We start from the raw sequence: 64,898 nt of genomic DNA, 5'->3' as shown, positions 1-64,898 counted from the left end.
AATTCAACCATGTCAAGATCAACACAGCTTCAAGTTCTGACGCCTATGTAGCTCGATTTGGTTTCCATTATAGGCATCTAAATGTAGGAGTGCTCGTGATCAGGAGGGAGGGTGCTGTTGCGTAATTGGCAGTCTGCCCGCTCTGGAACGAGAGAGATGGAAATAATTAATGGATCAAGCTCAAGATTTGTATTAGACGTTTCAAACTCATCAGTTCGTACCAAAGTTTGAAACATTACTGACGGATCGTGTGGTGAGTAGCTGCACTAGTACCATAGTTTTCTCGTAATTCGAGTCTGCTTCTGGCACCTGCAGGATGCACATTCACCCAAAATGAATGTTGTACTCCGAATCTAAACGCTGCATGTAGATTGTTTGCATAACTTATACAAAAATGGAACATATGTACATGCTACCATAGCAAGTGTACAATTCTATACAGCAGGAACCAGTACTATTACACACAACAGCAAAAATCAAAACGTTCTGAGCAAGAAGTGAGGCGAATATTCAGTAGTAAAAAAGCAGCTTCAAACATAGGAAGACATGGATAATGATGTGACTTGCTATAATGGTAGCCATTGCAATGAGAATCGTGCAATATAGGCAAGAAGCGAAAATAGTCTCACATAGAGCAATAGCTGTGGATTTCACAACGGTTGCTTGGGAATTAACTTGACGATTCTGTCCCGCTTGACAATATGCGCGTCCTTCCCGAAATAACGGGCGCCCTCGAAGGACCACTGCAGCGGACCGGTAATCCAATTCTGCAGTCCTTCGACGTAGATAGCCACATCCTTGTCAATTTCTTCTCCCCACGAGGGGAGAATAGCACGGTTTTCTTCGAAGCGTTGAAGGGAGATATTGCACAGCTGGCCGCAGTGGTCAACAGCACCTTGCAGGTCGAGACCTTGATGGACCATGAGAACAGCAACCAAATTATGTGGGTTATGGTGAGATTGCTCCTTGTTATAGGAGAAAATATCCTGTCAGCAGCGATATCAACAGTGCCCCGACTTTTGACGACAGAATGAGGTATTACATTTGACCAAGAAACGAAGTCATTGGTAGCCTCCTCCAGGGCCATGATGACCGGGTGCGAGACTACTTCGTCTGGAAGATCAATCCGACTGACAAATTCGATAAAGGCAAAGCAAGCCTTGCAGCCGCTCAAGTCGCGCCTCAATTCGATGTAAGATTCAACATCATAGATGTATCCCTTGGCGAGGTTGTCTACCTCCTTTGCCGCAGAGATGAACCACAAGTCCATGGTATGAATAAAGCGCCTTGTGCAGCCAGGGCCGCCAGTCTCCTTAAAGCGACTGAAGTATCTAAAAACCGTAGGTTAGAATGTGTGCGTGGCAGAGAAAAATAGACACACGATTTGCACAAAATTCCACTAAATCTTTCCGTCTGGAAGTTGACGGGATCGCGGAACGCAGACATGCAGCAGTCACGTACTCCCCACGCATCATTAACATCGGACTTCTCGGCCTCGAGCCAATCGTCCATTTTGAACGACCAGGCCAGAAAGTCCGCACAGACTCTGAGATGGAAAGCATCCGCATCAGGGTAACATGATGAAGCGAAGTAACCTGGACGCAAGATCGTAGTATATTTGGTAGCCTCGGGCTCTACTAGATGAGCTTGACTACAGAGCCATTGTCCACAGGCGCGAGATACCGGGTCACAGTGAGGGTTCAGTCGGATGGGGTAGCGGCAATTGGTGAAGAAGTCAGGTATGATGAACTCTGCGGGCTCTGTGCCAGAACAAGTGTCAGTGCAGGTTGCAGTAGGAGACAGGGAGGTTGTCGGACTCATATCGTGAACGTTGAGATGAGCGAATTGAGAAATCAGAAACTCAAGTTGTGAGACAAGGGCTCTGAGATATGTTAGTCTTTATATTTATGCCGATCTTGCTAGCGGGTGTATCGTGTTGGCTCAAGCCATCGCATGCTTTTGAAAAGTAGGGTACACCGGTCAGATTGAAAGAAAGAAAGCGGGGGTGTCTCACATACCCGGGTACCAGCAAGGTTTGCATCGCGCTTCTATAAACAAGGTGAAACATCGCAGCGCTAGGCTTTAGAGTCTCCTATGTCACGGAAAATCTGAGTCAAATGCGACGCGCTATTCCATAGACAGGATGTACAAAGAACAAGACTTTTCTTACTACGCAGGGTGTTATGTTTCAACGTTTTCGTATCAGTATATCTCGTCTGTGAACATGACGGATCGCTCACCTCGAGCCTTTTGCTTTGCATTCCATTTCTGAAAGTCGGTCGTATGACTAGTAGAGGTAGTCAAACACAAAGATGATGAACCTCGTATCTGACCGTTGGCGGCGGCGATTCACTTGTATGTAAATCAGGATTGACGAACCCACCTAAGATCTGTTAGTTGACATCACGATTCATGATACCATATATAGAGTATCAGAACTTCATCGGATCTGCTGGGCAAGCCAAAGAAGGCACAACGGCTAACCACATGTCAACTTGCAGGTTTCAGGGCGGAATACAGATTATAGATAAACCTGTCGAGGAAGAGTATGATTGGTCCGCTCGGCTCTGCAGCAGTGCGAGTTGGAGACCACCGCTCAATCAAAATGCTAGTCATCTAGCGCGTCAATCACAGTATCTGTTGTGGTGACACATTAATGGCCACGAAACACGGAACTGCCGTGAATATCGCCCGAATCCGTCTCATGCGATAACCCACCATCGATAGTAGTTCCTATAAAGCTTGTTTGTCACCATGAATGATCTGCTCAAATAATTCAGGTTGTGCTTCGTTGCTCAAGTGATAGATGCGTTATAGTCACATCAGCGTCCAGAAATAGGTCACATGACTCATCAGAAAAAATCCTTGTGAAGCCTGCTGTAGTCGCAAGTCGGGAGATATGGCAAGAACAGAGCATTCTGAAATGAGGATATTGGCATAATTTCCAAATCTTGGTGAATCTTGGTGAGTGTGTGGCACGTACCGCACGTAGCCTATATTTTCTATGTCATTGTGAGTACACCGATTGAGGTGAAACATAACGAGCAATGTTTGATGGCCGTCAGGGAGCAACTGAACCCTCTTCCTAGCCCAGTAGGGTTCGGTCCTTCCGACTTCCACTATGCTCCGTGGAACAATTCCCAAAAGCTTTCATCATTAAGTCGAAAGGCAGACGTGAGGAGCAGAAAGGAAGGTAAAAAAACTTTAGGAAAACAACAATTTACGTCTCGGAATGTATTCAAGTAGATTTGCGAATAATCATGGACTTACAACAAGAGAATACGGGCCCGGGGATGGAGTGAAACTACTAATGTGTCATGCAGACACTGCTCAGAGTCCGTCGGTGCTCCTCTAATGAGGGTACAAGATAGCGCCTATAAAAATTGGGGGTCCAAGGAGCCCTTTATAGAAGACGAAGGAAGTGAAGTGAAACTAGTGTGTCGTCAGAAATAGAGACATCATTCCAGAATGGCGGTAAATGGTGGTGTAGGATTAATCCAAGATTAATCACGTAATCATATGACATAAGTTCAACATCCCTTGTGGAGCAACCTACTGTGACTTGCCGTACTCATCGCATCGTCGGTGTAAGCGGTGTAAGTTGCGCGTCAAGCTTTCAAGCCTCAGGCGTCAAGCTCAAGGCCTAATATCTGGCATATTGCATTCAAACAGTCTATCACATCCGCGCACGCACAAAATTTGGACCTCCGGCCTTCGCACCGCTCGCATTTCTTTCCCCTTTCCATTTCATTCTGGCCTCTTCTCCCTTTCTGATTTTGTTTTCAAAACGTTCCATGGTTGAATGTTGCTGCCGCTGTCGTGGGTCTGCATCGGGATCTAATCATCCAATGACCGTCTGCCTTCCGGGAGACGGTTCGTATCATACTGACTAATTGAACGTGCTTCATAGCTGTCACTACCCTTTGACATAGCCATCCTTTCATCGGCCCTTTATTCGCGCGAGGCTATGGAGTAGTATGAACATGGATTATCGCGAGTCAAACTTACCCCGTCTTATAATTAGGGACCATAAGTATGCACGTCGCACGAGCTGCCACTCTTCCGCACCACCGGCAACTTTTGCAATGGATGAATACACTGTTCATGGGTTTATTGAGTATCCTATTCATCCTTTTTTATTTCTTGCCCTCAGGATGATTATGCATCTTGTACATCTTTCCGCGTCCAGCACAGCCTTACCTCTTGCATCATGCGACCGTCAGCTCCTACCTGACTTCCCGTATACATGTGCATGTAGCTCGTTCTCTGTCGCTGTACACTGGTTGTGTGCCCGATCTTCACAAACGACACCGCACGAATGTGACACTGTCGATTTTGCAATGCGTTGCCTTAGAGTCAGTTTGGTTGTGATACCTTCGAGAGCACTCATATCTCTGTCCGGCTTTTCAGGCTGTGCGTCGTGCGTACAATGCGCAAATCTGTCATTAGACCTTGCTCCTTGAGGGCAGAACTAGCGACTACATGGGAGGTTTTTAGCAGAGTTGTACGGCGCTTGTTTTCTGACGGCGCAGAGCTTTGGCCGCAGTACCAAACGTGTTTCTGCGAGTTCATTGCCCCCAGCATCTGATGTCTCGGGCTATAATGTGTGTACACGACCGCGGTCTATTCACGTCAAATGCCCAAAGAAATAACATAGATACTAGAGCAGCACACAAAACATAGCCGAGAACGAGTAAACCTGTTTTAAAGAGCAAGAGTAGCTTTGAAAGATGCAGAAACTGAAAGACATAGAAACATGGTGTAAAACTGGCTATGAGTAGGATATAGGTAACAAATGCAGCAGGGAATTAATCTGGAACAGTAAATAGGTAACGAGGATATCGATGCACGAGAGCGGGTGCGCAACCAGGCGCAGTGTCCAAACAAGCAGCGCTCATCAAAGCGCGTTCAGGTTTCTTTCATTTCTTCATCGATGGTGCTTCCAAAATAACACTTATGAGCAGGGCTGGAGGAGATACCAGACGACATATTGGATGAGAAGTGCATCACAGAGCCAGGACTGAGTAATCCGGAGGTGTTAGGACCGGATACATAATAATTCATGAGGGGTTGACAAGGGGCAGGTATGATGAGCGCAGGAGGCGCGAGAGTACGCGTGTATTTTGCAGGTTGAGATGGTGATGGGGGTGGAAGTGCAGGAAGAGGGGCAGTAGGGGGCGGAGCGATTGGGACGGTTCGCTTGACTGCACGACGCAGGCTGCACACTATGAGTTCCAGAACGCATCCAATTACAGGCATTAGAGCCACTCACCGCAGTGAAGTGCCTGTGTTCAGACTGCCACTCCTTAATCTTCCAAAAAGACTGTTAGTGTCTGAAGCGTTCTCTGCGATGCTGCCTGCACGACTCCTAGTGGGAGACATGACGCCGGTGCGCTGAAGCGCGCTACCCGCATTTCGGGTCGGGGATTTGATAAGAGCCATTGGGTTCACGCTGATATTTATGCTACTGCGACGCCTGCGCATGCGAGGACGGTCAGCATTCGCAGTGGGTATTGCAGCAACATTATTTGAGTTGTCGCCGGGTGTTGGCGTCACGCTCAGATCGCGATCGACAGGGTGCATAGTGCTGGATGGCATCGGCATCGGCGAGGAGGGTGGTGCAGGAGTTGTTGTTCTTGGATGGTAGGGCGCGAGAAGGCCAGAAGAAAAGAAAGCAGAATAAGTGACCATCGTTAAAATCGAGAAGGCCTGTCTGAAGCTGCTACTGTAATTGAAGATGTTGGTCAAAGAACAAGTTGAACTTGAGTTTGAACCAAACCAAATTTGAACTTCTCCATAAGGATATATATGTCCGCAAGGGACGCGTTTAATTTTCATTTCGCTAGAACACTGCCACATCGTCAGTACTATCACTCCTGGGGTTCTGCAACATTTTCAATAAATCTTTTGTAACTCCTCAACCGCATCATATTATCTTCTACTGATTTGCACCATTATATATTCGTAGCTACTCTATATGAATATGATTTTTTCTGATTTTGAGGATTTTTTGGTGGAGTGTCGGATGAAGGCCGAGAAAATTCAGGGTCTGACTGGTATTCTGCAAAACATGGTCACGTCGTGTCACACGTCGGCACAGCAGCGGCACCGTCAACTTTCACTCTCCGAAGACTCTGAAGCTCGTCGTTGTGCATCGCTTTGAAAATGAATATTATTGAGGATCATGGTCTATATACTAATAATTGTAATTATAATGGTACTGTTGATAGAGTCCTGACTCATACAGCTGACGGCCTGCATCACCAGAGCCCCCAATGTCATACATCTGTATTGACATCCGATTCTGCTGAGTCCGAAGATACCGAAGCCGGAGAGGAACGGAGGAGGAGTAGAGGGTACGAGCGCAAGAAGTGTGCTGGGGACGGAAGGAACAGGGAGTACCTGTTGACGTCGGGACCAAAATGGTCCAAAGTAAATTTTTACCTTCAAAATAATCGAGAGCGCTTACTGTATAAATACTAGCGCCCAACCGTTGTGAGCGTCTCAGTTCTTTCTAGAGACTGAGATGTGAGTCTACACCTTTACCGTTATTGTTACACTTAACTGACTTAGCGTAGTTGCTCTTACCTGTTAGGTACACGCTTCGTCAATATGAGTTCTTTCTAGAGACTGAGACTTGCTCTTACCTGTTAGATCCTTTCTATCCCGCTCTACCTCTAATCTCTAGAGGTTATGAGCCCTGCCATGACCGCCGATACTACGCTCCCTGCCAGCACGTCCACCTTGTTCAATGTCCCAAAGCTTGCCGAAGATGGCACGAACTAGATTACCTATAAGGAAAGAAAATTGATGGCAATCAGTGCCCGAGGTTTGATGCGATATCTAGACAGTCGTGCAGCTGAACCATTACCATTCGTCATAGACGAGAAAACGGGACTTCCGCAGAAGTCCGATGGTTCGACACCTACCGAGAAGGAGATCGATGAGCGCAATAGACTCATGGACGAATACGACCAAAAGAACTCACTGGTCAAGCAGCAAATTTTCAGTACTATTACTCATCAGTCTACTCCTGTGCGTACAGAAGTCCGTAGCTGCCTCAGAGGTCTGGACAGAGATATGCCAGATCCACGAGGGTAAGACTGAGCTCGTCCAAATAGACCTGCGACGCCGTTTGCAGGACACCAGGTGCGAGGAGGGGGGAGATGTCAAAGTGCACTTCTCAGAAATGCTGCGCTTAAGAGAGTTATTAGTGGGCATGGGTGCAGCGATACAAGACACTGAATTCCACGCGATCATCCTCGGCTCACTCCCAGAATCGTACTGCCCTCTTCTATCGTCCATTAATGCAGCCGCCAAAATCACCAAGGTCCCTTTGTCGTCCTACGAGCTCATCAATATCATTAGTGAAGAATACGAGCATCGTCAACTCACCGAACGACGCCCAAGTAAAAAGGGCAGCTCAGGGACCGCACTGGCTGCGAAGGAGGGGAAGGGCAAGAGACATTCCGAAACCTTGTCCTCTGCGAGCAAGTCGAACCCTGTTACGACTTGGATGGTATCTGTTGGCGATGCTCAAACAGAGCTTGTGTCGTCAACGGTCTGTGGACGTCCTTGGGCTAGCCCAAGGTTAGGGGTCGTACTTGGCGTGTCTTCGGCAAGTACGATTTGACGCCTATGTCCAAATCGGGTAGCTTATGTCACGCGGGTGCGAGACGATAAGCTATATCGGCCTAGACTTACGACACCCGAAGGTTAATCGTAAGGATCGTCGTTAATTAGAAGGACAGAAGTCCGACTAGTTAACAGGGGCTTTGTTCGTCGACGAAGTCGATGAGCAAAGGTCGAGACTATAGGCTTATCCGCGAAGAGCAGATAAGAAGATAGAATATAGACTGCTGGCGAGGCAGAAGGATCACTCTGGTGAGAGTAGGAGGTCAAGAACCAAGTAGATTCAAGTTAGGGAATATGGTACATGGTAGCGAGTTTATATAGAGGACAGGAGACGTATTAGTGGATGATAACTCGTACTACCGGGAGAGGCAATCGGTAAAGGGTAAGACCATAATAGGAAGGCACGTTCGGTCTAGGGTAGAACGTGCTAGATAAGAAAGTGAGTCAAAGATCGAAATAAGAAGTGAAACGCGCAGGGGCACGATCGTGCAACTGCGGATCTAAGTATAAGTCGCATGTGCGACTGCGCACCGAGTCAGAGATCATAAAAGGGAACAGGGCAAAGGGGATGCGTCGTGCATCATATCATAGGTTACCGTCCGGACGGTAAGGGCAAGGGGACTGTCCGCAGGATCAGTCAGGTGGTGAAACGGAGCATGGGTATGCTTCGTCAGCGAAAGGATCCGGCCAAATGTACTGGCTTTGCTGAAGCGACAGGTAGAGGGCGAAAGGGAATGCGAGGATGACGAGGATGACAAGGGTAAGGTCGGGGTAAGGGTATGATGCGAGGGCTGATACGAGGAGGATTAGGAGAAAAATAGTAGGGGCCCAAGCGTCTAGATGTTCTTGTAACATTACCCCGGTTTCTAGGACTGAAATCAACGAGTTCAGTTATCCATGTTGTCATACCAGGAGGGGTCGCAGTCGAGGTCACGGAGTATGTCCATGGCTTCCAAAGCATTCTCTTCTCTATCTTGTTCGAGTCGTGCAGCATCGTGATCATATGCTGCCTCTAACTGACGCATGTCAGTGTAGAACGTTTCCGAGGATATTCCTCGACGAAGGATCTTCTTGCCGTGAAGGCGAGGGCAGAAGGGAGTGAGATGTCCGGGGGCGAACAGTCCACAAATGCGGCAGAAGTATCGCTCGCATTGTTTCTGTTTGTGGCCGTACTGGTGGCAGACCCTGCACTTAAAGTTGCACTGGTAGGGTTGTGGGGTCGTCCTAGTGTGCGTGTCGTTAAGTATCTGTTGCCTGGTGGGATCTTGGCCCGGTACATGTCGAGTGGTGGGTAATCCGAGTGCAAGAATGCGCTCGGTATTCAGTCGGCGACTTCGTCGAGGGGTACGTGTGGGTGGAGGAACAGGGATAGGGGTATCGTCCCTGATGATAGGTGACCCGATAGATAATATCGGTATGTCATCGGTAGAGGTGAACCCTGGAGGGGGAGTGGTAAGACGAGCTTCCAAGCTCGGTTTGTCTTCTTCGTTCGTCTTTCTCCAAGGTGGTGTGCGAGTTTCCTTACTCGACTTTTCTTCTTCGTGCTTCTTCTTCCCTTTATAGGGAGCAGGTAACGGGTCGTTGGCTACGACCTCGTCGTTGATGATGGCAGCTCGGAGTTCTTCGAGCTCGTCGCTAGTCATCATCCTGTACTGCTCTTCTTCGTGTTCTGCGAACAGTTTGTCGATTTCTTCGGATGTGAGGTTGGTGGGGATAAGGTTGGATCGTTCAGGAGGGAGGAGTTGGAGCACTGCACTCGGCAGTACGCTCGACAACGGTTGCCTGTACAGGCGGTTGGTTGTATGCGATTTCTTCTTCTATCTTGACGACTACGTCGCCGAAATTCCTGGATGCGAGAAGGTTCAAGAGGGCCCTCTTGGCCTTCGTGACGGAGTATCGAGTGATCGGACTATGGGGAAGGATGCCATATGGTCCGGTTGTGAAAGCGACAGTGTCAACTGCCCGAAACGCGTTGACAAGCTCCAAGAGAACCGTGTCTTTGGTACGGTCAATATAGCTGTCGAGTCTAAGCGCGTACTGCGCGTCGAGAATAATGGCCTCCCAGAATGCCTTCTGAGAGTCCGGGGTCTGCGTGAAAGGAACGGTGAACTCGTGGATGAGTTCGACGATGGAGGGTGTGGAACCGAGAGAGATGGAGGAGGCATTGGACGAAGTGGTAGACATGGAGATGATGGTAGCTGGTTAACAACTGAGGAGCTTTGTTGTCAGCTTGAGTCTCTTCTTATAGTCCTTGAGCATCTCCGCTGCGGACTTCAAGTCCTTCTCTGGGATCCACGTTCGTTCGGAGGGTGGATAGCCAACCCAGGAGACCAGGTATCGGTGTTTCGTTCCGGTACCCCTGTGTTGGAGGATCGCTTCTATTTCGTAATGTTCTTCCCCGTCGATCAGGTCCGGTGGCGGTTCAGTATAGTTTGGGCCATGCACGTCCGTCTCTTGATAGGAGGATAATTCTGATGCATGGAACGTGGGATGAACACGCCAGGTGGCAGGGAGTTCGAGGGTGAACGTGATAGGGGATAGGACCTGTTTAACGGTAAAGGGTCCGTATCGTTTCGGTGCGAGTTTCTTTGAAGGGAAGTGGGTGATCAAATGCGCAGCAGACAGCCACACCTTGTCCCCAACCTTCCAAGGTTGGTACTTTCGCCCGAACGTGCGTTCTGCCATGCGTTGCTGCGCAAGGCTGTGGCATGCAAGGGCTTCTTCACGGATCTTCGCGAGTTTCTTGACTCGGATCTTCTGCTGCTGGCAGAGCTGAGTCGGGGAAGGCGTAAGGTATGCCTTTGGGTTCATAACCCATCATGAGGTAGAACGGGGATGCGTTCCGAGCGGAGTGTCGTCTGGAATTGTGGACGAATTCGGCCATGGGAAGGTGTTTGGCCCAATCGTTAGGAGTCGTCCTACAATAGATCCGAAGGTATGTCTCCAGCTCCTGGTTCATTCGTTCTGTCTGCCCATCCGTCTGAGGGATGATAGGCAGTGGAGAGGGCTACCTGGTAGTCCAGGAGCCGTCCGAGTTCTTTTGCTAGCTTCGAGGCGAATTGTGGGCCTCGATCGGAGATGATCTTGTCGTATAGTCCGAATCGCATAAACACCTTTTTGTAAAATAATTCAGCAACGCCTTCTGCAGTGATGGTTTTCTTGCAAGGCGAGAAAATTACCCCCTTCGTAAGCCCATGGTCGACCACGACCATAATGGAATCATAGCCGGCGCTCTCCGGAAGATCAGTGATAAGATCGACTGAAACTTGGGAGAACGGTCGAGTACAGGTGGAGGGAATGGGCATAAGGGGAGGTGTGGTGGGATGAGTGTCGGATTTCATCTGCTGGCACATAGTGCAGCCATCAACGTATTGTCGGATGAAGGTGCCCATGCCGGGCCACCAATAGCTTTTCTTGACGTTCCATTCTGTATTGGAACGTCCGGGGTGCCCGGCAGTCGGGTGATCGTGGTGGAGCTCCAGAATGCGCTTCCGGAGGTCAGGGGGAACGTAGGCTCGGTCCTTGAAATAAAGGATGCCTTCGTCCATGCGCCAGTCTGACAAGGCAGACTTCATAGGGGGGGCGCAGAGGCCATTTAAGGCGTCAGCTGCTGTCTTTATAGTGAGATCAGCAGGGTTATCGTTCGCTGCTTTGAACTTTGACGCTAGGGCAGTGTCAATAAGTTTAACAAAGAGTGAATCTGGGAGGAGGACAACGTCCTCGTTATCTCGATCCGAATTGTCATGATCCGGTCGTCGGGAGAGAGCATCGGGTGCAGCAAGCTTGCTGCCCGGGACATGGTGGAATTGAAGATCGTACTCGCAGAGAGTGAGCTGCCAGCGGGCTTGCCGGCGTGTCAGCGTCTGCGAGGATCGGAAATACAGGAGGTTCTTGTGGTCAGTGAAGACGATCACCGGATGGGGATTGCCTTCAAGGAAGTGTCTCCATGCCTTCAGGGCACGGATAACCGCAAGAAGCTCTCGGTCGTAGATCTGATAATTCCGTTCCGCAGCGTTAAGGGACTGCGAAAGATATCCACATGGGTGGTAGGACCCATTGTCGTCGGTTTGTAGGAGGACTGCTCCTGTCGCAAATAGCGATGCGTCTGTGGCCAGTGCAAACTGGCGAGAGGGGTCGGGGTTCCGGAGTACAGGTTCGGTGGTAAAACATTGCTTTAGCTTCAGGAATGAAGCTTCGCAATCTGTGGACCAAGAAAACACGGTGTCTTTCTTTGTGAGGTCGAGGAGGGGGCGAGCGAGGTCGGAATAATGGGAGATGAAATGACGGTAGAAATTGCAGAATCCTAGGAAGGATCTGACTTCTTTCACCGTCGATGGAGTCTGCCATTCGCTGATCCCCTTGAGTTTTGCCGGGTCCATGGCAACCTGTCCGGGTCGGATGATCATCCCAAGGTACTCTACCTCTTGGGAGTCGAAAGTGCACTTTTCGGGTTTGAGGAAGAGTTGCTCCTGACGGAGCTTCTCTAAAACCCTACGGGTGCGCATCTGGTGTTCTGCAAGGTCAGAAGAGAATATTAGGATGTCGTCCATATAGACGATGAGCCATCCTTCATCTATCTCCTTGCTGAACGTCTGGTTCATGTAGGCCTGGAACGTCGCTGGCGAGTTACAGAGCCCAAAGAACATCACTTTTGGCTCGAAGAGCCCAAAAGTTGTCGAGAAGGCTGCCTTCCATCTGTCGTCGGGGTGGATCAAAATATTGTTGTATCCTGAACGGACATCCACTTTGGTGAAGTATTTCGCGTCTTTGAGTTTGGCGATGAGAGGCGGAATGAGCGGGAAGTGGATATGCGTTCTTGATAGTCCATTCGTTGATGTATCGGTAGTCCTGACAGGGGCGAAGGGAGCCGTCCTTCTTTCCTACAAAGAAGAAGCCAGAGGCTTGAGGCGACTTCGATGGTTGGATAAAATCTTTCTGGATATGTTCAGTCCAGAAACGCTTTAACCGCTTCATGTCTCTTTTGGAGAGAGAGGGTAAGCTCGGGAAGATTTTGGAATAAAACCTTCCTTCGTTTCGATCCGGTGGTCTACACCTGGTCTCGATGGGGGGAGCTTGTTAAGCCCATCCTTCGCGAATATATCTGCGAAGTCGTGAAGGTATTCGGGGACGAGCTCTTCGAATGGTTTCTTCTTCGTTTCTTGAGCTTTGTCCTTGGCGAATTCCTGCGCCTTGTTACTGGTTTTCGTGTACTCCTCCTTTGCCGTAGCAAGGATCCAAATGTTGCGAAGGGGAGTCTTCTTTGTCTTCGTGGTCTCCGTCTTGGAGGTTCCATCCCTAGTTAGGGGAGTGTCGAAGGTAAGGTTCTCGATCAATCTGACCGAAGAACCATCGGCCGAGTATTCTATAAGAATCTCGTCATCAGTCAAGGGGTAAGTCGCGACTTCCTTGACTTCGGGTAGGGGTTCGATCTTCCCTACCCAGACGTCTTCCATGACGTCAGTTTCTTGAGGCATTTCGAAATGCTTTTCTTCGGCGGGTACCTCCTTGGCAGGTTTTGCCTTCTTCGTCTTCTTTTTCTTCTTCTTGCGTCGAATTTCTTCGAGTACGTGTTCCGTACCCAGGGGGAGTGACTTGAGAGGTTTGAAAGGTGCCTCTTCCTCGTCCTCGATCATTGGTCGGAGACCTTCGAATCGGTAGGGGGTTACCCCGTTCCTTCTTTCGAATCTTGTTGAGTAGATTCTCAACGTATCTGGATCTGGGTGTGGGGAGCATTGTGATTTCGTTGCGTCCCCAATCGATATCCGGTTTCATGGCGGATAGCCAGGGTTTCCCTAGCAAGATAGTCGTCTCGTTCGGAAAGTCTAGTGACGTTAAACTTTCCCCACATAGTTCGTCCGTCGAGTCGGACGAAGAGTATGCAGTATCGGGTGACCTTCCCAGCAGTGGATTGGCTTCCATCTACTGTAGTGATGCGGAAGGGTTTCTTCAGGAGGTGGGTTTTAATATTGTGCTTCTTTACGAAGGTGTCACAAATAAATGTTCCCCCAGCCCCTGAGTCGATGATGGCTGTTGTTGCAACGGTTTTCGTACTCGTGGAAGAGAAAAGTGTCACCGGGACACGGAATTCATTTTCTTTTCCTACAGTATGAGTACACAGGATATCTAAGGAGGGGACGCACGTTGCTTTTGCGGTCCTCCGCTCTAAAAATCCTCTTCTCCTTGGAGCCTGTTGGTCTCCATGTCGTCTTCGGAGGTTTCGTCATCACGCTGGTCTCTACCAGTCGTTACCGGAGTCTTTCCTTTGGTATCTTTCTTCTCTCCACGTCGTATCTTCGGGTGGAATCTGGGATCGTTGGCTCTGTGGCCATGCTCTTTGCATGAGAAGCAAAGGCCCTTCTTGTAGCATTCGTCTTTCTCTGCCTGAGAGAGGGTGCGGTCTACGTCCATAGCGTTAGGGTCTCTGGACGATGAGACATTAGGCTTGGGGTAGTACTTGGAACCGCGAGGGGCGTATCGGGTGTGTTGGTTGCGGGAGTTGGCAGAGACGGCCTTGCTCCTGCGGTAGTTAGCGTCGAGCTGTACCGCAGAAGTGTACCACTTTTTCGATAGTGTCAGGAAGTGTCTCCTTCCTGTAGATTGCTTCGCGAAGGCTTGGGTTCAGGCCTTTCTCAAAGAAGTGTGAGAGTGTCACGCCTTCCTTGATATTGGCGATGGTAGCCAACGTTTTGAACTTCGAGATGTAGTCCGTAACGTTGTTTCCCATTCTGAGTTCGGCGATTTCGGTGAGGGCATTCACCTGCTTATCAACGGGTTGAAATGCAAGGTTGAATCCTTTCTCGAATTCTGCGAACGTTCCGAATTTCGGAGGGTTGGTGCTGAAAGCTTCGCGATAGAAGTTATCAGCCCATGCTTTAGCGCTGTTCTTTGTCATTAATGACAGGGCGACGGACACCATGATCTGCTCGCTGCAATAGACGGTGGGGTTGATGAGGAAGTACGTCTTTAAGCTGTAGAGCCATCGTTGTGCGTCGTCGGTGTTCCCATCGTAGTCCGTTGGTGACCCTGCTTTGAGTTCAGGGGCACGAACTACGACGGCGGTGGAGGATGATGGGTTAGACATTCTTGTCTTCGGATTGGCGCTAGTGTTTCGGGGAGGTACTTCGTCTGGAAAGTCCTCTTCAGAAGTCGGAGTGTTTCCTAGATCTTCTTCGTCGTTCAGTCCCTCGTCTGAGTGGTACTGCTCTGTCGGTGAGGTGGGAGAGCTAAACTGTCCGTCTACCTCTTCTTCGTCAGGATCTTCCTGATTCGGGTCGCGCTCCCAAGAGAACTTGCGTGTCCAGGGAGTGGTCGTCTTGTATCTGTTTCTGTCCTCGATAGGTGTCGAGGGCTAGAAGGTAACTTGAATCTTTTGTTACGACTTGGATGGTATCTGTTGGCGACGCTCAAACAGAGCTTGTGTCGTCAACGGTCTGTGGACGTCCTTGGGCTAGCCCAAGGTTAGGGGTCGTACTTGGCGTGTCTTCGGCAAGTACGATTTGACGCCTATGTCCAAATCGGGTAGCTTATGTCACGCGGGTGCGAGACGATAAGCTATATCGGCCTAGGCTTACGACACCCGAAGGTTAATCGTAAGGATCGTCGTTAATTAGAAGGACAGAAGTCCGACTAGTTAACAGGGGCTTTGTTCGTCGACGAAGTCGATGAGCAAAGGTCGAGACTATAGGCTTATCCGCGAAGAGCAGATAAGAAGATAGAATATAGACTGCTGGCGAGGCAGAAGGATCACTCTGGTGAGAGTAGGAGGTCAAGAACCAAGTAGATTCAAGTTAGGGAATATGGTACATGGTAGCGAGTTTATATAGAGGACAGGAAACGTATTAGTGGATGATAACTCATACTACCGGGAGAGGCAATCGGTAAAGGGTAAGACCATAACAGGAAGGCACGTTCAGTCTGGGTAGAACGTGCTAGATAAGAAAGTGAGTCAAAGATCGAAGTAAGAAGTGAAACGCGCAGGGGCACGATCGTGCAACTGCGGATCTAAGTATAAGTCGCATGTGCGACTGCGCACCGAGTCAGAGATCATAAAAGGGAACAGGGCAAAGGGGATGCGTCGTGCATCATATCATAGGTTACCGTCCGGACGGTAAGGGCAAGGGGACTGTCCGCAGGATCAGTCAGGTGGTGAAACGGAGCATGGGTATGCTTCGTCAGCGAAAGGATCCGGCCAAATGTACTGGCTTTGCTGAAGCGACAGGTAGAGGGCGAAAGGGAATGCGAGGATGACGAGGATGACAAGGGTAAGGTCGGGGTAAGGGTATGATGCGAGGGCTGATACAAGGAGGATCAGGAGAAAAATAGTAGGGGCCCAAGCGTCTAGATGTTCTTGTAACAAACCCCAATATCACTTGCTACAATTGTGAGAGAAAGGGCCACTACAAATCCGATTGTTGGCGACCTGGAGGTGGAAAAGAGGGCCAAGGCCCGAATCAGCAGAAAAAGAAAGGTGAAAAGGGGAGGAGGGAGACGGCAAACTCAGCTTCAAATGCAGGATCCAAGTCCCAAGACCAGTATGCATTTGTCTCGTTCGACTTGGCAAGCATTGCCAAGGACCTGAAGGTACCTGCCGAGCACCGGGGTGTGATCATCAATTCTGGCGCCACCTCTCATTTCTGCCCAGACCGGGCAAAATTCACCAATTTCACCGCCATACCACCCCAAGAGATCCGCACTGCTGATGGCTCTAGTTTGAGTGCCGTAGGACGAGGAGATGTGGACTTAGAGCTACCCCTTGGTGAGCATTGTACAAAAGTCACACTCAAAAATGCACTGTACGCACCGAAAATGGCCTTCACGCTCATTTCCACCAACCGAATTGCAGAGGCCGGGATGGCCGTGCTGTTCGAGGGCCGAATGTGCAAAGTCCTCTCAAAGGGCCCCGAGCGTCGTACCATTGCCAAAATTCCTCAGGTCGAGGGCCTGTACAGCGTGGCCACACAACATCGGCGTCAGCATCATGCGAATCTAGCCCATGGAAAACTCACCGTGTCGGAGCTCCACAAGGTGTTGGGCCATACCTCCCAGACGGCAGTAGCAGAGGCTGTATGGAAGGGATTGGTGACAGGTGTCGAGCTAGACTCCACCTCGAAGCCGGAATTCTGCGACATCTGCGTTAAGGCCAAGTCAGCGAGGAAGCCATTCCCAGACAAGGTGACGAGGTGAGCACTCACCTACAGCGAACTTGTCCACACAGACTTGTGGGGCCCAGTGCAGACGGCCAGCATCAACGGGTCGCTGTATTACATCAGCTTCACCGATGACTACAGCAGACAGACCCGCATGCGGTTCCTGAAACTGAAAAGTGAGGCACTTACCGCCTTCAAGGAGTTTGAGGCATGGTTGGAACGCCAGAGGCCGGGCACCAAGCTGCAGAAAGTCCGTTCGGACCGAGGAGGAGAGTACCTGAGCGCAGAGTTCGATGAATACCTGCGTCAGCATGGGATCGAGCGACAACTGACGGTTCACCACTCACCTCAGCAGAACGGCGTGGCTGAGCGCCTGAACCGCACGATCATTGAACATGCGCGTGCGATGCTCCTGGCAAAAGACTTGCCAAAATTTCTGTGGGCTGAGGCCGTCAACTATGCCACCTGGCTGAAAAATCGCTTACCATCGAGGGCGACCCCTGGAACTACGCCCTATGAGCTTGTGCATCAGCGCAAGCCCAGCCTGGCCCATGCACACGAGTTTGGGGCTACCGTCTATGTCCACCTGTTGGAAGTGGGGAAGCTGGATGCGAAGGCGGAGGAGGCGGTTTTCGTAGGGGTGGACGCTGAAAGCAAGGGTTACAGAGTGTACTGGCCCTCTAAAAGGCGAGTTTCCATAGAGAGAAACCTCACCTTTGCGCCCTTAGGAGTGGTGGTTGCTGAAGATGTCCTGGACGAGGGGGAGTCCTGCACCTGCGACCACGACTGTGACTGCTACTGCTACTGCTACACCCGGGCAGCCACCTGCGACCATGACTGCTACTGCTACTGCTACTGCTACACCCAGGCAGCACAACTCACCATCCGCCCAGTCCATCTACCCACCACCTTCGACCACGAGATCCACCCGTGCCAGGGAACTGCCTGGCTACTACGCCAAGCTCCAAAAGGGCCAGATATCGAAGGAGACCGCCTCATTGGCAATGAAGAAGCTGTTAGAAGAAGCGTCAGAAGTAGACCTACTCAACGAAAAGGCTCACCTGGAGCTAGCCTTGGCGACCGTGGAGCCAGAGCCCACATTACAGCAGGCGCTGAATGGGCCGGACAGAGCAGAGTGGCAAGAGGCAGTTGACTACAAGATCAGCCAGTTAGAGAAGCTAGGCACGTGGGAAGTAACTGACTTACCTAGAGGTGCCAACGTCATACCGTGCCACTTCATGCTGGCAACCAAACGCGGACTGGACGGAGAGAAGCTCAAGCTTCGAGCGCGCCTCGTGGCAAATGGACAATGGCAACAGTACGGCGTTGACTATTTCGACACCTTCGCACCCACCGCCAATATGATCACGATTCGAGCGGCTCTGACAATGGCGGCTCAGAACGACTGGGAAATCCATCAAGTCGATATAAAAAGTGTGTACCTTTATGCTACCGTCCAGGAGGAAATCTACATGCGCGCACCGCCAGGATACCTGAAGGAGGGCCAGAACGGAAAAGTTTTGAGGTTGAGGAGGAGCCTGCCAGGGTTGAAACAGGCAGGGTTCGAGTGGGCGGAAGAGTTGGCAGGAGTCTTCAAGGATCTAGGGTTTACCAGGTCGAAAGTGGACCAGGCCGTTTACTACAAACGTGCTCCGAACGAGCATATTGTCATCACTGTCTCCGTCGACGACATGGCCGTCACCACTAACCATATCTCCCACATACGCCACTTCAAGGAGGACCTTAAGCGATTCTTCGAGATCTCGGACCTGGGGGAGCTGAATTGGTTACTGGGGCTGAAGGTAACGAGAGACCGAGCAGGACGTACCTTAACCCTATCCCAGAAGGCCTACGTCGACACTGTCATCGAACGGTTCTACCTGAATGATGCCAAAAGTGCCCAAACACCAATGGAGACCGGACTTACCTTGTCAGTTGAGCAGGGACCGGGAACCACTACGGAGCTGGAGGCTATGCGAGACGTACCATATCAGCAGGCCATTGGGTCACTGATGTACGCAGCAACCAGCACCCGCCCGGACATAGCGTTTGCAGTTGCAACGCTGTCCCAGTTTATGCGGAACCCGGGGAGAGCACACTGGGAGGCGTGTAAGCGGACACTGCGCTACCTAAAAGGCACAAGTGAGTATGAACTCACCCTAGGCTCAACAGACGGAGGGCTCGAGGCATACGTCGATGCCGATTGGGCGTCCCAGCCCCACAGGCACTCCATGAGCGGGTATATTGTCCTCCTGAATGGTGGTCCCATCGCCTGGAGCGCCCGCAAGCAACCACTGATAGCCCTATCCACCGCAGAGGCTGAGTATATCGCCCTGACAAGTGTGGTATGTGAGCTACTTTACCTTCAGTTGCTGATCAGCGAACTCTACGACCCTGCCCCCCAACCGATTCCCATCTTCTGCGACAATCAGGCAGCCATAGCCCTCGCAACGAATGGGAAGTTTCAGTCCCGCACTAAGCACATCGACCTCCGTTACCACTTCGTCTGATCCCACGTCAAGGACGGCATCTTCAAGCTCCACTATTGCCCCAGCGAGGACAACATAGCCGACGCCTTCACCAAGGCACTCCCTCGTCCACGCCTTCAGAAGCTACGCACGCGAATGAGCCTGGCTTGCGCTTGAGGGGGAGTATTGACATCCGATTCTGCTGAGTCCGAAGATACCGAAGCCGGAGAGGAACGGGAGGAGGAGTAGAGGGTACGAGCGCAAGAAGTGTGCTGGGGACGGAAGGAACAGGGAGTACCTGTTGACGTCGGGACCGAAATGGTCCAAAGTAAATTTTTACCTTCAAAATAATCGAGAGCGCTTACCGTATAAATACTAGCGCCCAACCGTTGCGAGCGTCTCAGTTCTTTCTAGAGACTGAGATGTGAGTCTACACCTTTACCGTTATTGTTACACTTAACTGACTTAGCGTAGTTGCTCTTACCTGTTAGGTACACGCTTCGTCAATATGAGTTCTTTCTAGAGACTGAGACTTGCTCTTACCTGTTAGATCCTTTCTATCCCGCTCTACCTCTAATCTCTAGAATCTGCACTCCACCAACTCGAAAATCCTGAGACATACTAGCGAGAGGTCTATCAACCGGTGCGAAGGGAGGGTGAAGAACAGGTGGAGACCGAGGTACAGAATGGTGCATTGAATAATATGGAGGTGCATAGCCGGGTGGGGGCAGATCCATGGCTGACATTGAGGAATGAGTGACAGGCACTGGCAGCCGCGGTTGATACCTGGATGGTTGTTGAATCGAATTTGGGGGAATCATATCTTGCGGGAATTCAGGCGCCACACTATTGTCATTTTTGAGACGGCGCCTGCGAGAACGGGGGGGATTAAATAAACCATCATAGCGTTGATTTTTCTTGAGTTCCAGGTGGTCGTTGAAGTGCTGCAAATTTCGCTGTAACAATTCACCAGCGGTTTGGAGGCATTACGAGGATACGAGAACAATGTGAATGCGACTGACTGGAAAGTGCCGTGTATCAAGCCGAGTGTGCCGTAGAGGAGATTGACTTTCTTACACTCTCCTATCTGTTGTCATGCTTTCATACATGTCCACAATCCTCCGTCTATAGCATCTTAAAACAAGAGAATGACCTCTATCGAAATTGTGTTCTGACACCCTGACAAGGTGTTTGATATACCCTGGGTGTAATTTTTTGACTATCTCTCTAGGATCTATGGGATCTGGATCATTTATGATTATACAAGGTTGCAAATTACCACTATTCCGTCTCTCGCAGCTGCAACACTCAAGAAATTTCTATTCTACTTGGACAGTACATCATCTCTAAGTAGCCTACATGCATCTAAAGTTTTTCGAGGTGATTCAAGCAGCGCATTGAGGTGTTTTGAACAATTTGCATATTACATCCAGTTGCAGATTCCCAGGAATGATAGTACTTCAGTGGCCACCTAGCCAGGCCTTCCCAGCGAAAATGGAGTACCGAAGTGAGATCTGCTGGCATCTGCACAATATCAATATTCATCTACAACTTAATTCAATTGTCCGACATCCCAATCTTGCACTAGTGGCAGGCCAAGTAGTAGCGAGAGGTTGTCCCATTCTCTTCAACATATTTGCCAGCTCGCCATGCAAGGCCGACTAGCTCAGTTGGTTAGAGCGTCGTGCTAATACGGTTCGTTGCTAAGAGCGTGTGTGTGACCGGTATTCACGCCCTTACCGAGGAACTTGATACGCGAAGGTCTTGGGTTCGATCCCCACGTTGGCCAATCTTTTTGTACACTTCCCACAACGGCTCTGTCTATCCATCTTTGTTCTTGACACAATGGCAAGTGACTCAGTCACGAGGCTTTGCAGTTAGAACGGTGACTGTATCATTTGATGTTCGTACAGAGGACTCATTTCACAGCTATTTTTGAGGTGCAGGGGAAACGAATTCTGTGACACCATTCTTATTTGTTTGAAGTTTGACGATATTACAAACAAAGTCACTTCAAAATCTTCAAATCAACAAGGCTGCCCGGAATAACTTGCGCGTCACACTTGGCGGTCTGATCAGTTTCGACCATTACTCTGATAACATATTTTCCAAGCGGATATACATTCAGTAGTCCGAAGACTGCATCACACGTCTCAGTGGCAACCTCTTTGAACACTATTTCAACTCCTAGTACTTCCTGGAAGGTACGCACTCACTCGATAATTTCGGTCAATATGCTTATTTGTCCCTGTAGATCCGCAAGGGCAATACATTTCTTGTTCATGGCAGCATGCGGAATTCGAGTGATTGAGACTGATCCTGGCGCGGACCCGTCATGAGTCGTTCACTACAATTATTTCACCTAATATCTTGAACTTACAGTGGTTGTTTGACACGATTATTTGGTAAAGTGAGCGCAAGCAAGTACTTATTGTAGTGAAACTATGGTAGTACCCTACTTACAGTCCAAGTAGGTATTTAGTAGCAATTTTCCATTAACATCGAACCAATATCCTGACTCCCAGAAAAGTTTACTCAATTGCAACTTGTCATCATTGCCTCGGCTGTATTACATCATCTGCCGCATCTGGGGAGGAACAACTTTACTACGTTCTGTGATCCATCAACTCGCGATCGCTCGTGCGTCAACCGAGCCAATATGTTCTTCATCGTGAGTACATCTCTCCCAGATATCCGTCACCATGAAATCTATCATGACCAAACTTCAATGCTCAGAAAGAATTGACGCACACAATTCTCCTCCATCCGTCATACTTTGGGCCTCGGATGCTCCAGTTCCTCGAGTCAAAACTCTACTCAGACGTCGAGGGAACATGTTCAGGCGCTTTCGGATACATTATCGCTGTCGTCTCTATCCTGGATATCGGAAAAGGCATGGTACTGAGCGGAAGTGGCCAGGCCGAATTCATCACCCGCTATCGTGCAATAGTCTTCAAGCCATTCAAAGGAGAAGTGGTCGATGGGGTCGTGAATAACGTTAACAAGGTGCTCCAAACCCCGTTACCTCTCCTTGACTCGCACTGAATAGCGCGTAGATGGGCTTCTTTGCTGACGTCGGGCCGTTGACAGTTTTCGTGTCTCACCAAGTGAGTTTGAATACCCCTCCATTCTGCTTCACTCAGCATCTCGTACCATTTCTAGCTGATACATCCGGACATGAAATTTGACCCAACCTCAAATCCACCATCCTTTGCATCAGAGGATCAGGTATCGTCCATTTATGTGTCGTCCCCCTAATATCCCTACCTTGTCTCGAACAGATCATCGAGAAGAACACTCGTGTACGATTAAAAATTGTTGGAACGCGCGTGGACGCTACCGAAATCGTGAGTCTTTTAATCTTAGTGCGACTATAACTGTTAACGCAACGTCAGTTTGCCATCGGAACGATCAAGGAAGATCATCTTGGTGTTATAGACTAGTCAAAAGATCGAATTTGGACGATCACCCTTTGTATACCTGCTATCACTGTATCCGCTGTGCTATTTACTGCAAAGTACTAATGTCATCCTCTTAGTCCAATTCATGCGCTTGATTAAATACCATCGGACGAAGGCATCTCACGACATGATACCCAAAGAAAAATAAGAACCAGAATACATAGGAAAGCAACTGGCTATGACCTACAAGGATAAGTATTCCAAGTATGAGCTATTATATATATGTAGTCAAAGCAGTCTTGTCTATGCATATGTAGACCTCTGCCCCGTTCATTCCTCATCCTCGAAATGCAGGACCTGCGCATCCTCGTCTACAGGTACATCCCTATATCCACGCCTCGCACGGTAGCCCATCGATACAGATTCTAGGTTTGACGCTACATATTCGAACGCGATGCCGGCAAGCCCGAGAAGGAACCATGGTACAGATGCCAGCGTAGCCATCGCACCAGACCCTGACCCATGCGAATAGTCGCCTCCGGGTAAACGAATCGTCCTGTGTGTCAACGATAAACATACAACACGCGCACATAAAGTAGATGTCACTTGCCCTCTCGCCATTCCGCTCTTGTTGTACCACCACCATGCAACAAGCGCTGTGATTGCAAAGGGAAACAAAATGACCATCATCCAGAACATCGCGCTGTGGCCATTAATGCCGGGACACAGGTGTGCCGTGCCTCGGTCTATGCGGTCGCCGCCCTCGCAAGTGGAATAGTGCACCTTGCGGTACGCCGTGCGTTCATACCAGTAGTCTTCTCCGTTGCGACATGAATCATCGGGCGGTCGTGGAATCGTGCCTGGAACAAGAACGCATTCACCTTGCCCGTTGCGGACATAGTTGAATTCGCTGTTTTTGGTCCCAGATTTAAATTAGCTCCAAGCAGGTGGTATCATACCCGTGACTCACCACTCAAAGTCCTCCGAGGTGCATGTGCAATTCCGTACAATGTTGTCTAGTGCCTTGGGCGTGTCTCCAACGACACAGTTCACATCACGTTTACGTCGGTGGTAGAGCGTCTGCACATGACATGGGTGACAACGGAAAAACTTAAGTTAGGACGACTCACCTGTCGACCGAACAAGCAAAGCGAGTCTCTTTCCTCGCTGGGACTCCATAGCTCAAAGTCATCATTTCCAGGATTTTCTACATCCACGAGGCCTGGAATGGTGTGTTTAACATCAACCATAGAGCATAAGAGCGCTCTACTCACATTTTCTATGCGTGAGAGATGAGAAATCTAAGTGCACGACCACCGAGCCAGCCGTCGCAGGGTACCGACCCAGGAGCATAAACTTCCGACTTGTATCCTCTGGCACCGTCATAATATCCCTCACTCTGATCTTCTCAGATGTGAACTTGAATTCTCGCCAAGTAAGACCTTCGTCTATGGTAAACAGGACGTGGTCTGTCGGCTCCTCATCGTTCACAATCACGATGATAGACCCTGAGTCGCCGAACTCCCAGAGATGGGCGTCCTTGTGAACTTCTTGCCATGTGAACCCGCCATCCCGGGACAGGAAGGTGTCGCTCTCCGTGTACGTGGCGAGTGACTCACCCACGTTCCCGACTGCCATCACCACGCCGACGACGGATGGGCTGCTATATGTTGCCCGAGCGTCAAAGCGTTCTGTATACCCGTGAACGTGGAGTGCACAGGCCTGCACACGACAAAATAAGTCAATTGACAGTGATGCTCACAAAAGCACAACATACCACTGATGTACAAGGGTACCTCTGACCTAGCGAATCCACTAAAGGAGGTAGAAGCGGCTTCCACGTGCCACCTGACGCAACGAGCAACGATCAACAAGAAGCAAAAGATACCCATGAAACAAGGCATACCGTCATTATGCGTGATCCTCGTCTGCAGAGCCTTACGTCCTGTGAGCGCAGCCTCTGCAGGATTGGCCACTACGTTAATCAGCGCAATGCCATCTAACCCCACGAACTTCTCAAAGTCTACATAGCCGGCATTATTCCTGTTCACGTTCTCGATGGACAGCCCAAAGTAAGTTCCATTGGAGTTGGATTTGAGGATGTTGCCCCATGGCGTCGGAACCTCGTTCATGGTCATGTGTAGGAAAATCGAGTCAGTGCTTGACTCGAGGACAGTGTATGCCTAGAAAACATCATGAACAATCCTATCGTTTGTAGAGTTAGGGCGAGCTGCGTACGTGGGAATCTGGATGCATGCCAGGAGGGAAATTTCCAGACGCAAACGTCCGTCCATCAAGTGAAACCTGCAGGTTAAGCGTGCCCCTCATTGGGAGGTACTGCATGTACAAAACTAGTCAATCAACAGCGCACGCACAGAACAAGTAAAAAAACTCACCTCAGCCACGATCAAAAACTCTGAAAACTTGGTGAACCCCACGACGTGATCAAACAACTTTGTCTTCGTCGCATAAAAGTCTGTCCCAGACACAAGCTGTAACGCATTCTCTCTCCCGAAAAACACCTGCGAGCCCTGTTTGTCTGCATACGACTCGCATAGGATCTGAGATGAATCGATCCGCAGCTCCTCATCGCGTGCCCAGTCACAGTTGACGACGTAGTCCTCCACCAACTGCCAATTCCGTCCATGGTTCCATGTGTACTGGGCCTGCGCGCGACACTTTTCGTACCCTGATTGGCAGTCCACATTACCAATCCAGATGAGATAGTCAGTCTTGGGCTGGAAGCGGAGCACTTGGGCCCCGAAGGTGTTGGGAGGCGAAGGCGCTTCGGAGGGATGCCAGTAGCGGCCTGTGTCTGTTGTGTAGTAGAACTTATTGGAGTCGGTGATAAGGTATGCGCGTTCGTTGCTGTGTGTGTGCATATAGAATGCTAGGAAACGCTCCTCTGAGAACTTTTGTTCCCATGTGTAACCCTCATTGCTAGATTGCCATATTGTGAAGTCGGCAAGACGAACGAGGACCGTCTATGGAGGCAGACGTGAGCTGAGGTATTGATATGGTAAGATGTACAGGACGCTCACCTTTGAGTCCTTGAAATACTCGCTCTGTACGATATCACTAGGGAATGGATGCTATAATATCGTAAGTTTCCATACTGGGAAGAAAAGCGAGAACAGAAACATACAATCTGGTGAACGATCGCTCCTTCAACAGGTTCAGCTGCAAATGACTCATGAGACCCAGACCCTCCATCACCTCTAAAGCACTCACCTTCAGAACAGTCTTTAGACATGGGCTCGTCCATGCGAGAGCCGCCTTCACACTTATTGCCTGGGATCTTGCGATATCCCGATGAACCCATGTACTTTTCGTCGGAAGTCCCAAGGGTACATTGGGTGCTGGGTATGCGCTCCGGACCTGAGGGCACACATTTACCATCACTCCGCACGTAATTGTAATCACTAGAACGCATGAGCGGTTATGATGGGCAGAGTAACCAGGAACAACGTACCACTCATAATCATGTTCCTCGCATGGGCACTTATCATCATGAACTTCCGGATCATGGAACTTCTCACCCATGTAGCAATCTGCGTTAGCCTTGCGTCTGGTGTACCATTGCTGAAGTATATGAGTAAGACCATTCTCGTGACAAGTTTACATCTCAGTAACAGACCTTGGCACCCATGATGCACTCTGATTTGGTACTGGCTCTTGCATACCATGACTCCTTATCGTTTGGACCACACTGTGGGCGCCCAAGGGTGGCGAAGTCGAGGTAGATGGCGACGTTGCGGCCCTGATCGGATTGTTGGGACTGCCGCATGACCTGGCCGAGGAGGAGGAACTTCTGAGATGTCGAATCTGATACCGTCGTCAGGCCTTTAGCACGGAATTGGATCCCCACATTGTACGTATTCCTATAGGGCGGGGCGTTTCAGTAAAATCGCATGTATGCACATGCAGCGAGCGGCAGGGCGGGAAGACGTACCAGGTCTGACCCATGTTCGTGGAGTACATGATGGAGTCAGTAGGTTTCTCGTCGTCGACGATGACGATGACAGTTCCGGAATCGCCGAATTCGTATTGAAATGCGCCTTCGTGGACCATGGTCCATGTCAGGCCAGCGTCGGTGCTCATGTAGGTGTTGCTGTCATCATACGGCGCAAGCGCCTTTCCAACGGAACCCACGCCCATAACGAAGCCTGGGGCGGGGGACGAGAAAACGGAGCCGTAGTTATGCATGTCTGTTACTGAGTGCAAATGCAACGAACATGGCTGGGAGGAGCAGGTGCCACTAGGGGCGGTAAGAGGATTCCAAGAGCTACCTGCGACGACGTAAGGCCAGTCCAAAATAAAACAAGAAACATCGTTCTCACCGTCATCGAACGTGATAACCGACTGTAATTGCTTGGTTGCCATCTTCCTCTCAACGTCTTGTGCATTAGAGATAACGTTGGCAATACCAACACCCTCGACGCCATATATAGTCTCATAGTCAACATACCCCATCATGTTCCTGTTCGTGTTCATCAAGCTCTCCACAAAATAGGTGCCGTTGGAGTTGCTGACAAACAGGGTACCGACAGAGGTCATGTCGTGCAAGACGACATCTACTGCTAGAGAGTGGACTGTAGACTCGACGATGGTATATGCGTTCTCCCGCAAGCGCGCCTGGGAGGCATGTGGGAAATGTGCCTTCGCCCATTCCTTAGTGTTCACAGTAACATATAACAGCATGTCACCCTCGCTGCCGGGCGCCAAATCCTTGAGCGCAACCACAGCAAACTTGGACACAATCGCAAATGCCACGACACCCTTGGCATTCTTGCCAATACCAAGGTCTTCGTTCTGCTTGGTGGTAAAGAAATCTGTGCTGGAGTACAGACGACTGCTTGCAATAGTGTGGGAGCCAGACATGGCGGAGGAGTCATAGGCGACGCAGTAGATCAGGTCTTCATGAGCATCATGTTTGAAGTCCTTGCTACTGTGGGCGAATTGGCAGCGCGAGACGTCGTCTAGGAGTAGTTTTGGTGATGAGACAAATCCATCTGTAGTGTAGTATGTCTACATAGAAATTTGGACGCAAGTAAGATATATATGTAAATAAGTACGCACCACGTCTCGACATTCTCCCCAGGGAATTTGGTCGCATTTCGTAGCCTGGAAGAGGGCATACTCCCACTTTTTAGGATCTGAGTGGAATGATAGTGGTTTTGGAACATAGGCTACTAGCTCAGGGACGGTAAACGTGCGCCATGACTTTCCGCGGTCGTCTGTGCGGTAATGCGTGTAGGAATTTGTTAACACGTATGCCTAGATAGAATTCGAAAGCCACGTCAGTGTGTTCAAGGTAGATGGGATATACTGGGAATAAGAGTATGAACAGTAACGCACCACGCGATTGTCAAACGGGTGCTCAATAAACATTGCAGCCTCGCCAGGTGGTATGTTATCCGCGCGTTGCCAGCTCTTGCCTTCGTCCTGAGAAACATGTATGTCCCCGAAGATAGCATCATGGTATATCACACTCTAGAGGATAAAGTGAATTATTATTAAGTGGACCCTGAGGCAGATATGAATGACTCACAGTAGTATCGTCGAAAAAGAACAACCGAGTTGGTGCATTGCTGAAGTAGTTTATGGCATGTTCTGGATCAGCGGCAGACGTGTAACCAAAATAAAGAAGAAAAGCTAGTGTTGACCATATAAAAGCGGCTGTCCTGTGCCAGGGAGCCATGCAGGACGTTGTGGATGAAGAAGTGTGTAGTGCACGTTGTATGTTGTTGCACAGTTCCAGCTAAGTTCCCTTGCTCCCGCAGCCAGCGTCAAAGTGACGCGAGGGTTTCATTCACAGCCACACAATTTCTACCATTTCGGGCAGGTTAAGTCTAGACCTCATCTTAGACTCGGAAGAGGACAATTCATTCCTCCTAATAAGACTGCAGAATTCATGCCTACAGGATATGATGTTCTCTTATTGTGTACACGACCTAGATGAGTTCAAAGAGGTATCAAAATGGAGCTTAACCACGATCTCTTTCCAAGTCTTCAGGTCCGAAACTAAATGGAAGTAATCCCTCAAGAGTACATTCTCGTACTCCATCTTCCTTGTCTGAGTAAGAAGATGCAGCCAAAAGGATGGGCATGTCGAGGGGACAGAATTCGCGAATTACTTGGCGACACATCCCACAAGGCGCAATTGGCGAGGCTACGTCGCTAGTATTAGGTAAGTAGTGTAAGGTTTGGAGCAAGGATGATGATAACATACGTTGTAACAGCGAGCGCTGCAAACTTACGCTTACCTTCACTCTGATATCATGATGTTTAGTTGCAGATCGACCCCCATGAACGCTACCAGATAAGGTGAACGCACCACTGCCTTCACGAATGCAGTACGCTCTGCACAAATAGTACCACCTGCATATGGTAGCAGGACTGTTGAGTAGCAAGAGCCAAGTAAAATCTTGAAAGACCGTATTCACCGTACGAGGCGTTCTCGATATTAGCACCTTTGATGATTTCGCCATCCTCGGTGAGAAGAGCAGCTCCTACACGAAATTTGGAGTAAGGCACGTATGCGAATGCCTTTGCTATCAAATACTCATGCTCAGTGCGCTCTCTCAGGTTCTATTTGAGTCGGGGCGATAGACTCGTACCTTCAACTGCGGCTTGGAGGAGGCGATCACGGTTTGAAGTTACGATATCTGTCATGAATAATTCGTTGGGTGGGATGATTAGAATCAGAGAATGGACGATCCAATAACTAGATCGTAGCACGCAGGATCCAGATCAAGATATCATAAAGTACCAGACAGGAGAATTCAATTCAAGTCACTTGTCACGGAGTCACAAATCCTAGTCACCAACCACCAAGGGCCTGTGGAAGACGTCCGAGGTTTTCCAGAAACTGATTCATACGAACCATACCAACGGGTACTCGGACTGGACCATGGTTCTTGAAGTACTCAGAGGCGGCCATGTCGATGCGCTGGTTGTGGGGTTCTTTTTCTAACTTATCCTGGCGTTTATCCATGCACATCAATCACTCGTTTTCCTACGTGGAAGCTGGAGACTTGACATTCTACAAGAACATGCCTCCCGCGGAGATCGTATGATAAGGTTAAGTTAAGGTGAATGTGCTGCGCATACTAAAGCACGGTGCCCGCGGATTCCGGAAGCTGGTCTCGAATTTACAGTCACTCCCTGAATCGATATATGACGCGACGAGAACCACACTTCAGAATATGATTATTGGTCATGCTATCTTCGCAAAATACGAGAGGAAGCGGATTCGAACAAATTCGAATGACAGGATATTTCAACCATCTCGGACGTCCTGGTTCTCGATCCCCAAGCCTTGGTATTGTCACATAAAGCATTGCATTTTATTTATGATCACTATGTTCCAGACCTTGAAACGCTATAGGTGATTTACCGTCCACAAAGACCAGCATCCGCGTCATCATGCATCACCATCGGGTGTTCTTTCTCGCGTATCCTACACGAGCAGTCCACACTGAGGGAGAGTAAACCGGTGCTACATGCATAGACTAGGGTTACGAAGTAGGCAGCGTACAGAGGAATTGGGTTACTTGCCCAGTATTTGCGCACGATATCAGCTTTCTTTGATCCGAATGTTGACGTCGGCGAGTCCCAAAGCGAGCCAGTTGTCGCTTCCGACTCGACCGACTCTCATCCGTACATTTGTGAAGTTACGTGCAAGTCGCTTCACGACGCCCGCTGGCAGTACATAACTATCGACGCTGCCGACATGAGCACGGCATAACACTACTTATATTGACCCTACAAGGCGCCAATTGAGGGATTTATGCCACTCGCAAAGCCCATGCTGTACTGAAGAGCAACGAGACAGTCATATTAATCGTAAGTGACGCAGTACATGAGCCATGATAACGGAAAGCTACGCTAATCTAAGTTGAGAAGGACATCACATCTCCGCCCACAATACTGGGCCCATGACCGACCCAATAGTCCATATCTATACCATAAAATTAGTCAACATGTTCCAACATGCGCATTAAATGACCTTACGACGTTAAGTGCTTTTACGAAAAGTATCGGGTATTCGTAAATTGGCGGAGCAGATTTATTTCCCGGTCTAGGGTGGGTAAATAATACCCAAATGGAGTAAAGCGCGATTGTAAGAGAACTCCGTGCCAGCAATAACGGAGACGCAGTTATTCTGGAAATTCCACAACCAGGTTAGCGCTATCGTAACACAATCGAGAGATTACTGACCCAGCTGCTAATGACATGGGGGCCTCAGAATACTCTGGACCTTTCCCGAAAAATTTGAATGCTCCATCCTGCATAATGTCAAACGCCTCGCCTACGCACATGGAACAACCATAAGCCTTCGAAGATTTGACAGTTAATTTCGGCTCACCTTCGGCTGCAAATAGGCCAGCCCAGCTCATGCTCATGGTATTGATGGTTGATGCGAGCGGTTTTCTTAGTTGGTGCCACTTCCGAAGGACGGCCGAGATTTCATCCCAGTTGCTAAAGCTCTCAACGTCGGCCAGAAGATCAGAGAGGATGACCGCGTCGTTCAATGCGACCGTCATTCCACCCGCAGTTAGCGGGTGGCGCATATTTAGTGAATCTCCCAGTAGAAACACGCCTGGCTTGCTACGTTCTCCCTGCGGTATGGCCGGAAGATAATAATGCGGGGAACGCCGGAGACGCCCTGTTTCCAGAGATTTGAGAATGGGCTCACGTATCGATGGCGAAAGCTGAGGAATAACGTCGTGCAATATATGCTCCTGCAATATCCATAGTCAGTGGGGGCGATCATGACCGAGATGATATCACAAACCTTGAGATCTGGCGGTGGCTCCTTGAATTCAACCAACATTCTATGCTCATTGTTGGGGAGCTCATAAAGGACGACCGGTCCAGCGCCTTTCAGTACTATCATAGTGGCATACTTTGGCACCGGCAGCTTTAGGTCTTTCACCATCAATCCTGCCAAGTATCCCTTTTGCTCAGGCTCGTATGGCATGTGTCCGAGAACGGTAGTTCTCCACTTGCATAAGGAACCGTCCGCGAGAATGACGAGGTCAGCAAAATACGACTCCGGCTGACCACCCGCTTGGGAGGCGCGGACACCTATTACGCGATGTGTCTCCTCGTTCTCGATGAGATCAGTGACTGTGGTCTCAATCATTTGGACATTGGGGGCCCGGCGTGCGCAGTCGCGCAAGGACATGACAAACGACCCGTGTTCAAAAGCTCTTGCCTCATAGCCTCGAGGGAATGGTGCGCAAATGCCATGCTCCCCTCGCAGAACGTAAAAACCTGCCGAGGGAGCAGAGTCAAAAGTCTCAAGACATGACTCCATACCAAGCTGCTTGAGAGCGGTAACACCGCCAGGCTGGAGCAATTCAGCGACCATGCGGTCTGGCTTTGCGAAAGACCGCTCGAGTACTGCTATCCGAAGGGGAGCAGTACGCTTGCCAAAGGTCTTCGTGGCAAGGGCATGGGCGAGGGCCGGCCCTGCTATACCGGCACCAACAATAAGTACGTCGTAAGAACTGGAAGAAGAGAGCATGGCGGGTTGAAGAACCGTGATAGACTCACTTGGTACTATTTATCGGAAAAACAGTCTTGTAATGATTGTTTCTCTTCGGGAGATATATCTGCACATGGTATCATTCAAACATATTCGGCCCATCAGATAATGTGCAAATGTGCAAATCTTACCTGAAAATCGTTCGACACAGTCTGGAAACCGAATATCATCTGAATCGGTTGCGGTTGCTTGTGACGTACTGTTACCGTTTGTAACACGTTTTTAAGCCAGAAATACGAGATCCGATCACGAATAGACCGTAACCGATAATGGTCACTCCGAGTTGAATTAAGTATTATAGGGCCGAGTCTCTTATCAATGGCACATGTTCGGTTCTAGCTCGTTTTAGAGCATGGCAGTTCCGAATCTTGTGCACACCATACTTTTTCTAGTATTTCACGGCGACAAACTGGCCCACCGGGTGTGCTAAAATCATGGCATGATCGAGCTAGAATTATTCAGGAATTGTTAACAGGGCTGCCTATAAGAGCGAGTTGTGAGTGATCTGAATCAGTAATTCGGATGAAATTGTATACGTGAACTTGGTTGCATGATCGCCGTCTTTACGACCAACTGTAACGTCAACGCTTCAATCTCAACGTGCAACAACTCCGGGCCGACACCTGGGACCGGGATGGGCTCGTTGTTTTACACAACTGATTACCAGGCCTGGCAGTAGCGCGCAGGCATGCCATATCGTTGGGCCGACTCGGAGATCGTTTCGGAGGCGCCCTTTTATCTCTGCTGAAATGAGGGCTGTGGCGCTGCGGCGGTGTCGGTCTTGCACGATCATACCGGTAGGGTCCTTCGCGGGTAACACCGGGAGTACACCATACTACTCGCGCCCGCCAACATTGTACCTCCACCATCACTTCTGCCCCAAGCGTTGAGGCAGAGAAAGGCATGAATCGTTGATGGTGCTCCTCAAGCTGCCAGCCCTGCGAGAACGGGCGTTCAGCAGCAGTTGATGCTGCCGAGCGAGATAATTGAAGAAGATTCAGGGGTAACATACCTGGGATGGATAGTCGGATTGCCTGTGCGGCATCCGATGAAACGTTGGATAGATAAGTACAGCAATTGCGCATCATTGGTCGTTGACAAGCGCAACCACTGCGATTTCTCCACCTGCTCTCTCTTTCTTTCGATACTGTTTCAGTTCGTGCCTTGCTTGGATTGAATCATCATGATGCGGAACTATTAGAAGATTGCTGGCATTCAAGCTGTTTGATATGTACGTACCAGCTGCCTCGGAGTTGGGATCCACTGTCTGTTGGTGCCGTATAGCCTTTTCATGCAGATGCCCTAGTAGTAATAGATAAATGTGACCGGTGACCTACTAAGCATTACGACTTCCATATTAATATTGACATAAGGTTGGACTTTAAGCTTTATATACAAAGTTTTTTTTTATAATTCTTCAAAGTACTAGCTCGACGTTTTTGCCCCGGCCTGCTCGTCGACCTACTGCCGATCTTCGGAACGGTAACCTGAGGATCCCGATAAACCTTCCCAGAAGAACTTTCGCTTGGGCTAGGATAATTTTGTCGCGCGGAGCACTTTCTAAATGTACTGTGATGAGTGCCTTATTAATATATTTTCGAAGTACTTCGACTCCTGACTGTTGACAAGAGGACTGTGTCAGGTTGTGGGGTGATATGCGAGATAGGTACGAATCGCCGTGTTAATAGAACCGAGTCGGGTGGTTCAACATCACCGCATCTCATTATTTGTCCAAACACTGGGCGCCACCCGGGCCCACCTACCCCACCAAACTCCACTCGTCCATCAGCATCTACTAGTACACGCCTTCTACATATCATCTGTGCCTTGATTGTTCTGATCTCCAGAACAGCGACGTTTCCGGATTCAATACAATCGGCGCAATCTATCTTCCAAGGCTCAATGCCGACCCTATCCCGCTGCATCAAGAATGACATAGCGGGGAAACTGACATATTGCGACCTTTTGACGCCAGTGAAATCACATTCATTCAAAAGGTCTTCCAGGGTGCTTTGGAACATTCTACCTAGGCTAGCTAGGTCCGGAATGCTGTTTTTGATTAAAATATTGTGGATTTGCTTGCAATGGTTGGTTAAGGTTCTGATACTTATCGTGCACCCCTGCAGTGTGTAACCAGGTCTGGCGGTTGACGACTAGTCACTGAATTTCACGCACTAGATTCTAAGCGAGCTCAAGACTAACCCAGATGCATCGCCATTCCCTCTTCTGGCGATGTACAACTCGTCCGGACTCCAGCAGACAGACAATACTGTGAGACTGTGAGCTTACTTCCACCCACTTGCAATACTCAGTTGTCTGCAGGGGGAAAGTGCGCAAGCCGGGCGGACACCCTTGCTATCATGATAGTCAATTTTCGTGTGCGTTGCTACTCTCTCAAGCGGGGTTGAAGACCACGCTGGCGCCTTCAAGTTCCGTATACCATAATGACTAACTCATGCCAAGTCCCACCCCAGCCAGACGATCGACCTCAGATCTAATCTCTGTATAGCCTTCCTCGCCTAGCTGCAAATGACTCAGTATCAAGCGCTGAAAATAAGACACAGATAGAATTCAAAGCAATCGACGAAGAAGGATCTCAGAGCGTCTATTGATAATCTCAAGTTCTCATGATCATATTCTTTGGATTGACAGATATGTAGATTCATTCTTCGGGGAGGCGAGTGATGATGATGATGGAATCCCTCGTATACTCTACAACCTTACCTTGTTTATACAGGCACAGGTATAGACGCTGTTGGGCTCGACACTGTTGAAACTCGAGGCCTACGTCCAATCGGTCTGAGCGATTAGTGGGGAATCTCGAGGTTATGTAGTATATAAAGTCCGAGCGGAACTTACTGACGGATCCGTGAAGTGCAGTCGACCGGTAGCATGGCGACAAATCAGATTATGTCAGTAGATATCACAGGTGTGAGTGGTCCTCAAAAGGCAACGTTTGGTGTTGAAACTTGAGCCCAGGCCTACATAGGTCTACCTCCCAAAATTCTCCGGCCGGCCCACCTTGCCGTTTAAGTACTCACACCTCTCGGTTAACGTCACATGTGTTTCTTGTTCTTTTTCTATGTGCGCTTTATGCTAAGCAGGGTGTTTGTGCCAATCAAATCAGGAACGCAGAACCACTTAATTCATCTCAGCATGCTTTATCTGTTCGGCCTTGCTGGAGAAGTCAGTACGCATGCCTTCTCCGATTCTGCAAGCACATGCAACGACGGCCCGTTCGTTCTTTTCATCTCTTCACTCTCACTCTATCAGCGGATATAGCTGGCCCGTGAGTGGTCCTCAAAAGGCAACTAGTGTGAGTTTATGCTCGATATTCTGTAGGGGAAGCATTAATACTACCTACCTTCTCAGAGTTCAAGTTTATTCGAGGCAAGAAGCCATCTGCCGGCGGCCCCCCCATCGCATCATACCGGCGACGGCAGAGGGTAGAGAGGTTAAGTCATATCGCATAGATAAGTTATGCTGCAATAGATTCTTTTGGCCTCGGACCTAAACTGACCTAGCGGACTAGCACTGGGACTCCATCGGAATTCTTGGATTAATCTCTGGTTTTGCACCTGAATATTCGAGGCAAATTCATGTGCTGACTCCTAGGATTTGCTACCAAGTACTTTCCCCCGTAATCCATCCCATCTAGATGGGGGCGGTGCACCACAGAGCGGAGACTCGGTGGAGAGACTTGGACATAATACTTTTCCAAGGTGATAAATTCAATTCTAATCTGGTGGTCGAGAAGATCATTTGCAGGGATGGCTAGTGGTAGAATAGGAGAGGGAGTTGTGTCGGAAATGTGTTTGCTTAGGCTGGAGTCAATTTCAATTATCTCGCGACCATATCGGACTTAAGTGCGTCTAAATACGAAGTACGTAAGCCGTATTACACACGTCGGTTAGCCCCATTTGGCTAAAAATATCTTTCACAGTGTTAACGTTCTATCATATAGGCTATTATTTTTGCTTGGTACGCCATGGGTTGCTTTGAGTTCACATGTTATCATGGTGCCGAGTTAACGAACATGGTTGAGTTTGCAATCTATGAGGACATCACAACAGACTTCGAAAACTGCAATAAACGACATTCAGGATCCCTATCTCTTTCGGAGTCTTTCCGCGACGCGGTGATACCGCACCGCCCGTTCCACAGTGACATCACCCAATTCTTGTATGCACTCCACCAGCACGAAGAGACCGCGACCATGTCCTTTAGAATGAACGAGCAAGCTTCCAGGAACCTGTTGAACGACCGAAAATGCATGAAACATCCTGGCCGCTTCATCACGTGCACCCGGGTCCCGCAGAAGATAAACCTTGACTCGAAAAAAAAATCGTACGTTTGCAACCAGCAGGTTCGGTACGAGTTCAACGTTCAACATTCAACCTCCGACATTTATTAATATTGCTCTAGACTTTCTCCTCATGTTTAGCGCGTGCCGTAGTCTGACCCTTGTAGATTCGGACAGGCCAAATTAATCCTTCCAGCACACTGCATTCGCCGAGGTCATCATGATGACATGGAATCGGCACCACTAACGGGCCGACGATTGAATACTACTGCCATTAACAGCCATGGAATGTTATGCAACTGATTTATCAAGCCCGTCAAGATGGTTCCAGCAAGCGCACGCACGCATATGCACCACATCACGGTGACCATGCTAACAGTTGAATCGAATGACACTGACCGTCATTCCAAGCATTCTTTTGCCTTGTAAACTTGACATCATGCCCTTCAAGGCAAGAGCATTGTTCGAGCCCATCAAGCTTCACTGGTGTACAACTTCATGTTGCCCTTCATGGTACTAGGATGGACAATAAGCCACCTGCTCGATCGTTGACTCTGACTCATGTGATGTAGCAGTTCTCGTTGCTGCCATCTTTGTCATGTTCTCGGCTTGCTGGTCTAACAGCGTGAATGATTTTTTAGCCTCACGCCAGCGTCGTTTGACTCCATGCTTGTGGCGGGGCCTATCTGCTGGCGAAGCTATGGATGTACTGGCCTTCTCCGTTCCTCTAATGGTACGGCCAGAGTTTTTCATGTAATATCAATCTATTTGGTTCCAGGGTTTCGTTCCTCAGCCTTCAGGCCAACTCACGAGCATCCAAGCGGCTCGGTGATGAGTAAAAATGTTCGGAATAAAGGCCAAAAACGACAAGGAGCTCTTGTATCCATCACAAACCGGATAGATTTGATGTCTTCACTCTGCTGGCAAGACCGATGAGCGTGTCATTTGTTTCGTGTGGACTCTGAATCCGGCTACCATAGGGAACCCAGGGCACTTAAAAGCAAGCAGCATGCCCTCCTGAGGTATATCCCATCGCCTCACACAAATAATGCGTCTCCCCTTCGTTTTGCACATCTTCAGCGCCGTTTGCATTGCCGTCTTGTCTTTGCCTGCCAGTGCAGATGACAGTGGATGCCCCCATAATTGCGACCCATTTTATGATCTATGCTGCGATGGATTTGGATGTGGGCCGGGACCCCTTAACGTGAGCATGAGTAGGTTTCTGCGCAGAATTGACCCACTGACCTGCTTTGTAGGAACCGCCTTCATGGGTGTGTATAGGTAGGAAGAATTTGCCCTGCAGATGCATTTGACCATGCTGACTGTCCTGGTATCTACAGAGGGTTGGCCTTGGGTTGGCGAAGCTTGAGCAGCACGTAGTACCAGTGCTGTATAATGGTACTGTTCTGTGCTTCAAAGAGGATAATTTTGAGTCACAAACATAAATGAGCAACATTTTTTGTTAGGCGTTTTCATTCAAAGGACAAGAAATGAGATATCAATGAATTTTTATGGGGGTTTATAACGATGGTCTAACTCATCGTCCCATATTTTATCAACCCAACTTACACGACAACCTCTCCGCTCACGCAACCCATGAGCAGCGCATCCACACTGCCACCTGTCTTCTCATCCAGCCACGCATCGAACTCCTTAAACAACCGCATCACTTGATGCCCATCCGCCTCAGCCTTTTTTGCGGGCCACATACGCTTCTCCTGAATCCCAATGAAGTCTACCCTCAACCCATCCACATCAGACGATCTGGGATGCGCGTTCGGGGGCGGCGGCCACTTGATCGTCATATCCACCGTCCAGACGTCAGTCCCGTAGAATGAAGCTTCTTTGATGTGGTGTCGTGCAAATTCCTCCGGTGGACTGTTATCTAGCGTCCACTCTAGTACATGCGCATCGAATGCAATCACTGCACCAAGAGCTTAGTCTACGCGACATCCACCATATATATAAACTCACCAGTCCACATTATCCCCGGGTGATCAATCTTCAATGTCATAGTCCTCGTCCCCTTACTCTCATTGACGGTATCATTGACGGCTGAAACCGTAAACTGTTCTTCTGGTGGCCAAGGTGCGTCATACGCCGGGTCTAGTGGGAGGTCAATCTTGTATGGTGAAAGGAACTGCACAACGTTCAAATACACCACCCAGACGCCATATTCGTTTGCAAATTAATAGTCAGCATCACCATAAATGTGCTGAATGTATCAAGTCTCACCGCTGAAAATGGATATAATGTATCCCAATCACCGTTCCAGTCGTCCATGATAACAGCCTTTGGGGGCACCCCGGCTACGCCGAAGTGTCTCGTGATGTCATGGACCAAGTCGTCAAAGCCAGGCGCGCCATCTGCTGCTGCAATATGGAGATGCTGCTCCCGTGTGTTTAACTGAATCGTTCACGTTCAGTTTCCTTTACAAAACTGCACAGGATCTGGCACTTACGTCTTCCTTATGAAGCACAAACAATCTCTTTTGATGATTTCTATCAAATACATCCTTTCTGGCAAACACTGCCATCAATACTCCCACTACAAGGAGCAACATTGTGACTGCTTTACGCAGAGCAGGCAGATCAAATCGGTGAACGAATGGTGTAGTGAAATTAAGCGTGTAAGAACCCAAAGTCGCCACAATGGAAGCGATGATGTACTCTGCTGGTGCTTCAGAGCCAATACGCCCAGTCTGTGAAAGGTATGAGGAGAGGACTATGAAAAGATAAATCACTCACTAGCGGTACGAACACAACCAAAGTCGCAGACGTCAATTGAGTCCCCGTCAACAGTGGGATGGTCTGGCCCAGAGCATATGTCCACAAGCTCACCAAGCCGTCTTTGGCCTCCGGCTTAGCCACCTTATTACGCCCATCCTTCGCTCCATTAGCATTACCATCTCGCATCTTTTCTGCTGCATGCATCATTTTTATCCCATCATCATTTGCGGAGGAGGCGCTCAAGTACGAAGTCACCCGATCAACAAGTAAGGCTCCAAACGTTGAGAGTGCACTAAGGAAGAACACCGCACTTGATCCAACACCAGCGAACTGGCCCGCTGCAGCCAGGAACGCATAGGCAAGGAGTTGTGCATGTAGGAGAGCTTTTTCAGGTACTGGGGCGAAAGGGAGCTGAGTTATGAGCGCTCCTGCATGGAGAAATTTGTGAGTCATGATGCTAGGAAGGAATTGAAACAAGATAGACATAATTCTAAGCGCAAAGCACGAAATCAAATACGAGTCAAATGGGCTTGTGGGAAAAATCATAGCATATGCTGAAGTAAAATCACTCACCGCACATCGCTGCGGGGCCATACAATATCAACGGCTCAAACTCGCCCCCGAACCAGCTCATTCCCCGGCCCAACACCCGCTGCATCATGAAGGCAACGGCATTCGCTCCCACAAGTGCTCCTAGCCCTCCGGAGAGCACGGAAAATAATGCCTTCACCATCGTTGCACCTCTTGCACTGGGCCCGCCCGCGGTTCTGACAAGCACACAACTAGCAATGAAAAGCAGCGAGTAAAGCACCTCAGCTGTACGGAACGAGTAGACAAAAAATACACCAAGGTACGTAAAGAAGACGGTGCGAGGGCGGCCGTAGCCTGAGGCGAGCCCTGGTAGCGGTGAGGCGGGCGAAGTGAGGTGTTTAACGAGCGCGAACGTATTATCGGCCATGTGCTGGAGTGATGAGGACGAGAATCAATCTCAAGATTAGATCTAGGAAGTTCAGATAACAGACCTGTGCAACGCCTGCCTCGATGTTTTCTACCAGATCCTGTACCACATTAGTATATCCCGATATTTTAGTTAGTCAAGTTACGCACCCCGCGCATGTGATACATGTAACTGTTACCAACAACTGCCATCTATGTGCTGTTAGCATTAAAACTTTACCGACGAAAGAGAAGCAGGAGATAAACGTAGAAAGAAAGGTCGGACGTACGTCAAGCCCAGTGACGTTCAAGTAGTACTCAAACTGCCGGAAATCAGTGCTTACAGCCGACAGCATGTATTAGTACGAGAAAATTCAGGGAAGACAAAGAGACGCACTCAGAGAGAAGCACACCCGAGCTGAAGATCTCGTTTGCAAAGATAGTTCCGTATGGTCTGTGTACATTTGTATTATAAGACCGAAAAAAAAGAAAGCAATGAAACTGACCGAGGCACGTGAGAATACGCCTGAATCATCTCGTGAGACGTCGCCTGGAAGAGAAGTTCGGGGCCTGTGGTGCCAGCAGCTACGAACCCATATCAGCTGCATAAAACTACGTCCTATATGCGAACAGCTGACCTTCCAGATTGATGACAGCACGGACACTGGGAGAACAATGTAAGGTGAAATGCAAGAGGAGTAATAATTATGGAACACACGTGGACGCAATAGGATGCTGGGTCGAGAAAAGGTGGGAACCATCCTGTAGAGATTCCTCCGCATTATTGAACACTGCGGCTGCATTAGCACAGATTCTACTGGTATGGCATCTGAATTAGACAAAACTCACAAAATATGACTGCATGCTTTGGCTCCCACCCAGGGGTATTCACTAGCACCCGCACGCACTCAATCATCACGCCAACTGGTAGCGCGTCATCTGCAGCGCCTGGACTAGGAAGGGTGCTATCGAGATGTGAGTTGACGAGCACTGCGTCAACTTTTCCCTGGTCCGTGCCATCGCTGAGGCGTATTATGATATTACTCAAGTTGACATAACGCTTATACAGCCGCGCAGCCATCATATCGAAGCTATCGAGCACACCGGGAAGTTATATAAGACACAGAAGGTTATTGAAAGCGATGAACTAGATGACGTACCGATGACTACCACTGCCCTCTTGCCTCCATACCTCGCACTGGAGTTTACGGCCGGGTTGAGTGGCCACGACACGCTCACACTCTTCTTTGAGCTGGTAAGCCTTTTCTGTCATCCAGGCATCTGCGAGTGCGTGTTCGCGGGTGCCAGGCGTGCGGTATCCGATATCCTCTGACAGATACTTGGCATATTGCAGGATTGTTGCTTCGGAGAGCTGAGGCAGAGAGGTCACAGGATCATATCTGGTGGTTGAATTCAGGTTGGGTTCAACGTACAAGTAAAGCACCTTTTAGTTAGTATTGACTCGAGTTGGAGACATGAAGGAATAACGCACTGGTCTACAACGGGCGTAGGTAATGCTGCGGGTGAAAAATAAGTTGACAGGGTTCAATGCGGGATTAATGACAAAAACGCGTACAATACTGGTGCTTCAATGCAAGCCATGGCAATCCAATGAGGAGCGGTAGTAGCGCGAGCAGAGACTTTGCTGGCCCCCATTGTCGCGTCCTAACCATGGTATTCAGGGCGAGAAACTTAGTTTAACGTCACTGTTTAGGCAGTTAGCTGGAGAGTAAAAGAAAAAGAAATTGTATGTATGTATCACTGCAACATGCGTCGTGAACTTGGAAACAGTTTCAACAAAAAACAACCAGTGCAAACTTCAAACGTATTATAATAGATAAATTACGTGAACTATTTTGATTGGCTAAGACAACTAGGCCTGCACACTTGTAAAATTTTGTCATGAGATCAAAGTCATCAAATGTATGTCCGTCCAACCTGTATATGTGGCCATAATCAGAGTTATACTATGTAGAGCGGAACTTACCGAAACGGACAACGAGACCTGTCTGGACTCTGCCATTTTGTCGTTCAACTATTGCCATCACACACAGCTAACGGCTTCCAGCCATATATCCACTCTGAAGGCCTCCTAGTCACAATGATCAAGTGTCTGATATGTGGTGCCGGAAGAGCGGTTTCCAAACCGTCAAGGTTTCAGCGTCAACTTCTGCAGTCTAGTTCATAATGCCAATTTGCTGTTAGTGGCTTTAAGTTTAATCGTTGAATGATGCTCATCTGTCGTCATGTTCTTCGCTCCTTTCCGTTTTGATCTAGACCAACTAATCTCTACTAACTTGTACAAAAGCCAGAGCATATCCAACTTCACAATGTGCACTCCTTGTCTTCTAGCGCATCGTATCCTGAGTGATCTGTGGCTCCACCAACCCGAAGGCCCCGCCCGTCCGCCGACTTCCGTACGACAATCTTATCGCGGATAATCAAGTCTGTACATTATCTGTCCATTCCGTTGCCTTTGAGCTGATATCCGCGTCTGATGTCAGGGTTCAGCATCATATTTTATCTCATGTTTCCCCGCACCGTTCTCGCTGGCTGCCTTCTTGCACTGTCACATGCAGTATCGGTAGCATCTTCAAGATCTAACTATGATAACTCACCGTCTAGCGCCTCCCCGTTCACCCTCAAGCCTGTTGCTGAACTCGTCATCGTCAATAAAGTGATCGCGCCTGACGGCTTTGCACGGTCGTGAGTTAATGCTTACATGCTCCCTTGCGCATTTTCATCTTTATCCTGTACAGGGCAACACTTGCAGGAGGGATTTTTCCTGCTCCTCTCATCAAGGCGCAGAAGGTTTGCTCAATTATTTAATCGATGTCTAACGCTGATTTTTCGAAGAATGACAACTTTAGCATCAATGTCGTGAACAGGCTACATGACAAAGATATGCCTACATCGACGAGCGTAGTACGTGCTTTACTCTTTTTCTCACCTCAAATTCCCTGATACCCTTCAAAGCATTGGCATGGCATCCAACAGAAGAAGACGAACTGGGCAGATGGCGCATCGTTCATCACTCAGTGTCCAATCCCCCAAAATCGCTCCTTCCTCCACCAGTTTAGTGCACCCAACCAGACTGGAACTTTTTGGTTCGTGCTCTCATTTTCTATGGAGAAGGAATGCTAGACTATGTCTTACGATAGGTATCACTCGCATTTTTCCACTCAGTATTGTAAGTGTCCGCAACTATCTATGCGACCAATGCTACACAGCTTTACGTCCAGGTGACGGTCTTAGAGGACCACTTATCATATATGACCCTGACGATCCCCATCAAGACTTGTATGACGTCGATGACGGTGTGTATCTTTGCTTCCATGTGTAGACCGAGCATTGATCAGCTTTGGCATAGAGAGCACAATAATCACGCTTTCCGACTGGTACGAGTTATCTTGTCAACCTTTTGCATTCCAAATCTTACAAGTTCCTTCAGGTACCACGATCCTACACCCAAGTTAAATAAAATTTTTGCCCCCATCGTCGCCAACTCCACCCTCATCAATGGTCTTGGGCGCTACCATGGCGGACCCAAATCACCTCTTTCTGTCATCAATGTCGAGCAGGGCAAACGTTATCGGTTCCGCATTCTCGGTCTTTCTTGTGACCCATCATATAACTTCACTATTGATGGCCATACCATGACAATTATTGAAGCAGACGGCATCGAAACTGTCCCTGAGACTGTGGATTATCTTCCAGTGCTCGCTGGCCAACGCTACTCTGTCGTCGTCCACGCAAACCAGCCTGTGGATAATTATTGGGTTCGCGCACCATCCAACGCTCCAAACCAAACGTTTGCGGGTGGCTTGAGTCAAGCCATCCTCCGGTACAACGGCGCGCCCGATGAAGATCCTACAAGCACTCCTGGACCCTACATCTTGCCATTCAACGAAGGGAAGCTTGCATCTTTGCACAGCATTCCTGTCCCCGGTTTCCCTGAGATTGGCAAAGCGGACGTCCACATCAACTTACTTGCTTCCACTGTGAAAGGTGTCTTCAGAGTCAACAATGTTTCGTACCACAACCCTCCAACGCCGGTTCTGTTGCAAATGCTCAGTGGAGCACAGCATCCCTCGGATTTGTTGCCGAGCGGAAGCGTATACGAGCTTCCCTCGAATAAAGTAGTGGAAATCGCCTTCCCCAACACAGGTTTAGCTTTCGGAGGCCCAGTAAGTGTCTCTCTTAGTGTTTCTCACTCTTGTTATTCATTCTCGTTATAGCATCCTATCCACCTTCATGGAGTACGTGATTCTGCCGTTTCTATGCGATTCCCTGTCTTAATGCTCTTCATAGCACACTTTTGCCGTTGTTAGAACTTCGGGAAACAGTACAACAAACTTTGTCAACCCAATCTGGAGAGACACAGTAACTATGGGATCAACAGGGGATAACGTTACGATACGTTTCGTCACGGACAATTCTGGACCGTGGTTTATCCATTGGTAAGCATTCTCGTTACATTCCATGAAATGCATCTCATGATGTGTTTACCAGCCACATCGACTTCCATTTGAACCAGTACGTATGCACAGGTAATGTTTGAGCCACAAACTAATTCCTACCTAGCGGCTTTGCGGTGGTCATGGCTGAAGCTCGGAATCAACTTGCGAACATCAACGCAAGCATTCCAGGTACGAGGGCCGCGCTATTGATTTCAAGCACGCTAACCGACCCTTCCAGCATCTTGGGCCTCGCTATGTCCATCAAATAAACCATCTAGTCAAGCACGCCTTGGTGCTTTTAATACGACAACATCACGCCTGGGCTACTTCAATGCAACCACACTCACGTGATCTACAAAATCATCGAACAATCAAACTTTTTCAATTCCTGCTCCATACCTTATTTTATTTTCCACCTCTAGTTTTCGAAAAGTATCGTTATATCCAGGCATCCGACCTTCATATCATAATGATTTATTGTCGCGCGTTTTACCTGTGTATTCATTCTCCCATTTAATAGCTCGTCTATGCATACCTTTTAGGCCCGGGAGTAATGTGGTTGTAATAGTAATTGTGCTGTCTTGCTCGTTTCTGCTCATCGTTGGACTGGGCATTCAGGCTACAATTGCCGGAGGCAGTACGTTCATGAAGAGATTTCTAGTACGACATAGTCACAGCACAAGTCTACGACCCACTTTGACCCCTGTGGTTGTTACCGAAGTCTTGTATCTGTCGCGTTTGACCTCGAATCACGATCTCCCCTTCAACCACTCATTCTCGCGGTCGTCTTACACCCTCACCATCTCTTATGAAGGTCGTGCGTACTACTGATATCGGATCATTCAAACTTGTTTACGCAAACGGACTCGGATAGGATCTTCGCCATCTATTATGTAGTCGACAACGTTAGAATCTACTATTGTGAAGTGACAATAGCCCGCCCTACTGTTTTGATCAAAGCCCCAGTGAACATCATACGCCAGATATGCCTGTCTAGACCGTTTTCTGACAAGTTGTCAGCCAGACAGCATATAGTCTAGTAGCCAGCGGCAAATGAACGAGGTAGGAACCTGAGGACTGAGCGCTGAGCGACGTGCACTACGATAATCAATTTTCCGTACGAAGTCTGAGAGCGGATATAACCATCGGATTGCGAAGATAAAGAGGCGCCAAAATCGGATATTTTACCGCAAAAACGGGGAAATCAATCTGCATAACACCGTGACTCCCTTACGGTAGCGGGAATAAGGAAAGGGTCATGCGAGAAATATTAATGAACAACGAAACTCTAGTATAGAACGCAATGTTAAGACATGCCACCGTAGACATCTGTAAGGTTAAGGATAACTGGTCCAAGGAGGCTCGTCAGAGATATTATGATATACTGATGAAAGCGTGTGGGTATTAGAAGGCTGTACTGTGCAGAAAATTAATGACCCATTTGGCGTTTCATATGACGTCGGCGATGCTGCTCCACGCTTCGTTTTGTTGGTGGCAAGGCGTCGTAGGTGAAACATAACTGCTTCCATGGGCCTACGGAAGCCATCAATGAGGTCAGGATATAAGATATCAATCCCGAGGCTTACCTATCATGTTAAGGGCTGATACAGCATCGTCAGTATCTTCTGCGAAGACCACAGTTATACCTGAACAAGTAATCAGGTCACACAGTGGCAAGACAACACCTACTGTTCCAGGTGAAACTCGATATGATTTAAATCAACCAGGTACAACAATAGTATCGAAATCGTACCAGTGAAAGAGCCACGGTCCTGGACTATTGGTCTTAAAGCGGATTGCCACATTGTCGCCTGATCCACCATTGCCTGTCGTATCCCGTCGTACAAGATTGTCGTAGTTGGTGCTGTCCCGAGATCTCGTAAGTTCTTAGGTGACAGAGTTGTTTGGTCATTTTGTCTTTTACGTGTTTTTCGGTAAATCTATGCTTCCGGATCAAAATAGCGAAGTCTCGGCGAGGCAGGAAGGACAGCATATACAGAGGTTCTATGATACTGTGGAGTGCTGAATGACAAAGGCCTAGGTCCGCTGGCCGCATCACGACAGTGGTAGATACTGCCGAATTGTGCAGGATTCACACCTAAGATTCCTCTAGACCCAGTAAGATTAGTTAACGTGTGACGATCAGACTATCCCGGAAAGAAAAGCACGCACGAGGCGAAACAACTAGCTGCTCAGTGCCCGAGCAAGGGACCGAATTGGATGGTCTATATATTGTGAACGACACGAGGGTGTCCGGACTTTTTGTTGCTCGGGGTTCAAGTCGTTCGAAGGAACCGAGAAATTTAGATCCGAATAATAACAGAGTAAGTACCAGAATCTCAACCGTTGTGCGCTGTCCGGTGATTTACCTGTTCCGACTCGGAGTTTTTGCGTTCAATAGCCCAGCGCACGTGAGGTACGTCGTCTCCCCATGCCTATGTCGCCGACCCATCTCGGTCAAGAAAATTCACGAGTTACGCAAATTGGTATTTCCTCTTGCCTTAATTCTTGTTCTCCCTATCAAGAAAAATTGATCAGTTGTGTCTTTTTTAAAAAAAAATATGTTGCTGACTCACCTTCTTGGAGAAAATCGAGTCTGTTAGCAAGCTGATAATGTGACTTCTGTTAGAGAATGGTTCCGACAGGGTCCAGTGGGCTGTTACTGGAGCTCTAATCAAAGGAAGAGGGTAAGCTAGTAAAGGCTCTTATTACTTCACGATAGTAGATTCTAGTGAACCAGATCAGGCTAATGACGTTGTCGACTCGACTACATGATAGTTGGCGAAGATCCTATCTGACAGTCCGACTCCGTGTGTGCAAAGTAACGGATTAACGCTGCCAGCTTGTGTCAGCCCATTAAACGTTTGTGCACATAGTATGCCATAGACTGTTAGAGAGTATCGCAGCTTTCTCGGGCTGCTAGCTAACACCAACCGTGTGGATCTTATACCAATAGCATAATGCCATCAATGTCGAGTGCCTTGTGGTTACTAGATGGTCGCCAGAGTTCGTGTTTTTTTTTGGCAACGACAATATCTCCTCAACGTCTGGGCCGAAACACCATGGGATAGCCTGATGTAGAAAATACAATGCCTGTTAGTTTTTTTCTCGAGATTTGAAGGGTACCTATGTGGACATACATAAGGATTTTGTGCAGAATCGCGTGTGGTAAAGTGAAAACACGGACACACGAACCGGCGTGACCATCTAGTAAGAGCGTGCCATACTTGAGTATGTCAGACAAGAACTAAAAGGCTGCCAGGGCCAGAACTTCAGAAGAGAACCGTGGCTGCAGAAATCAAGCTCAGGTACTAGTAGCAGTGCGTGACACATCACGTGATTAACTCTGCGCGTCGACATTGACCAGAGACTCGCTTGAAAGGAACCGTCATCACACCTCATCTGTGCCTTCAATGGAGCCTCAGCAAGGACACAGAATGATATTCTCTAAACCACGCCATAATCAACTCGACAAGAGTAACAGTCAAATGCCTCTGTTCATAACTCCACGACCTGGACACACTGAAAAAAAATCGGCAGTCCCGTCATTTAACAACAGCTCGCAACGAAAATCTGTCCCAATACAGAGCTCCAATCTTGTAGAGAACATTGCCTCCAAAAATGTGGCTGAATCTAGTCTCCATTTTCCCGGTTTCAAGTTCAACACGACAACTTCCCGCCTGGAGTCGCACAGTCCAAGTGCTCAGCACTCATCTTCGTTCTATGATTCAAACAGTGGTCTTTTAGCAAAGGTATGCCGCATATATTCTTAAGTTGCTCCTGAAACTATGCTATGCCATTGTAGCGTCACAACGTGGAAATAAAGAATGAGGACCACGGTGATTATATGCGCCTGAAATGTTGTCATTTGATGTCATTTTTCCAGATATCGATGGACATAGGCAGTTTACAATGCCCGGAAAGCAACCTTCACAACATTTTCCTGCAGAATATCGATATCCCCCATCAAAGATGACCCCAGAAGAGATTAGTTCTCAATCAGGTTTAGGTGTCCTTGAGAGTGATATAACTGAAGAAGACCTTATCATCACAAAAATGGCTAGCAATACTCGTCGAGCACAAGCTGAGCTAGTGAAACTGGTAAGCTAACTATCCTCAGTTTTCTATATCACAATGTCCACCAACACCATTACAGCGGGAACGGAATGCCGAACTAGAATCCCAGCTGAGTCTTAAGACTAAACTCGTCGCCGATCTCTCGCAACAGAATACGGAGCTGTCTCGTCAGGCCTCGGACACCTCTCATCAGAACTCAGAACTATCTCGACGAATCGGTCAACTGAAATCGACAACCAGAGAGGCAATTGACAAGGCTAACAGGAGGTTTCTGAATATTTCGTGTATCTGTTTTCCATTCGCTGATTTTATGCAGTTGTGTCGAACTCAGAGATTCTTATGAGGGGCTCCGAATGCAATTTCAAGCGTCATCTACTTTGGTGAACGATGCTCAAAAAACAATGGAAAGCCTTGAAGAACTTCGGGATGCCGCTCGTACCGGCCTCCAAGGTCAGTTCAATTTCCGAACTATCATCCTTGCTTCCGCCGGTTTGTGACTTTCGAATAATTAAAGTATTTATCGACGATACTGGTCATCTGCCCAATGTGGGCCAGACGAGGACAATTGTAAACGAGCTACAGGCTGAGCTTACTCGGAGTGAGTCACATCTTCCTATGAAAATCAGCACGGCACATGATATGTGCAGCTCAACAGGTGGCTGATCTCCTGCGAGAAAAACTGCAAAACATGGGTTCTGAGCTAATAGATGCCCGGGCGCGCGTCGCAGAACTGGAGGAGCATTTTGGGAATGACAGAAAGTTGATTTCCTCGACAGCATCGGACCTTGAGCGAACCTGTGAGTTGGGTCATCGTCATCTTGATTAATAGCGATTCTCATGACCATTCAGCCGAACGTGTTGCAGATATAGCTGAGTACCTGAAGCTCCAGAAGCATGAAACAATTGACGCTCTCAGCAACCTTGCGCAAGCGGAGGAACGGCTAGCTCACAGCCAGTCACGGTAGCGAATACATCTGATGGTCATACAATATTGAATAACTCTGCGTATAACAGCTTGCAAGAAAGCGAGGTGATGGTGCATTCCATGCGACAGGAGATGGAATCTATGAGACAGGAGTATTATTTTGCGTTTTTGGCAATTCAGCTGCTGGTAACACAACATTCTTAGAATTTCTGAGCTTGAAGAAGCTGTGCACGATGCTAAGGCGCAAACTCTGATCCTGCAGAACACCGAAAAGTTCCAGGAACAACGCATAAAGGACCTAGAGGGGAGGTGAGTCTTGCAAATTTTACCAATAACGCCTACTAAATTTCAATACTCAGGTCACAGAAGGCCGAGATGGAGTTGGTGCATGCTCAGAATAGATCGCAAGACCTTGAATCGCGCTTGGAAATCTCAAACGATCTTGAGAAAACCCTAGTTCAACAGAATGCGCGTCTCAACTCCGAAGGCGAATCTATCAGGGAGCGACTCCAGATTGCTGAAGCGGAGTTGGCAGATGTCCGGAACCTAGAAAGGGAGCTATCAGCCCAGAGTGCGAGGCTTGTGTCGGAGCGCGATACACTCCTTGACAAACTCAAAACTTCACACGTGCAGCTGGCAGATGCGAAGCGAGAGGAGGAAAGCTACTGCGAAAGGTGGTTTAAGCACTCTTCCATAACGAAATCCTTGACCATTGCAATAGATTCGCAGAAACGCGAACGTCGCTGAAGGTCAGCTTATTGTCATCCAGTCTTTTCATATTTACCTTGCCCCAGGTTCTTCAGGAACGTTTCGATGACCAATCTGTTACTCTCAGGCTCACCAAGGAAAGTGTTGGCGAAGCTCAGGTAATCCCGCGTTTCCTTCACCTCGCCTGAGCTGAGCTCACCTGTATACAGGATCGTCTGCAATCGACAAATAACACGATTTTGGTAGCGTGTACTCTGGTGTCATGTCTACCAGCATATTCATTGCGTGACATAGGCTCTGAACGAAAGGCTGGCAGAATCTACCAACCGCGTCAGTGTTGTAGAGGAGCGCGAACGCTCGTTGCAGCGTAAACTCGACGAAGCCATCGTCACTACAGCTGCCGAACGGGACTTGGTTGGCAGCCTTCGGAAAGAACTTTTAGAATGCCAGTTAGACCTTTCGAGACAGCAAGGGATTCAACGAGCCACAGAGCAGATTGCAGAGCAACGTACTCGCGATGCTGAACGACGAATCGAAGAGCTAAACTCTAAAACAGACTCTCAGCGCGGCGAGCTGGGTGAGAAGCAACAAGTCATATCCGAACTGACCCAGCGCTTGGCTATCGCCGAAACTCCTTCTGGTCTGTACGAACAAGAGCTCCATGTTCTGAAAATGCGCATTCGCGACCTTGAACAATCCGAAGCGCAACTTCTCCAAAGATCGACAAACATTACCGTCCGCCATGAACAGAATGACCTGGTAAGACGGGTATCATTATTTGATGGCTGTTCACCTCGTTCGCTTTAGAATGACAACGAATGGACGCTGGTCCAGAGCCTTGCCCAAAAAGCCAGAGAAGTCTTTGAACGCGAACTAGTGGAAAAGAACAATGATATACGAAGGGTTGGTATTCGCTTCTTCCGATGTGTCACTGATCCCCTTCGGTTTTCAGAGAGACAACCTCATCAAGCAACACGAAGCTCGAATCATGCAATTAGAAGCAAGTCTAGCCCGTCGCATTAGGGAAGTTGTAAGGAACACGCCCTTGATAAATAATGTGCAGCTGACCTTGACTTTTCGCAGCCACAAGTCGGAAGCTCAAGGGACGATAAGCAAGATGAACATTTCTGGAACGAGCCCCCATCCGGACTCCGGGACCAACAGGACTCCGGTGAATTGCCATGCGTGGAAAATTAGACTTAGCTAAAGTATTTCATAGGTACGCATGGGGCAACGAACCATTTAATTGTCAAAGAACCTCGACGTGCCGACCGGATTCCACTCGAAAAGTTAGCGAACGGTGACTCCGATAATGGAGAGTCTGAAGACGAGAAGGACCTGGCAACGCGACAAGTGAAGCGGACGATTTCTCTCGATGAAGATGAGTCGACAAGACCAGCAAGGCGACCGGTAAGTACTCTAGCCGTGCCGTGCCGATTATCAACACGCAACCTGACCGTGAAAGAAAAATTCGAAACACCCGGAAATGGAGAAGACCACATACAAGGTCGGTGTTTTTTTCTCATCGCTTGTCATCAAACCTCGAGTCGGTGTTAGGCCCCAGGTCCATCAAAGAAGACGAACAAGCGACAAAATCGGTAGTTAGCAGGGATGGACTAAACTGCTTCTGTTCATGGTTCAACGAATTTGTCTGGATTGGTCCAGTTTGTGCTGATTGTCTCAGCATCATTATTATGTACCAGTAGTTTCTCTTTTTCGGACTCAAGGTCGTAGAGACGTGGAATTGTCCACGACCTTTTCGCGTGTTATCAGGACTCTGCAATATAATATATGCAATGCATGTAATACATTGCATTCAAGAAATCGGCAATAATACAAGATGTCGGTGGTAAGAACGGTAAATACACTTTCGATGCAATCGTCGTCAGCGAAGTTGAACAAAAGTCAACATGATGGATGAGAGGACCTTATGGATGCTAATAACAATGAGTGAACGAACGGTGGGGTAAAAGTCCAAGAAATGCAAATCGAGAAAATAGGTCTACATATGTTCACCTTCACAATGTCCGGAATTACCCGCTATTCCGGAAGGCGTAACATATCGCCCTCAAAGATAATGTCACCGCGGTCCTGCAAGGCGGCCGCTGCTTTGACGACTTCGGCTGTGTCGAAGTCCTCGTGTTTGTCGGCAGGTATGGCAGAGTTTAAGTAGGTCAGCAGGGAAGATATAGTCATGTCATCCGTGCTGTCATAAGTGGTCATAAATAGGTATGCGATTGACGAAAAAATGAAATCCATCCTGACAGCGGGGCTCAGCCATCAGTATGACCATTTGAAAATACCAAGTCAGGCCAATGAGACAAACGTACCGGCCAGGAACGGTGATTAAGTCAGCAAAACCAAGTACGAGACGGCGGTCCAGACGGCTAGTCGACCCGGAGGCTTCCGCTGGCACATGAAGGTCGCTATCAATTCGTCCCTTTGGGCGGATAGAGCGGACGTTTTGCGATGATCTCTTGCTAGTGGAAGCATTATCAGGGCCCACCCAAGTGGAGACAATGCGGCTGCTTCCATTGTCTAATCGTTGTTTCTTCGTAGTGTGAAGAGACCGAGAATCCAAAATCCTAACTTTGCGCTTATCATCCGTGGGTACGTCCTGGGTATCGTACGGTTCTTCTGACTCTAGTTCGTCTTCGGCAGACATATCATCGTCTGACAAGCTTCCGTCGTCAGGATGGGATGTGCCACCTTTAGCTCGAATTTCTGCAACCTCTGCAGCTTTCTGAGCTCGTCTCTGACTGAAAAAACACAAGTAATGTCAGTGAATAATGTGTGCGACGCGCAAGAAAGTAGATGTGGTGACGATGGTGAAGATACTCACTGTCGGGCTAGACATTTTCCCCGGTGCTGTATCCATGGATACGCGCAGTAAGAACTATCTTGTCGAAGCTGTACCCACTTCTTGCAAAGAGAACAGAAGACTCTGTTCGGCTCGACCTCTTCAACCAGAGGATCAGCCTTGAGAGTTGCAGCTCGTTGTTCGGCATTTCGCCGACGAGACTCGTGAGCTGGAAAATTGGTGGGTGTTAAATCCTTGAAGGATGAAGAAGGCGAGCACGGTGCTGCCGATGGTATGGAAGTTTTTCCTTGGACTGGTGAACCCGAGGGACGTCTTAAAATTGCAGACGCATGCTCAGGGTGAGATTGACCTTCTCGAGCTGCTGTGTCGGATTTTGGTGGCCTTGAAAAAAAATAGGAATAAGAAAGCAAGATACAACGTCAGATTGAGTAGCTCACGATGAAGCTTCCGCTTGAGACGCGGAAGATTGTCCAGCACCCTTTTGACAAGACGACCTGTGGTGGAGCCACTTTTGGACGGCCTGCATATGATTTTCTGGGCTGACTTGGATCCAACGGTCGCAAGTATTGCATAAGACCCGCTCGGCATCAAACTTGCGGACGTCCGGGTCTTTAGAGAGCAATGAATTTCTCTCTTCGAGGGCACAGCCATTCTTGTTGTTACTGGGGATAGATGAGTGCCGAAATGATAAGAAAGGGTATAGATTCGCTCACATCTTTTTTGACAAGCAACTCTTGCGGTGAGCATCCCAAGGGATGGAGCAATAAGTGGAATTAGGACGGAGCCGGATCCACTTGTCGCACGAAGCACACAATACACGATATGCCTCGAACTGTGCAACGTAAGGATCCGCCCTCAGGTAGTCGATGCGTTCCTCTTCAGTACGTTTGGCACGGCGACGTTTAGCGGGGGGGTTGGCAAGGGCCTCTGCCGTACTTTCCGGGGTATATATGACAGGCTCTGGCACTGCCTGAGTGGTGTTGGCACTGCCGTGGCACATTAGAACAAAGACAAATATTGATCAAGGCGACATTGATACCATTGCTGGCGATGGGCGTCCCAGTGTTTCAGGGTAAATCCGTTGGTTGCCTCGTCACGAAACGAGACACCCTCACCACAGACTTCGCACATGACACGACCAGTTTCGTATTCACCTTTTGGAACGGCGACCGAGTCGTCTACACTCTCGCCTTCAGCGTCAGCAGAATCTCCTCGTTCTGGAGGGGTTTTCCGCTTTCGGGAATTTCTGTAGAACGATTGGTGAAAGGGATCATAAGATCGAATAAAATCATACGGAGATGATTCATGGGGCGGCTCTCTAGAGGGAGAGGCGTCGGACCTGGTGTTATCAATTAGCAGACTAAGAATCGGTGGCTGGGAAGGGCAGACAAATACTTATGGTCGTCTACATCCATATGCTCTTCCATAGAGCAATAGTGGGCGATTAGAATGAGAGGAGGGGCAGGAGCTGGGAGAGAATTAGGTATGATATTGGGGGAGTTCGGGAAGGGTTAATATGTGTAAGCTGCTGTTCGGGTGCCAAAACGTATTTACAGAGAAAATATATGTCACAGATCCGGCACTTCCAGAAACATAACAACATTTCATTTCCCACGGCCGGCGAAAAACATCGAAAAAGGTTTTGTACCTGAATAAATTAACCTCGACGAACACCTGAATTTGCTTCCTGTCCGACTCGGTGTCAAATTTATTATGACATAGTACCAGACCGTAAGTGACGAATTGTTCTAGCGTTGAAAAGCCAACTAGTGTACTTGACACGTTTCCATCGATTGAAACCCCCAACTCCCGTTCATCATCGATGCGATTCCCTCGGTTATGATGTCGGAGCTAAACGCTGCATTGCAATGTATGTCGCTTGGTTTAACTGGGCTAGACAAATGACTAAGACGGATATCATTTCGAACTTCCATACCCTCACCGCTTCGGGCCTAGGTCGGAAATTCTAAATTCTGTGTTTGCTCGGCTGTTGTTCACACCTTGAGGCGTACATCGTTCCCCCCATTATCGCCAACATCCCACATTCATCCATCATCGTACCTTGGTCATTGCGCTGTCGGTTTTGTTTGTCGGCTGATCTCCAATCTCATCGCATCCGGCGGCATGTACGGCAACTGCGGCATATTGGGACCTAGTTTGGGAAATGTACTCAACCCATGTGGATATCATCTATTCAAATGTTTTTGTATTTTTCCTGTTTCCCGTGTGAAGAAATCTTATATGTTCAGGTGTTCGGAACCCAACCGCCACGTAGTATTTAGCATCTATCGCCGCACAGGAAAAAAAAACACATGCAGCCATACGGCCTCCTGAACCAATTACCGGGAGGGTTGCTTGATATTCTTTGCAAACCTGCCCACGACTTCCCCGCAGATCTCACAACAGAAAATTGCCGTCGGTTGATTTCCGAGACGACGTTTTCCTTTTGGGATAGACAAGTACGTACAATGTTGGGTGTCGATCACGATACGATGCCTGATTGAGGCACGAAGACACCCCTTTTTGGGTCATTATTGGCGTCTATGTATATTTCGGGTACAACACTCGCCCCTGTTCCAACACCCCCTGTAATATCCATTTTCGCAATAGTCAACGAGTCTACTAATATCGTCAATTCCGCGGACTCTATACAACAGGCGCTCATCGTCCGGTAATTGTAACTTGGAGATCCCAGTCTTACAACGGACATCATATCCTTCCATATCCTTCTCCCTCGATGAACCCCTTCAAACGCTTCACAATTACATCAAGCCCAGACAGCCATTTTGATAGCTCCGCGTCTAATTTTTCCATGGGCGCACCTTGCCCTATACGAGTATAGAAGTCGCGGCGATACGGCGCAGCCCGAACAGCAACCTGAAAGTACAGCAAACAGGAGCTACATGCACAGGAAGCAGACTCTGACGTACAGCCGCTAGAGACCGTACGAAAAACGTATGATGGTGTCTCAACACTTCGTCGTATGAACGCTTGAAGCACACGTGTAGTTCTATCGAATGATCATTCTGCATGTGTTGAAGTGCTATTTCGTCCGAGTCAGTTGCCTTCTATGAACATACACACGGGGATAGAATGACCTCTACACAGGAATGTCAAACCACTCAAGTCACGGTACTGATTAGTGACACATGATAATATTAAAAGGGTCGAACATACCGGGTCAGGCGTATCAAACATCCGGTCCCATGTCGGTCCTCTAATAATTCTTCGCTTCTGACGAGATTCTCGAGCGTGGAGCAACGCGAAGAATCGGCCTGGTAGCGAGTTCGTACACCCTGTATTACAGAAAAAGAATTGAGGGTTGATATAGGGCTAGACGGAGCGGATAACGTTCCCCTATATTGCCCTTTATATCACTCTGAACAAATCCGAATACGCCTGAGCCAAGCAAATCTAGAACGACAGCGCATTTCAAGGGAAAACCGATTACCGAACGTAATCATTATGTCGTACCGAACAACTGAACAAGCCCTTCAGAGGCTTCCAAAAAAACACAGGTTTCCACACCATCGCCGGTGATTGGAACGTCTGCAAATGACTATGGGAGCGTCAGTCTGCGAAATGTAGTGAGGCGAATGACAGTACTTTGACAGTCTCAAAGTATGGTTGAGAAGACATCTTGTTGGTCAAGAAGAACGTTCTACACTACCTGGAGGGGTTAGTGCCGAATCCTTGTGCATTAAAGCCTCGAGGACAAAGGCAGTGACTGCAAGTTTACAGCATAATGAAATTTGGCACGATTTTGCAGGATGGAAAGGTCAACGTGTACTGACATAATACGTAATATTATATTTTCCGCATTACAACTCTTTTGTTCAAGCGATCTTATCATGGACAATCCTGCAGAATTTCATCAACTTCCAGAGGCTGTCTTTAGAACGAGAGCCATGACGTTCGGGGAGACCATATAAGGCTTGTAGTTCAGCAGGAAACTTGATGCTGCCGGTTGCCAGGACACATAGGAACGCTTTGACAGCATTGAAAGAGTCGGCACTAGTAAGTCGCTGCACAAAATAACAAAGGGTTGAATATATGCATGCCCTGAATTTTGGCCCTTGACTCACTCAGCACATCATTTAGGATCCAATGTTGTGGCCTAACGTTTGCTCCATGATTTCCTGTGCGGTGGCGTACCGGTACTTCCACGGTACGTCTCCCTGTCGCAAGCATTCCTTATAAAATCGCTGGTTCAATACTAGAGCTCGTGATGAACATTGTATTGGTTCCCATCAAGGACAGACTCACTTGCGAAAGGAATGCGATCCTGATCTCCCTCTTCCGGACCTTCATCATCCCACAGATCCATTGGTAGTGACGTGTCGTACTCAACAGAGTTCGCCGTCCGCGAAATGCCGTCAGTTCGGGCATTATCTAGCTCAAATGAGCTAGCGGCTGTCGGGCGCCGTTCTGTATTTGACAGAAAACAACAGTCTCCACTTCGGGCGAGTTTCTCGTTCTGTACAATAGAGTTATGTAGTGACTCATTCCATTCTTAGGAGACATTAGCTCACCTCGATCTTCCCAATTTTTGCACACTTCCTCCGATGTTTCATCCACAACCCTGGATAATATCTCGAGCGCTTGTCGAGGCTGATCTCTTTGTCACACCCACGGCACATGACGGATATAGGTCGTACATTGTAGGTGTACTCGTCGTCCTTGAGGTCCTGTTTCCGCTGAGCCTCGGTTTGCCTCTGCTTCCTAAAATCCGCAACTCGGATAAATGGTCCATCGTGCCTGCCGTCAGTGGCACTCATGCTCCCGTTAGAGTCATGTGGAGGACTTAGTGCGTTCGGTGTGGCATCGGGTTCGAAAGGGGGATGAGATGGGGCGGGCCCACCAAAGTCGAGCTTGACTGGACAAGCGAAATAGTGCTTATTGACAAGGAGGTTGATCGTGGGCCAGTCGGCGTGTGTGTCATATTCAAGAACGGTACGGCACCTGCCACACCTGTAAATGTAGGTTTGTTTCGTTGCCGTTTTGGATATGGCAGCAGGCTGAGTGGCGGCGCGGTCCATGTCTATCTAGTTCACGGCGGATGAGGGATTGGTTTTTGATTTTTTTGTGTTTTTGTACTCGGAGACAATGCCCTTTTGGATCTGGTTGTGGACATTTTTTTGTCACAGTGGCGCGAAGTTTGGGGCTCGCCTCGGAGTCAACTTGCATTGTTCGTCCAAGCCACCGGTTCTTGATTACACGAGGTATTCCAAAGGCGAGCAACTATCACTGTCATGAATTTCATTCACAACGTGTTCTCTAAGGATTTGTCACTCTTCTAGACGTTGATTATTCCAGCGCTTTTCGAACCGCAGGGTACATCTTTACATTGTGAAGATGAAGCTTGCCTGACACGATCGTAACAGAAAAACAAATCAGCATAGAAGTCAGGATATCCATTCTGGCTCCTGCCAGGATGCTTAGATCAAATTCGCTATATGTCTAGAACTTCTCTATCGACACAGCCGCCACAATAAATGAAACTGCGCTACATTTGCGTCCACCATGTTCTTAGGTACAAAAAACATCAGTCTCGTTTCGTACGTAACTGGGGTCTTGTATTTCTGTTTTTCACGCTGACTGGAATCACCGAACATTCTAAACGCATTGTTTATGATGCCTAGCCTAGTGGTTCATTCGGTGGAAAGGTGATGAGCCAGAGAGTCTGCATCCTTATGACGTCAAAAACTCCACCTCAATGAAGGCTGTGGTACATTGTTCGGGTCTTCTCTGGCAAGTGGTACTCTATCGTAGGCTTCTAGCAGAGAACTCGGCTCATTTGCAAGATCGCGCGGCGTTGGATGTAAGATGTAAATGGGAAGGATTCTAGCAATCACAGGATGAGTATGAAATTTATTTGTCTGTGGACGCTGGAATAGGGCATCTCTGGCATGGTGGCGCCATTTGGATGGCTTAGTCAGCCGTCGTCGTGGCGTTCGAGCTACCACTGGGTTTCTGTTTGGCAGGTGCATACTATTAATTATCACTCGTTCGTGCACTGCTAGAAACAACACTTTCCTACTATCAATCTTCAAAATAATGCATCATAAGTACACCCTACAAACTTGGATGAACCCAATCTAATAAGAAACAAAAGAGATAGTGCATGAACTAGTGGTAACTAATAGTACAGATTAATATTAGCTGTTTTTGAATTAGGCAGTCATGGAAGGTCTGGAAGGCAGGATAGCATCAGCGAGTTTTTGCCGGATGGTCTAGTACCGTAACTATGCTGGGTGTGGTAACATAACCTTTGCAGATGATTTGTACTAATCAGTAAACAAAAAAACATGGCAGTAAACAGTTTCATTCAATTTTGAGGGACATGCCTGTCAGCGACAGACACATTACAAACTAAGGTAGAGGTCGTGTGGATTCTACCCACCTCACGTGATTGTGACTGACTGTGATGCTGTGCAGGATAAGTGTGTAAGCACATGCAGAGCAATGCTGAACATGCATGAGCAAGCATAAAGAAAATGAAGAAAGGTACTGCATGTATCAAGCTCAGAGATAAAATATGTGCTGCTTATTTAATGAAATGTCAGTCTGATGTTTGCCAAGGGGTGGGTAGCTGTCAGCGCTTCGGTGCTCATCAAACTCCATAATTGAGATGGGAAGTATGCGGTGTCCACAATATTTCTGCCCCTGTGTTTTGTTGCCCATGGTGCGAGGATAGTATCAGCAACATGGCACAGCACATTGGAGTATCATGTGTACATACATTAACGTTACACTCCGCTAACAGTAGTTTCTAATATTTCAAATAACAAATGTTCTACTCCACTTCTCTTAATTCTGGTTAACAGAGAATGACCGCAGTATTATTATCAATGTAACTGAGTAGCCGTTTGATGTAAGGTAGAGGTCATGTGGATTCTACCCACCTAACATGACAAACATGATGAAAAAGTGACTGAAGACAAAAATTGTAATATCAATTGATCAGGAGCCTTATACATCAAATGGCTACTCAGTTACATTGATAATAATACTGTGGTCATTCTCTGTTAACCAGAATTAAGAGAAGTGGAGTAGAACATTTGTTATTTGAAATATTAGAAACTACTGTTAGCAGAGTGTAACATTAACATAGATACACATGATACTCCGGTGTGCTGTGCCATGTGTTGAGAGTCAATGACGTCATCGCTATCGTCGTTCTTCCTTTTCTGGTCTTTGGTATCTCGGACTCTGTACTACAGTTATAAGCTCGCGTTTTTCTTTTCCCTCATACCTCAGTGGTTCTCTTAATGACGCTGAGGTATGTCTCATGTACTGTTTGCATGCTGTCTTGTTCTTACTATGATTTCATCTGTAGACTCGTCTTATAGGTATTGTTAATATACAGCGGTTCTCTTAACGATGCTGAGACTCGTCTTATAGCTCCACTGTTAACAGGTTATGAGCCCTGACTCATAGAGTCATCAAACGGAACTACAAGACTTTTTACTCGCGTTTATTCACTGCTCACACATCCAACTTCATCCTTGTCTACCTTCACGGCGGTATTGCTATGGGTAAATACGATCATATTCCCGAGTTATTGGGCACGGAAAACTATGTCGGCTGGTCCACAAAGATGCAATATGCGCTTGCGTGTGAAGATCTGTGGTGCCATGTCAACACAAATCCCGACCCAACAGATATACTTGGAGCACCATCTTTCAAACCTGTCCCTGTCGATCCCAACAATGTCACACCTGCTGAAGTGGCGGTGATACGGGAATGGCTATTGAATGATATGAAAGCTAAGGACCTCATTACTTGTTGCCTCAGTCCATCTGTTGGAGCACTGGTATCACGCACACACACTGTCTCGTCTCGTGATGCTTGGAAAACTCTCGCTGAGCATTTTAATTGCACTGACACCAGTGCTCAGTATCAACTACAGCAATGACTAGATGCATTACGAATGAAAGATTCTGCCGATGCCACCCACTATGTCGGTCAGCATGCAGTATTTCGTGAACGCCTCAAAGATTCGGGGGCAGCTATGCGTGATGGGGATGCTATTTACAGTCTTCTCATTGGCCTTCCTCAGACCCCCATATGGCAACAGTTCTGGTCAATGTTAGAGCAGCGAATGCACGATGAGGTGATGACAGCATTACCTGGTGCTGCATCTACTTTCACTGTTGATAGCTGCATATCTCGCATCACAGCCGAAGCTGCCTGTCATGTGCACTCGCAGTCGATTCACTCTGCTCGACCAGGATCTGAATACGCCAACACGGCCACTTCCTCTACTACACCTGCATCAAACGTCAATGCTATCACAGGTCTTCGTAAGCACAAACACAATCCTGACGGTATTTTCTGCACTACGCCTGGATGTAATAAAGGCGATCACGACCATGCTCACTGTTACAGAAAAGGGGGTGGCATGGAAGGTCAGGCACCATGGATGCACAATAAGAAGACCGGTTCTAAGGAGACCACAGCAGTTGCCGCAGCGACGACGACCACAACAATAACAGGTCCACCTGTACAATCAACACCTATCATTGCTGCAGCTGTTGCAGATTTGAGTAGTCTCATGCAGGACCTGTCGTTTGCATCAATTGCAGAAATTCCTAACAAGATCGCATGCCCAGCAAATCTCCCTTTCACGACTATATTGGACTCTGGCACAACAGTCACCCTGGTCAGAGATCGTCGCTTCTTTCACACGTACTCTACGGAGAATCCTGTCGATGTACTCACCACCAATCATGGCATTCTCCGGACAACCGGACGCGGAAACTGTGTTGCATGGTTTACGATCGGTCAGCGTCGTCTGCGCATCCGTCTTACAAACTGTCTGCACGCACCAGGGGCACTGTTAAACCTGCTTTCTGTCAGTTGCATGAACGCTAAGGGTTGGGATGTGAATTTCCGTGCGAACATGACGTGCGAGCTCGCTTACAAGGGATCTGCTCTCAGATTCATCCCTGCCACAGGTAAACTGTACGCGCCTGACCTTGAATTCATCCCTTTCGAACCTCCTAGAGCTTTAGCTGTCATTCCAGAGGTTTCAGCATTTGTCGATGTTCCACTGTCACTCGACTTGTGGCATGCTCGCATCGGACATATAGGCCGAGACGCTGTCTTACGTCTGGATCGGGTTGCCAAAGGCGTCACAGTTCAATCCTCAACCCCACTCTCTCATTGTAAATCATGCATCCTTGCAAAGCATCCACGGCAGCCCTACCACTCGTCAGAAACTGAATGTGCTAGAACTTTCCTTGAGTTGATCCATAGCGACGTATGCGGGCCGATACCCACCACCACCCCACACGGCAAACATTATTTCATTGTTTTCCTCGATGATCATACCCACGCGTTGGATCTTCAGCTTCTAGCTTCGAAAGATCAAGCTCTCGATGCTTGGCGCACACTACGTGCCCGATGGGAAAATCTCAGCGGAAAACGTGTCAAAACCTTCCGTTCTGACAACGGGGGGGAATTTCTGAATAGTGCATTCAGTGCCGACTTGGAGGAGACTGGTGTCCAGCATCAATGCTCTGCTCCCTATGCTCATCAGCAGAACGGGAAGGCAGAGAGGGTGATACGTACGATTGAAGGTCATATGTATGCGATGCTGGACTTTGCTCGTCTTCCTCCTAGTCTGTGGGGAGAAGCAGCACTCACGGTGTGCTACTTGTTCAATTGAACTGAATCGCGTGCCTTGCCTGCTGGGAAAACGCCTTATGAGATGCTGCACAAAGTTCAACCCAACCTCTCTCACCTCCGCATTTTTGGAGCACGTTGTTTTGCTCGCATTCCTCCAGAACTTCAGGAGAAGCTCGGACCCCGCTCGTGTGAGGCGATATTTATGGGGTATCCACCTGGAGTGAAGGCATGGCGATGCAGGGACATTGTCACTGGTGCATTCTTCAATTCCCGCGACGTCATCTTCGATGAAGCACTGTCTAACCGTCCTTTCCTGACAGTGATGATGAAGATGACATACCAGCATCAGCACCTCCTCCCCCGGCTGGTATTCCTGCACATCCTGCACATCCTGCCACTGAACCTCCTCATGCAGAGGTCATCCGCCGTTCATCACAAATCCCAGTCCCTACAGGGAAAGGTCAGCTCTTTAAAAACAAGATCATTGCTGACAGGACACGTCTTGCTCGTCAGCGCGAGATCCGTGCTGCAAAGCTTAATGGCACACCTCCTCCCTCCTCTGCTGATGATGACATTCCAGCGGTGCCCATTGTCAATGAACCCACCAGGATGCCAGATCTGCCTGCACCTGCTGACATCGATCCAGATACCATCGCCGTGGACGACGACGAAGTCGGGTTCCCTCAAGTCTTAGCAAACCTCATCACGGTCGAAGTGGCATCACTCTCTGTAAGAAGTGACACTTGCAGAAATCCACTGGCACCAGGCTACAATCTGAAGATTCCACCTGCGACGTTTGAGGAGGCGGTACGACGACCGGACAGTGATCACTGGTTGGCAGCAATGAGGAAAGAGATGAACCTGATGTCAGAAATGAGCGTATATGTGTTACGACTTGGATGGTATCTGTTGGCGACGCTCAAACAGAGCTTGTGTCGTCAACGGTCTGTGGACGTCCTTGGGCTAGCCCAAGGTTAGGGGTCGTACTTGGCGTGTCTTCGGCAAGTACGATTTGACGCCTATGTCCAAATCGGGTAGCTTATGTCACACGGGTGCGAGACGATAAGCTATATCGGCCTAGGCTTACGACACCCGAAGGTTAATCGTAAGGATCGTCGTTAATTAGAAGGACAGAAGTCCGACTAGTTAACAGGGGCTTTGCTCATCGACTTTGTCGATGAGTAAAGGTCGAGACTATAGGCTTATCCGCGATGAGCAGATAAGAAGATAGAATATAGACTGCTGGCGAGGCAGAAGGATCACTCTGGTGAGAGTAGGAGGTCAAGAACCAAGTAGATTCAAGTTAGGGAATATGGTACATGGTGGCGAGTTTATATAGAGGACAGGAGACATATTAGTGGGTGATAACTCGTACTACCGGGAGAGGCAATCGGTAAAGGGTATGACTATAACAGGAAGGCACGTTCGGTCGAGGTAGAACGTGCTAGATAAGAAAGTGAGTCAAAGATCAAAAATAAGAAGTGAAACGTGCAGCTGCGGATCTAAGTATAAGTCGCATGTGCAACTGTGCACCGAGTCAGAGATCAAGAAAGGGAATAGGGCGAAGGGGATGCGTCGTGCATCGCGTCATAGGTTACCGTCCAGACGGTAAGGGCAAGGGGACTATCCACAGGATCAGTCAGGTGGTGAAACGGAGCATGGGTATGCTTCGTCAGCGAAAGGGTCCGGCCAGATGTACTGGCTCTGCTGAAGCAACAGGTAGAGAGCGAAAGGAAATGCGAGGATGACGAGGATGACAAGGGTAAGGTCAGGGTAAGGGTAGGACGCGAGGGCTGATACGAGGAGTATTAGGAGAAAAATGGTAGGGGCCCAAGCGTCTAGATGTTCTTGTAACAATATGAGCTTGTACCTTTACCAGCCGACCGTCGGGCCATAGGCTGCCATTGGGTACTCGAATTCAAGGAGGACTTGAAAGGGGGACCAGTCTTCAAGGCACGCTTGGTGGCCCAGGGTTTCTCCCAAATCCCTGGGGTTGACTTCGGAAGGACCTTCACACCAGTAGCAAAATCTGGAACGATTCGGGTGATTGCAGCTCACGCTGTCGCTAACGACTGGGAGCTGGACTGTTTCGACGCGAAA

The 64,898-nt window shown here is 48.5% G+C and overlaps 14 protein-coding genes and 1 non-coding gene across 15 annotated transcripts; 6 read left to right on the top strand and 9 right to left on the bottom strand.

Moving 5' to 3' along the window:
• Window positions 1–526: 526 nt before the first annotated feature.
• On the bottom strand, window positions 527–2,112 carry EDB93DRAFT_567209 (isoprenoid synthase domain-containing protein). Its single transcript, XM_041456738.1, has 4 exons — window positions 2,019–2,112; window positions 1,382–1,956; window positions 1,043–1,331; window positions 527–986 (listed from the first exon to the last, which is right to left on the bottom strand). Exons 2-4 carry the CDS (start codon window positions 1,819–1,821, stop codon window positions 651–653), a joined length of 1,065 nt encoding a protein of 354 aa, XP_041306213.1. The 5' UTR covers window positions 1,822–1,956; window positions 2,019–2,112; the 3' UTR covers window positions 527–650.
• Window positions 2,113–5,133: 3,021 nt separating this feature from the next.
• EDB93DRAFT_1061550 (uncharacterized protein) lies at window positions 5,134–5,691 on the bottom strand (the record flags this gene model as incomplete). Its single annotated transcript, XM_041444839.1, has 2 exons — window positions 5,134–5,218; window positions 5,273–5,691. Coding segments are annotated over 2 exons (504 nt in total), but the record flags the coding sequence as incomplete, so codon positions are not given.
• Window positions 5,692–20,904: 15,213 nt separating this feature from the next.
• EDB93DRAFT_t77 lies at window positions 20,905–21,038 on the top strand. Its single transcript has one exon. It is a non-coding gene; the product is annotated as a tRNA-Ile (tRNA).
• An 870-nt stretch (window positions 21,039–21,908) lies between these two features.
• Window positions 21,909–22,692, top strand: EDB93DRAFT_1241348 (RNA polymerase Rpb7; the record flags this gene model as incomplete). The annotated part of the gene is made up of 6 exons (XM_041451864.1): window positions 21,909–21,920; window positions 21,986–22,255; window positions 22,306–22,356; window positions 22,412–22,477; window positions 22,531–22,596; window positions 22,645–22,692. The coding sequence occupies 6 exons, from the start codon at window positions 21,909–21,911 to the stop codon at window positions 22,690–22,692; spliced, it is 513 nt and encodes a 170-aa protein (XP_041306211.1).
• A 130-nt stretch (window positions 22,693–22,822) lies between these two features.
• On the bottom strand, window positions 22,823–28,461 carry EDB93DRAFT_1321681 (uncharacterized protein). Its single transcript, XM_041454944.1, has 19 exons — window positions 28,202–28,461; window positions 28,009–28,143; window positions 27,730–27,927; window positions 26,991–27,678; window positions 26,603–26,939; window positions 26,288–26,531; window positions 26,123–26,232; window positions 25,882–26,072; window positions 25,796–25,830; window positions 25,692–25,742; window positions 25,047–25,634; window positions 24,889–24,987; window positions 24,557–24,833; window positions 24,428–24,498; window positions 23,925–24,372; window positions 23,781–23,872; window positions 23,621–23,730; window positions 23,261–23,560; window positions 22,823–23,206 (listed from the first exon to the last, which is right to left on the bottom strand). Exons 1-19 carry the CDS (start codon window positions 28,349–28,351, stop codon window positions 22,981–22,983), a joined length of 4,350 nt encoding a protein of 1,449 aa, XP_041306210.1. The 5' UTR covers window positions 28,352–28,461; the 3' UTR covers window positions 22,823–22,980.
• Window positions 28,462–28,496: 35 nt separating this feature from the next.
• On the bottom strand, window positions 28,497–29,430 carry EDB93DRAFT_1154504 (cytidine deaminase-like protein). Its single transcript, XM_041449826.1, has 5 exons — window positions 29,271–29,430; window positions 29,097–29,204; window positions 28,988–29,031; window positions 28,883–28,923; window positions 28,497–28,830 (listed from the first exon to the last, which is right to left on the bottom strand). Exons 1-5 carry the CDS (start codon window positions 29,323–29,325, stop codon window positions 28,638–28,640), a joined length of 441 nt encoding a protein of 146 aa, XP_041306209.1. The 5' UTR covers window positions 29,326–29,430; the 3' UTR covers window positions 28,497–28,637.
• Window positions 29,431–30,562: 1,132 nt separating this feature from the next.
• Window positions 30,563–32,185, bottom strand: EDB93DRAFT_1088072 (squalene epoxidase-domain-containing protein; the record flags this gene model as incomplete). The annotated part of the gene is made up of 5 exons (XM_041446100.1): window positions 30,563–30,613; window positions 30,667–30,817; window positions 30,874–30,964; window positions 31,022–31,397; window positions 31,451–32,185. The coding sequence occupies 5 exons, from the start codon at window positions 32,183–32,185 to the stop codon at window positions 30,563–30,565; spliced, it is 1,404 nt and encodes a 467-aa protein (XP_041306208.1).
• Window positions 32,186–38,074: 5,889 nt separating this feature from the next.
• Window positions 38,075–41,847, bottom strand: EDB93DRAFT_1088015 (uncharacterized protein; the record flags this gene model as incomplete). Its single annotated transcript, XM_041446096.1, has 18 exons — window positions 38,075–38,433; window positions 38,484–38,649; window positions 38,745–38,915; window positions 38,971–39,210; window positions 39,257–39,379; window positions 39,494–39,666; window positions 39,812–40,199; window positions 40,261–40,296; window positions 40,346–40,387; window positions 40,465–40,513; window positions 40,572–40,628; window positions 40,681–40,759; window positions 40,813–40,838; window positions 40,893–40,965; window positions 41,024–41,265; window positions 41,335–41,574; window positions 41,667–41,691; window positions 41,751–41,847. The coding sequence occupies 18 exons, from the start codon at window positions 41,845–41,847 to the stop codon at window positions 38,075–38,077; spliced, it is 2,586 nt and encodes an 861-aa protein (XP_041306207.1).
• A 694-nt stretch (window positions 41,848–42,541) lies between these two features.
• Window positions 42,542–45,132, top strand: EDB93DRAFT_565784 (laccase). Its single transcript, XM_041456736.1, has 14 exons — window positions 42,542–42,619; window positions 42,679–42,880; window positions 42,934–42,985; window positions 43,031–43,099; window positions 43,151–43,281; window positions 43,336–43,364; window positions 43,417–43,491; window positions 43,545–43,572; window positions 43,626–44,361; window positions 44,413–44,433; window positions 44,486–44,634; window positions 44,687–44,710; window positions 44,759–44,823; window positions 44,873–45,132. The coding sequence occupies exons 2-14, from the start codon at window positions 42,702–42,704 to the stop codon at window positions 44,983–44,985; spliced, it is 1,671 nt and encodes a 556-aa protein (XP_041306206.1). The 5' UTR covers window positions 42,542–42,619; window positions 42,679–42,701; the 3' UTR covers window positions 44,986–45,132.
• A 3,283-nt stretch (window positions 45,133–48,415) lies between these two features.
• Window positions 48,416–49,926, top strand: EDB93DRAFT_565706 (uncharacterized protein). Its single transcript, XM_041456735.1, has 8 exons — window positions 48,416–48,473; window positions 48,521–48,735; window positions 48,791–48,978; window positions 49,028–49,161; window positions 49,226–49,309; window positions 49,359–49,508; window positions 49,561–49,672; window positions 49,726–49,926. Exons 2-8 carry the CDS (start codon window positions 48,547–48,549, stop codon window positions 49,838–49,840), a joined length of 972 nt encoding a protein of 323 aa, XP_041306205.1. The 5' UTR covers window positions 48,416–48,473; window positions 48,521–48,546; the 3' UTR covers window positions 49,841–49,926.
• A 1,154-nt stretch (window positions 49,927–51,080) lies between these two features.
• On the top strand, window positions 51,081–52,107 carry EDB93DRAFT_1154443 (uncharacterized protein). Its single transcript, XM_041449825.1, has 5 exons — window positions 51,081–51,103; window positions 51,152–51,374; window positions 51,428–51,515; window positions 51,564–51,851; window positions 51,902–52,107. Exons 2-5 carry the CDS (start codon window positions 51,234–51,236, stop codon window positions 52,048–52,050), a joined length of 666 nt encoding a protein of 221 aa, XP_041306204.1. The 5' UTR covers window positions 51,081–51,103; window positions 51,152–51,233; the 3' UTR covers window positions 52,051–52,107.
• On the bottom strand, window positions 52,108–54,753 carry EDB93DRAFT_1154439 (uncharacterized protein). Its single transcript, XM_041449824.1, has 8 exons — window positions 54,561–54,753; window positions 54,460–54,504; window positions 54,205–54,411; window positions 53,879–54,151; window positions 53,603–53,827; window positions 53,187–53,546; window positions 52,675–53,103; window positions 52,108–52,604 (listed from the first exon to the last, which is right to left on the bottom strand). The coding sequence occupies exons 1-8, from the start codon at window positions 54,590–54,592 to the stop codon at window positions 52,385–52,387; spliced, it is 1,791 nt and encodes a 596-aa protein (XP_041306203.1). The 5' UTR covers window positions 54,593–54,753; the 3' UTR covers window positions 52,108–52,384.
• A 942-nt stretch (window positions 54,754–55,695) lies between these two features.
• On the bottom strand, window positions 55,696–56,954 carry EDB93DRAFT_1154429 (glycolipid transfer protein domain-containing protein). The gene is made up of 7 exons (XM_041449823.1): window positions 56,772–56,954; window positions 56,640–56,724; window positions 56,522–56,579; window positions 56,343–56,462; window positions 56,264–56,286; window positions 56,096–56,208; window positions 55,696–56,042 (listed from the first exon to the last, which is right to left on the bottom strand). Exons 1-7 carry the CDS (start codon window positions 56,802–56,804, stop codon window positions 55,875–55,877), a joined length of 600 nt encoding a protein of 199 aa, XP_041306202.1. The 5' UTR covers window positions 56,805–56,954; the 3' UTR covers window positions 55,696–55,874.
• Window positions 56,955–57,697: 743 nt separating this feature from the next.
• On the bottom strand, window positions 57,698–58,135 carry EDB93DRAFT_1061347 (uncharacterized protein; the record flags this gene model as incomplete). The annotated part of the gene is made up of 1 exon (XM_041444829.1): window positions 57,698–58,135. A coding segment is annotated over one exon (438 nt), but the record flags the coding sequence as incomplete, so codon positions are not given.
• A 2,301-nt stretch (window positions 58,136–60,436) lies between these two features.
• On the top strand, window positions 60,437–61,083 carry EDB93DRAFT_1105087 (uncharacterized protein; the record flags this gene model as incomplete). The annotated part of the gene is made up of 2 exons (XM_041447473.1): window positions 60,437–60,447; window positions 60,606–61,083. The coding sequence occupies 2 exons, from the start codon at window positions 60,437–60,439 to the stop codon at window positions 61,081–61,083; spliced, it is 489 nt and encodes a 162-aa protein (XP_041306200.1).
• Window positions 61,084–64,898: the final 3,815 nt, after the last annotated feature.

This window comes from Suillus bovinus, assembly GCF_016758785.1.
Source record: "Suillus bovinus strain UH-Sbo-P2 chromosome Unknown EDB93scaffold_40, whole genome shotgun sequence".
Taxonomy (NCBI): Eukaryota; Fungi; Basidiomycota; class Agaricomycetes; order Boletales; family Suillaceae; genus Suillus; species Suillus bovinus.
The sequence above is the reverse complement of the archived record's forward strand: the minus strand, read 5'-3'. Positions and strand labels throughout refer to the sequence as shown.

Coding starts and splice junctions, on each gene's coding strand:
- EDB93DRAFT_567209 (XM_041456738.1), bottom strand. CDS start 1,821: ATGAGTCCGACAACCTCCCTGTCTCCTACTGCAACCTGCACTGACACT. Junction 1,332..1,381: donor AGTGGAATTTTGTGCAAATC/GTGTGTCTATTT, acceptor TACGGTTTTTAG/ATACTTCAGTCGCTTTAAGG. Junction 987..1,042: donor ACTTCGTTTCTTGGTCAAAT/GTAATACCTCAT, acceptor CGCTGCTGACAG/GATATTTTCTCCTATAACAA.
- EDB93DRAFT_1321681 (XM_041454944.1), bottom strand. CDS start 28,351: ATGGCTCCCTGGCACAGGACAGCCGCTTTTATATGGTCAACACTAGCT. Junction 26,532..26,602: donor ACGAACATGGGTCAGACCTG/GTACGTCTTCCC, acceptor CCCGCCCTATAG/GAATACGTACAATGTGGGGA. Junction 24,499..24,556: donor GAGGATCACGCATAATGACG/GTATGCCTTGTT, acceptor TCGTTGCGTCAG/GTGGCACGTGGAAGCCGCTT.
- EDB93DRAFT_1154504 (XM_041449826.1), bottom strand. CDS start 29,325: ATGACAGATATCGTAACTTCAAACCGTGATCGCCTCCTCCAAGCCGCA. Junction 29,032..29,096: donor TATCGAGAACGCCTCGTACG/GTGAATACGGTC, acceptor TACCATATGCAG/GTGGTACTATTTGTGCAGAG. Junction 28,924..28,987: donor CTGCATTCGTGAAGGCAGTG/GTGCGTTCACCT, acceptor TCATGATATCAG/AGTGAAGGTAAGCGTAAGTT.
- EDB93DRAFT_565784 (XM_041456736.1), top strand. CDS start 42,702: ATGTTTCCCCGCACCGTTCTCGCTGGCTGCCTTCTTGCACTGTCACAT. Junction 43,282..43,335: donor AACCAGACTGGAACTTTTTG/GTTCGTGCTCTC, acceptor GTCTTACGATAG/GTATCACTCGCATTTTTCCA. Junction 44,434..44,485: donor ATCCTATCCACCTTCATGGA/GTACGTGATTCT, acceptor TGCTCTTCATAG/CACACTTTTGCCGTTGTTAG.
- EDB93DRAFT_565706 (XM_041456735.1), top strand. CDS start 48,547: ATGCCCGGAAAGCAACCTTCACAACATTTTCCTGCAGAATATCGATAT. Junction 49,310..49,358: donor ACAGGCTGAGCTTACTCGGA/GTGAGTCACATC, acceptor TGATATGTGCAG/CTCAACAGGTGGCTGATCTC. Junction 49,673..49,725: donor CTAGCTCACAGCCAGTCACG/GTAGCGAATACA, acceptor TGCGTATAACAG/CTTGCAAGAAAGCGAGGTGA.
- EDB93DRAFT_1154443 (XM_041449825.1), top strand. CDS start 51,234: ATGATATACGAAGGGTTGGTATTCGCTTCTTCCGATGTGTCACTGATC. Junction 51,375..51,427: donor CCCGTCGCATTAGGGAAGTT/GTAAGGAACACG, acceptor GACTTTTCGCAG/CCACAAGTCGGAAGCTCAAG. Junction 51,852..51,901: donor TGGAGAAGACCACATACAAG/GTCGGTGTTTTT, acceptor AGTCGGTGTTAG/GCCCCAGGTCCATCAAAGAA.
- EDB93DRAFT_1154439 (XM_041449824.1), bottom strand. CDS start 54,592: ATGGAAGAGCATATGGATGTAGACGACCATAA. Junction 53,547..53,602: donor TCTCAAGCGGAAGCTTCATC/GTGAGCTACTCA, acceptor TTTTTTTTCAAG/GCCACCAAAATCCGACACAG. Junction 53,104..53,186: donor GGAAAATGTCTAGCCCGACA/GTGAGTATCTTC, acceptor GTGTTTTTTCAG/TCAGAGACGAGCTCAGAAAG.
- EDB93DRAFT_1154429 (XM_041449823.1), bottom strand. CDS start 56,804: ATGTCTTCTCAACCATACTTTGAGACTGTCAAA. Junction 56,209..56,263: donor TTTGACATTCCTGTGTAGAG/GTCATTCTATCC, acceptor CGGACGAAATAG/CACTTCAACACATGCAGAAT. Junction 56,043..56,095: donor TCGTACGGTCTCTAGCGGCT/GTACGTCAGAGT, acceptor CTGTACTTTCAG/GTTGCTGTTCGGGCTGCGCC.